The sequence below is a fragment of the Mobula hypostoma genome, chromosome 6, assembly GCF_963921235.1.
Source record: "Mobula hypostoma chromosome 6, sMobHyp1.1, whole genome shotgun sequence".
NCBI classification, from domain to species: domain Eukaryota; kingdom Metazoa; phylum Chordata; class Chondrichthyes; order Myliobatiformes; family Myliobatidae; genus Mobula; species Mobula hypostoma.
This window is the reverse complement of record NC_086102.1, coordinates 8,073,191-8,145,279: the sequence shown is the minus strand read 5'-3', so window position 1 is coordinate 8,145,279 and position 72,089 is coordinate 8,073,191. Positions and strand designations below refer to the sequence as shown.

General features: G+C 44.5%; 2 protein-coding genes across 2 annotated transcripts in view; one reads left to right on the top strand and one right to left on the bottom strand.

The window, feature by feature from the left end:
* The window catches only part of cxadr (CXADR Ig-like cell adhesion molecule), a 138,534-nt gene extending 112,760 nt beyond the window's left edge, over positions 1-25,774 (top strand). The window contains exon 8 of the mRNA XM_063050255.1: positions 24,170-25,774. Within this exon, the coding sequence (XP_062906325.1) occupies positions 24,170-24,217 (48 nt within the window). The 3' untranslated portion in view covers positions 24,218-25,774. The remainder of the gene's footprint in view (positions 1-24,169) is intronic.
* Positions 25,775-34,944: 9,170 nt separating this feature from the next.
* On the bottom strand, positions 34,945-71,270 carry c6h21orf91 (chromosome 6 C21orf91 homolog). Its single transcript, XM_063050253.1, has 5 exons — positions 70,961-71,270; positions 60,368-60,498; positions 47,162-47,692; positions 44,655-44,717; positions 34,945-36,955 (listed from the first exon to the last, which is right to left on the bottom strand). The coding sequence occupies exons 2-5, from the start codon at positions 60,489-60,491 to the stop codon at positions 36,789-36,791; spliced, it is 885 nt and encodes a 294-aa protein (XP_062906323.1). The 5' UTR covers positions 60,492-60,498; positions 70,961-71,270; the 3' UTR covers positions 34,945-36,788.
* Positions 71,271-72,089: the final 819 nt, after the last annotated feature.

Genomic DNA, 72,089 nt, shown 5'->3' with positions numbered 1-72,089 from the left:
GCTCTATTATTTTCCCTCTCTTTGGCTTTCATGCTAGATTTGACTTCTCATGTTAACCTCAACGTCATCTTGTATTTAGAATACTTCTTCCTCTTTGGGATGTATATATCCTATGACTTCCAAATTGCTTCCAGAAGTTCCAGCCATTGCTGCTCTGCCATCATCCCTGCCAGTGTCGTTTTCCAATCACTTCTGGCCAGCTCCTCTCTCATGACTGTGTAATTCCCTATGCTCCACTGTAATACTGATACATCTGATTTTAGCTTCTCCTCAAACTTCAGGGTGGAATTTGATCATATTATGATTACATTCCCTGAGGGTTCTTTTTACCTTAAGCTCCCTAATTAATTCTGGTTCATTGCACAACACCCAATCCAGATAAGCTGATCCCTTAGTGGGCTCAGCCACAAACTGCTCTAAAAAGCCATCTTGTAGGCATTCTAGAAATTCTCCCTCCTGGAATGTAGCACCAACCTGGTTTTCCAAATCTATCTGCATATTGAATACACCCATGACTATTGTAACATTGCCCTTTTGGCATGCATTTTCTATCTCCTGCTTCAATTTGGAGACCACAACATTACTACTGTTTGGGGTCTGTGTACAACTCCAATCAGGGTCTTTTTACCCTTGCAGTTCCTTAGCTCTATCCACAATGATCCAACACCTTCCATCCCTATGTCACCTCTTTTTAATGATTTGATTTCATTTTTTACCAACAGAGCAATGTTGCCCCTCTGCCTTCTTGCCTGTCCTTTTGATACAAGGTGTATCCTTGGACATTAAGCTTTCAGCTATAATTGTAGGTCAGCCATGATTCAGTGCTACCTACAACATCATACCCGCCAATCTGCAACTGTGCTACAAATTCATCTAACTTATTCCATATACTGCGCGCATTCAAATACAACACCTTCAATCCTTTTCGATTTTGTTTGCCTTTTATGTTGCAATTCATCCTGTTGACTGTAATTTCACACTATCAACAGCCTCTCTTCACAACATACTGCCTCTGTTTGTAACCGAGCTACCTCATCTTCAGCACCATCATCTGTTTCTCCTATAAAACTTCTTGCGTTGAAATATACGCAGCTCAGGACATGAGTCGCACCATGCTCAACCTTTTTGATTCCTAACTTTGTCTGAGGTCTTACCAACATTTACCTCCACAACCTCTCCACTAACTGGTCTGACACTTTGGTTCCCAACCCCCCTCAACTCTAGATTAAGAACCCCATCATGCAGCAGTAACAAACCTGCCACATGTTGAACTGTATAACCTTGCTAGTTCTGGCCTCACTAGCACGTGGCAGAGGTTGCAATCCTGAGATCACAACTTTGGAGGTCCTGCCCTTTAACTTGAGGACTCAATCTGAGATATCCCAGACCTTAGCACCCAGGAGGCAACATACCATCCGGGAATCTTGATTTTGCCCACAGAACATTCTTGACCTTCTTGTCCACTCCCCTAACGGCCCTATCATTACAGCGTGCCTCTTCTCACCCCGTCCCTTCTGAGTCACAGAGCCAGACTCAGAACGGAGACCCAATATCAGTGACTTTCCTCTATTAGGTCATTCCTCCACCCCCCACCTGACTGTATCCAAAGTGAAATATGAGGGATTCCCACAGGGGTACTCTGCACTGGCTTATTAACCTGCTTTCCCTTCCTATCTGTCACCCAGTCTCCTGTATCCTGCACCTTGGGTGCAACTATCTCTCAATATGTCCCATCACCCTTTCAGCCTCCCAGATGATCTGGAGTTCATCCAGTACCTGCTCCAACTCCTTAATGCGGCTTGTTAGAAGCTACAGCCAGATGCACTTCTCACAGTTGTGGTAGCGAGGGACACTGAAGGTCTCCGACTTCCCACATCCTGCAAGAGAATCATTCTGCTATCCTGCCCAGTACCTCTACAGTCCTAGCACAAAGCAGTGCAGGCCCTTCAGCCCACAATATGGTACTGGCCCTTCAACCTACTGCAGGGTTAATGTAACCCTCCATTTTTCTTTCATCCATGTGCTTATCTGAGAGTTTCTTAAATGTTCCTAATGTATCTGCCCCTTCCAGCACCCCAGCAGCACATTCCACACAACCACCACTCTGAAAAAACCTACCACTGACATCCCCCTATACATTCCTCCAAATCACCTTAAGATTACACCTTGTCGTTTTAGCAATTTTTGCCCTGGGAAACAAACACTGGTGTTTACTCAATCAATGCCTCTTATCATCTTGTACACCTCTATCAAGTCACCTCTCATCCTCCTCCTGTCTAAAGAGGAAAGCATTCACTTGCTCAGCCTACCCTTATGAGACATGCTCTCTAATCCAGGTAAACCTCCTCTGCACCCTCTCTAAAGCTTCCACATTCTTCCTATAATGAAACAACCAGAACAGAACACAATACTCAGGTGTGGTCTAACCAGAGTTTCACACAGCTGCAACATTACTTTGCGTCTCTTGAACTTTCCCCCACTTGCCCCCGTTGCTTCCCACATCCCAAAGATGTGCGGACCTGTAGGTTAATTGGCTGCGGTAAATTGCCCCTTGCCGGTATGATTTGAGGCAAATGAAGCTAATCTATAGGACGTTACGGGATCTCTGTGCTGGATTGAGGGTTTTCCCTCACCCTCTGGCTTTACCACAGCCTGACCGGAGTGGATACCAGATGAAAGCTTGTTTTTGTCAATGAAGCTACTGGACCACACAGCACTGTAACAGGCCCCACCAGCACAAGGAGCCTGAGCTGACCGTTCATTATTGAGCTACAGCATGGAACAGACCCTTCCAGCCCTCCCAGCCGTGCCTCCAGCAACCCACCCATTTACCCCTAACCCAATCACAATGACCAATTGACCTACTAACTGGTAGGTCTTTGGACTGAAATCAGAGGAAACCCACATGCACATGGGAAGGAATATACAAATTCGCTTAGAGGTCGCCGGGATTCAACTCCAAACCTCAATGCTCCGAGATATAATGGCATTGCGCTAATTGCTACGCTACCATGGTGCCCCACAGCCACGTGATCAATTAAGCTATTAGCTGGGTGCCACGGTTAGGGTTAAATTGAAGATTGCTAGGCAGCACGGCTCAAAGGGACTGAAGGCCCTATTCTGCACTGTAACACTAAATAAATAAGCTGTGCATCTTTGGAATCTGGGAGGAAACCAGGGCACCAAGAGGAAACACAAGTGGTTATGGGGAAACTGTACAAACTCCTTACAGACAGTGGTGGGAATCAAACCCGGGTAGGTGACTGCTACTGCTGTAGAGAGATTAAACTAACTGCTACAACACTGTGCCACCCAATGAAGACAAACCAGAATTTCCAAAAGCCAAATAATGTTAAAGGTCATCTGTAAATACACATGATGTATATTTAATTTTGTCTGAGTTTAATGCCAGCCAGGCTGTAATCAGCAGCAAGCCTTGGATCATGTGTGATCCTATTGTAATAAAACAGATGATCTTTGAGAGAATTTGCAATAGTCGGCAGCAATGACTTCCTCCTCCAGCCAACGAGCTATTGTTCGTCAAATAATCAATGCGTTGTTCATTCACTGCTCCCTTTTTCATCTCTACTGCCTGATTCCAGGCACAATTTTCTGCTTAGTTACTTCCCTTTCTTTGGCACTGAAAGGCCTTCTAAGGGGCTGCTTCTCTCTAGGTTCAAAGTTCAAGGTACACTTATTATCAAAGTGTACAATCCGGAGATTTGGCTTCCCTCACAGGCAGCCACAAAACAGACACACCATGGGCAACAGCTAACTTTTAACTGCACAGACAGCCAGATTCCACATGTCAGTTGTCCATCGTATCCATCAAGCATAAGAAACACAAGGCCAGTGATGTTGTGGGGATGGAACTGGACTCTCTGACGGTGGTGTCTGAAAAGAGGATGCTGTCCAAGTTGCATGCCGTCTTGGTCAATGTCTCCCATCCACTACATAATGTACTGGTTGGGCACAGGAGTACATTCAGCCAGAGACTCATTCCACCGAGATGCAACACAATGCGTCATAGGAAGTCATTCCTGCCTGTGGCCATCAAACTTTACAACTCCTCCCTTGGAGGGTCAGACACCCTGAGCCAATAGGCTGGTCCTGGACTTATTTCCTGGCATAATTTGCATATTACTATTTAATTATTTATGGTGCAGCTGTAATGAAAACCAATTTCCCTCGGGATCAATGAAGTATGACTATGACTATGACTAAACCTGAGCATTTTTTAAAGTGGAACAGGTGTTGCACTGGGGCAGTTCCACTCTCTAAATTTTGGAAGTCTGGGTCCAGTAGCACAAGCAGTTGTCAAAACTAGGCTCCTCCTTGGATGTACATGATTAATTCGGTACCTTATCACGTCCTTCACTCTCCATGGAGCATTGCAGAACTGCTTCCTTGGCCGTTTGGATCTCACTGTTGATCTCATCTGCCCAGTCTGCAGGAGCTGACTTTGCGTGCTAGGAAAGGCGTGTCCCTACCTCACTGGGATACGAGGTCCACCTGTACCCTCATCTGGTCTAGACCGTCCGTCAAAGCAGTGCACCAGGGTGTGGCCACCGTTGCATGCAAACAGCTACTCGGAGCCATAGGTGAGAGCTAGATGTTGGGTGGAGACCAAAGGTGAGTGTGCTGCCCCAGAATGGACACGACATAATGGACACCACTTCAGCAGGGGTGCTACCTCTCTGCTTGGTCACTCCATACACCTCAGCTTCCAGATACAGGGGCTGCAGCATCCCAAGGTTCAACAGCGGGCAGCCACTCGCCTCGGTACACGTCCACTCTCTATCACAAGTGAAGCTAAAAAATCTCAAATATTAGCTTTATTTGTCACAAACTAAAAAACATTTATAACAAATCAGCCAGAATTTTGCTGGGGCAGCCATCAAATGTCGCCACATTTCCGGCCTCAACATAGCATGCCCACAACTCACTGACCCCAATCATACATTTCATGTGTGGGAGGAAATCTACGTGGTCACAGGGAGAACATACAAAATCCTTACAGGCAGCGACAGGAATTGGAACCCCCGATCTTACAGCGGGCGCTGTAAAGCGACGCTCTAACTGCTTCACCTCTGTGCCGCCCCAATGCACCATGTTTGGCAGAGTGCAGGCTACAAGATAGAACATCGAACAGTATACCACAATGGTGGCTCACTATGCTGATTTTATCTTGGTTTGAGCCTTTCGCTCCCAAGTAGCACACAGACCGTCGATGACCTCTTGTGTCCGTCGTCCTCCAAAAATCAATGGTATGGTTGGAGTTCATCAATGTTTCTGTACCAGGGATTGCTCTATACAGCTTCACCAGAGCCCTGTTGGCCAGCCTTACCCATTTCCACCTTTCAAAACGGGAACGTAGGGTTAGAATTTGAGACCCCACAACATTGTACACCTAGATCAATCTAACCCTTCCCTCCCACATAGCCTTCCATTTTTCTTCCATCCTTGTGCCTTTCTAAGGATCTCCTAAATGTCCCTAATGTATCTGCCTCTACCACCTCTCCTGCCAGGGTTCCACACACCCAGCACTCCCTGTGTAAAAAAAACTTCTGACATCCCCTTATATTTTGCTCCAATCACCTTAAAATTACACACCCTTGTATTAGCCATTCCAATCCTGAGAAAAAGTCTGACTGTTCATTTGATCTATACCTCTTATTATTTTGTACACCTTTATCGTCACCTCTCATTGTCCTTCTGATCAAAGGGAAAAGCCCTAGCTCATTCAACCTGTTGTAATAAGACAAGCTCTCAAATCCAAGCAACATCCTGTTAAATCTCCTCTGCACCCTCTCTAAAGCCTCCACATCCTTCCTATAATGAGATGACCAGAACTGAACACAAGTGTACTCTAACCAGAGTTTCACAGAGCTGCAACATTACCTCATGACTCTTGAACTCAATCCCCTGACTAATGGAGGACCAAACTCCTTCCTACTTGCCAGGCAATGTTGAAGGATCTATGGATGTGATCCTGAGGATGCTTTGGTCTTCCACACTGCTAAGAATCCTGTATTTTTGTACTTGTACTCTGCTTTCAATTTTGACCTTCCAAAGTGAATCTCTTCACACATAATCCTTATTATGCAGTCTAATAATAAGCCCTTAATTAGAATAGCACACCTGGCAGGCAATGACTATTGACAACATTGGCCAGGGTTGATCTAGAATGTTGCGTCCCAGCTGTCTACTTGACATGCCGGCCAGGGCAATACAACGTGGAGAGCAACATGTTGCCAATGTAGCAGGCACCCTCCTTTCCACACAGCTGATGAATCCAAAGGAATGGCAGGGACCGATACAGTTTGGCACCAGTGCCATCGCAGGAGTTACCTGCCAGTGTTGAACTCAATGTAGAACTGCCTTAGGGACTCCCGCTCTGGAATTTTCTTTAAGGTTTACTCCCAAAGACTTCCCCACAAGGCAGCAGAGGTTTGTGTCAATGTTTTCCTTCTCCTAGATGAGCTGCCAGCTACAGCTGACAAGCCCCATCTGCCTGAAGTGACTGGTTTAAAGGTGCCAGTAACCTACTTTAGCCCCTCCTTCTGTCAGTAGAAATGGCTCTGCCAGGTTTAGTAGCTAAACCACACAAAAAGGCCAGGAGCTGGACTTGGTTGTCAGAGGCTATTTGGGTGCACGTTATCGGGAATGTTTAATAGATGGTGGGAGCTTATCCCCACCCCCAGTTTTGACTACCTTAAGGAAACAATATATTGTACAACAACTGTGAATCTAACCACATTAAGATTCACAATTGAAAGCATTCTGTGTGGATGCATCACAGCCTGGTACAGCCTGTGACCACAGCAACTGCAGAGCATTGTGGACACAGCTCATTACTGTACATCTCAGAAACCAGCTGCCCACCTATGGATTCTGTCCACATTTTTCCACCGTCTCAGTAAAGGAATGTCGACTCAGACCATGAGAGGCCTGCGTCGGGCATTTTCATGCCTTACAAGGCGCAGGTTAGAAGTCTGTGTGGGGCGCCACTCCTCGCACAAACACTAGAGCAATGTGTGGTTACGTGCCTTGCTCAAGGGCAAAACAAGCTGCCACAGCTGAGGCTTAAACTAGCGACCTTCAGATCACTAGACGAATGCCTTAACCACTTGGCCACATGCTCAACACAAAAGCAACTAGCATAATGAAAGACCCCACCATCTCCAGCCGTTGTCTCTTCTTCCCCCTCCTGTCAAGGAGAAGATAAAAATACCTCAAGGAATATACTACCAGGCTCAAAGACTGCTTCCATTTTGCTGTTCGAAGACTTTTGAATGCTTCCCTAGTAAGATTCAAGATTGTTTAATGTCATGTCCAGTACACAGATGTAGAGGAGAGTGAGATAATTGTTACTCTGAATCGAATACAGCACAAAATAAAATAATAAATGTAAATAGATAATAATCAGAATGGGGTTTAATATCTCCAGCATGTGTCTTGAAATTTGTTAACTTTGCAACAGCAGTACAGTGCAATAGTTGACAGCAGAGAGAAAAAAGAAAACTGGGAATTACAGTATATATTTACTGTAATTCACAGTTTTTTGTATATATGTTTAATAGTTATGTTAAATAGTGCAAAAAATAGAAATAAAAAAGCAGTGATTCAGAAATCTGATGACTGAGGGGAAGAAGCTGTTCCTGAATTGTTAAGTGTGCCTTCAGGCTTCTGTACCTCCTCCCTGATGGTAGCAATGAGAAGAGGGCATGTCCTGGGTGATGAAGGCCCTCAATGATGGACATTGCCTTCTTGAGGCATCGGCCTTGAAGATGTCCTGGATACTATGGAGGCTAGTGCCCATGATGGAGCTGAGTAATTTCACAACTCTCTGCAGCTTACTTCCATCCTGTGCAGTGGGCCCACCCACCCCCAGACAGCTTATATACATATACAAATGAGAAGAAACAATAAATATAAATGCATAAGATGGCTTACATAGATATATGGATGGGCAGGCACTTATATAAGATGAGGAGGAGAGATTTGAAAGAGAGCTGAGCAATAATTTCTTTTCACAGAGGGTAGTGAGTACCGAGAGTGAGCTTCCAGTAGAAGTGATTGAAGGGGTACTCCTGCAATATTTCAGAAGTATTCTGATCGGTACATGGAGGGCAGAGACTTGGAGGCTCTGGGTCAAATGCAGACAAATGGAACTAGAGAGGGGGCGCTGTGGTCAGCACGGATCAATTGGACCAGAGGGCCTGTTCTCATGCCGTAATACTCTGTGACTATGACATTTCACCTTCCAGTCTGCTTTGTTATGATTTCATACCTTGTTGTCTACCTGTGCTGCACTTCCTCTGTACCTGTTTGTCTTTATTTTGTGCTCAGTCTTTGTTTCATCTTGTTCCACCCAAATGTACTGTATAATGATTTGACTCATGAATGGTATGCATGGGAAGTTTAAAACCGCAGTGCAAACACTCAGTGGTTGCTTTATTAGGAACTCCTATACACCTGCTCATTAATGCAAATATCTAATCAGCCAATCATGTGCCAGCAACTCAATGCATAAAAACATGCTGACATAAGACCATAAGACATAGGAGCAGAATTAGGCCATCTGGCCCATTGAATCAGCTTGCCATTCAATCATGGATGATCCTTTCTTCTCCTCCTCAACTCCAGTTCCCAGCCTTCTCCCAGTAACCTTTGATGCCATGTCCAGTCAAAAACCTATCAATCTCTGCCTTAAATACACCCAACGACCTGGCCTCCACATCTTCATGTGGCAATAATTTCCAAATTCACCACCCTTTGGCTAAAGAAATTTCTCTGCATCTCTGGTTTGAAAGGGCGCCCCTCTATTCTGAATCTGTGCCCTCTTGTCTTGGACTCTCCCACCATAGGAAACATCCTTTCCACACCTACACTGTCTACGCTTTTCAATATTAGAAAGGTTTCAATGATATCCCCCCTCATCCTTCCGAATTCCAGTGAGTACAAACCAGAGCCATCAAACTTTCCTTGTATGGTAACCCTTTCATTCCTGGACTCATCCTTGTGAACCTCCTCTGAACCCTCTCCAATGCCAGCACATCTTTTCTAAGATGAAGGACTCAAACCTGTTCACAATACTTGTGAGACCTCACCAGTGCCTTATAAAGCCTCAGTATCACATCTTTGCTCTTGTATTCTAGACCTCTTGAATGCTAACATGGCATTTACCTTCCTCACCACCAGCTGTACCTGTAAGTTAACCTTCAGGGTGTTCTCACAAGGACACCAGACTCCCTTTGCATCTCAGATCCCTGGATTCTCTCCCCATTTAGAAAATAGTCCGCATGTTTATTTCTACTACCAAAGTGCATGACCATGCATTTTCCAACATTGTATTTCATTTGCCATCTTTTACCCATTCTCCAATTCTGTCTACGTGCTTCTGCAGCCTATATGTTTTCTCAACACTACCTGCCCCTCCACCAGTCTTTGTATCATCTGCAAACTTGGCAACAAAGCTATCTATTTCATCATCGAAATCATTGATACACAGCAGAAAAAGAAGCCGTCCCAACACTGACCCCTGCGCAACACCACCAGTCACTGGCGGCCAACCAGAAAAGGATCCTTTTATTCCCACTTGCTGCCTCCTACCCATCAGCTAATGCTCTAAATGTGTTAGTAACTTTCCTGTAATACCATGGGCTCTTAATTTGCCTCATGTGTGGCACTGTGTCAGGGGCCTTCTGAAAGTCCAAATCTACAACATCCACTGCATCCCCTTTATCTATCCTACTTGTAATCTCAACAGGTTCATCAGGCAGGATTTCCCCTGAAGGAACCATGCTGACTTTGTACTATCTTGTCCTGTGTCACCAAGTACTCCATCACTTCATCCTTAACAATTGTCTCTAACATCTTCCCAACCACTGAGGTCAGGCTAACTGGTCTATAATTTCCTTGCTGCTGTCTTTCTCCTATCTTAAAGAGTGGAGTGACATTTGCAATTTTCCAGTCCTCTGGCACCATGCCAGAGCCCAATGATTTTTGAAAGATCATTTCTAATGCCACCACAATCTCTAACGGTACCTCTTTCAGAACTCTAGCATGCAGTTTCTCTGGTCCAAGTGACTTTTGTACCTTTAAGTCTTTCAGATTTTTGAGCACCTTCTCTCTTGTAACGGTAACTGCACCCACTTCTCTTCCTGCTCACACTACAACATCAGGCACACTGCCAGTGTCTTCCACAGTGAAGACTGACACACAATACTCATTTAGTTCATCAGCCATCTCCTTGTCCCTCATTATTATTTCTCCTGCCTCATTTTCTAGTGGTCCTATATCCACTCTCATCTTTCTTTTATTTTTAACATACTTGAAAAAACTTACTACCCACTTTGATATTATTTCATTTTTTCCCCTTCTAATGATTTTTTTTAGCTGCTCTCTGTAGGTTTTTAAAATCTTCCCAGTCCTTGCCAGCATCTTCTTCCAATTTTCTTTGGCCAACTCCTCTCATACCACTGTAATACTGCTATATCAAACTTTACTTTCTCCCTGTCAAATTTCAAGTTGAACTCATCATCTACTGGTTGCTAAGTGTTCTTTTACCTTAAGCTCCCTAATCACCTCCAGTTCATTACATAACACCCAATCCAATACAACTGATCCCCTCGTAGACTCAAAGACAAACTTCTCTAAAAAAAAAACTATCTCTTAGGCATTCAACAAACTCACCCTCTTGAGATTCATTACCAACCCGATTTTCCCAATGGACCTGCGTGTTAAAATCTCCCATGACATGGTCAAGATGTTCATTTGTTATTCAAACCAAACAGCATAATGGGGAAGAAATGAGAACTAATTGACTTTGACCCTGGAATTATTATTGATGCCAGATGGGGTGGTTTGAGCATCTTAGAAACTGCTCATCTTCTGGGATTTTCACATACAACAGTCTCTAGAGTTTATAGAGAATGGTGAAAAAAAACAAAAACATCCAGTGATTGGTAGTTCTGTGGGTGAAAATGCCTTGTTAATGAGAGAGGTCAGAGGAGAATGATCAGACTGGATCAAGCTGACAGAAAGGTGACAGTAACAGTGGTGTGAAGGCACAACATGTTGAACCCTTGGAGCAGATGGACTACTGCAGCAGAAGACCATGAACATACACTCAGACCACTGAGATACTGTTCTATAAGTGTCCCACTTCATCGCAGGGCAATGCCCACACCCAAATGTTCCGACTAAAGGACCATGTCAGGTGCCAATAACCCTACCCAGAATGCACAGTGGCAGGCAGGTGATAAAGGAGCCACTGGACATGCTACAGGGATACATGCTGTTCCACGTTGTACCTAATAAAGTGGCCACTAAGTGTATGTTTGAGGTCTTCTGCTGCTGTAGCCCATCCACTTCCACGTTTGATATGTTGTGCATTCAGAGATGCTCTGCACACCGCAGTTATAACACATTTGAGTTACTGTCACCTTCCTGTCAGCTAGAACCAGTCTGGCCATTCTCCTCTGACTTCTTTCATTAACAAAGCGTTTTCACCCACAGAACTACCACTCACAGGATGCTTTTGTTCTGTCACATCATTCTCTGTAAACTTGAGACTGTTGTGTGTAAACACCCCAGTTTTTGAGATACTCCAACCACCCCATCTGGCACCAAAAATTATGCTATAGTTAAAGTCACCTGGATCACATTTATTCCCCATTCTGATGTTTGGTTTGAAGACCAACTGAACCTCTTGACCATGTCAGCATGCTTCTATACATTGAGTTGCTGCCACGATTGGCTGATTAGATATTTGCATTAATGAGCAGGTATACAGGTGTTCCTAATGAACTGATCACGGAGTGTAACACAAAAATAAACCAATTCCAGAAGTGTCCCACATATTCGCAGTACAAAGCCAGCAAAAACAGCCAAACAGCCTTCTTCAGTTTTCTAATAAGTAAATATTCTTCATTTTTTCTAAATTTGTTTTGTATTTATTATTAGTGATGATTATAGTGGAACTCTAGTTGTACATTCTTTTGCATGGAGATGTCTGTTCTATGTTAATTGGTATTTGTAATCATCTTGAAGATTTCTCTGGCCAGCCTAGAGCTTTGCCAGGAAACTGTCACAAGGGGCGCTGGGAACAGACCCAAGTGTAAGACACAGACACTGAAGTACAAGGAACTGGACTTGACTAGAGTAAAGACATGGCAGGATACAGGCAAGGAGCAGGGATAAGAATGCAGACTTGGGCTAGGGAGAGCAGGACCAGGACTAGAAACTATAGACTAGGAGACAAGGCTTGGACTCCAAACCCAAGACTGGACAAGGACCCAGAACCTGGGTCTTGCCTCAGGCTCAGACCCCAGAACCAGGCAAGGACATGACATGGCTTGAGTCTTGAGCTTGGCTTGGGATCCTCAAGGCTTGGGGTCTTGAGCTTGGCTTGGGATCCTCAAGGCTTGGGGTCTTGGGTCTTGAAATGTGGAGGCTGATAACTCAGACTGGAGCTGAGACAGACTGGGAACTAAACATCAACATAGAGCCAGAACTTATCCTTCAACAAGCCAGGACTCATCTTTAACACAACAAAGATGAGACAGGACAGAACATACAGAGCTGGGACTTATCCTAAGACAAGCCAGGACTCAACTTCATCTCCAAACCAAGGTGGGACAGGTCTCTCCATCAGGTAACAGCAGAACAGCTGGACTTACCCAACAGAGGCAAGGACAAGACAGGTCCCCCTGCAGGGCAACAGCAAAACAGCCTGGCTTACCCCACAGAGGCAAGGACAAGACAAGACAGATCCCCCTGGAGAACAAGAAGAGACATTCACCAAAGAACAACAGACAGTTCCATCTCTGCTCCAGGGAAGCTCCAAGTCCCAGTTCAGCCAGCAACCTCAGCTGGTTAAGGAAACAGCCAGATCCCTACCTAGCTCAGAGTAGCTGGCAGCCACTCAGCTGGCCCAGGAAACAGCCAAATCAATACCACAAAGACCACTCCAATGAATGGCAACAAGGCTTCATGAAGCAGTGGTCCTCCAACCAGGCCTAGAGATCACAAATGGTTTCACTAGCCTTCCATCAGCAGGTTACTCCAAGGGAGACTGACAAAACAAACCAGCAGCCCACACTCAACCCCAAGGCTACTTATATTGCAAGCCCAAAGATGGGAATCAGGTGCCTTTGATTTAGTCAAACAAGGGACAGCTGGAAGACCCAGAGTTCTTAGTCCATGGACCGGACCGTGAACCGGAGTGCAGACTTCACGGACCGGACCATGACAGAGCTTTGTTCTCTCCAAGCTTTTCTAATATGTATTTCTTTTTTATAGTTTATCGTTAAATACCATCAAATCTGATATGCAAATTTCATTCGCATCTAACCAACGTCACCACCATCTTTTAGGATTTAGTGTTAAACACAGAAAATAGAACATTGAACGTAAAACAGTACAGGCCCTTTGGCCTATGACATTGTGCTGAACGTTTCGATTCTAAGATCAATCCTTCCCATATAGCCCTCCATTTTTCTTTCACCCCTAATGTTTCTGCTTCTGGCACCACCCCTGGCACGGCATTCCACGAACCCACCACTCTATGTGTAAAAAATAAGCTACCTTTGATATCCAGTGTTTCAGGACCTAATGAAAGGTCTCGGCCTGAAACGTCAACTCTTTATTCCTCTCCATATATGTGCCTGACCCCCTGAGTTGGTCCAGCACGTTGTGTTCCAGCATCTGCAGACTCTCTTGTGTCTACCTCTGATCATAAGACATGGGAGCAGAATTAGGCCATTCAGCCCATTGAGTCTGCTCCATCATGGCTAATTTATTATCCTTCTCAAACCATACTCCTTCCTTCTCCCTGATAGACCATCAGACATAGGAGCAAAATTAGGCCATTTGGTCCATGCTGTCTTCTCCTCCGTTCCCTTACCCACACCTATCCTTTCCTCCAGTCACTGTAAAATTATGCCCCCTCATGTCAGCTACAAAGGGGACTTGAAAGGTAGGGAGGGGGGTGAATGAATGGGTGAGGGCAGGATTAGTGTAGAGATGGTTGCTAGATTTTCAGCGAGGCCCGGTGAGTGTAGCCCTGTTCCTGTTCTACTCTCCGGCCATCTCGAACTACTCCAGGTGACTGGAGAGTGGCAAATGTTAATCCTTTGCTCAGAGATAACCTTGGGAATTATAGGCCAGTGATTTTTATGTTATTTATGGGTAAACTCTGCCTGTGCGTGGTTTAATCTCAAGAGCTGGGGACTTTTTAAAGATCACACGTCCAACTCCTATCAATGTAAAGTCAGGCAGGTTTAACAAGTAATACACACAAGATGTTGGGGGAACTCAGAAGGTCAGGCAGCATCTATGGAAATGAATGAAGGAAACAGGTTTTAACGAGAAGTGCTTTGTTCCAGAGTGATCCTGGCTTTTGTGCACTGACAGGTACACACGAGGAACTTTCTCAGTAAGTTTTGTTCATTCTAACCTGCACTTTGTACCTACACAATTAGGTCCCAGAACAAGTTGGGATAATTTCACTTGCCCCATCACTGAACTGTTCCCACAACAATGGACTCTCTATGGAGGGCTCTTCACCTCATACTCTTGATCTTAATTATTTATTTGTTTGTTTGTTTGTTTATTTATTTATTTGCACAGTTTGCTGTCTTTTGCACATTATTTGTTTTTCTACCCTGTTGGGTGCAGTCTTTCATTGACTATAGTTCTTGGAATTATGCCTGCAAGAAAATGAAAGTCAGGGTTGTATATGGTGGTGTACATGTACTTTGATAGTAAATTTACTGTGAAATTTGAACTCCTATGCAGATTCCAGATCAGGCAATGCTTCCGTTGCTAGCAGACTAGCTCACAATCTAGAAGAATATATGCCCCACTCAGCATTCTAACCACTTACTATTGTTTACATTTTCTTTTGCAAATACCAAATAATTATCCTTTTTACTTCCGTGTCAGCATTGAATTAATTGGAAATGCAATCAAAGTTTGTTTATTATTGTCACAGGTATGCTCCCATGAGGAGTTTTAGACCCCTTATCTAAGAAGTGATGTGCTAACATTGAAGACAGTCATGAGAATGATCCCGGGAATGAAAGGGTTAATGTATGAGGAGCGTTTGATGGCTCTGGGCCTGGACTCACTGGAGATTAGAAGAATGAGGGGGATCAGGTTGAAACTTACCAAATATTGAAAGACCGAGATAGAGTGGATGTGGAGAGGATGTATCCTGTAGTGGGAGACTCTCGGTTCTGAGGGCACAACCTCAGAATGGAGGGACAAGCATTTAGAATGGAGGAATTTAATTAGCCAGCGATTGTTAGGTCCTTAATTAGTAAGGGGGTTAAAAGTTATGGGGACAAAGTGAATGAATGGGATTGAAAGAAAAATTTAATGGAATTGAATGATCTTTATTGTCATTATACGTAGATAGAATGAAACTCTGTTTGGCTTCCTCTCAGGCAATTAAATAAAGCGGTAGATAAAAACAAGACAGTAATAGAAAAACAATATTAAATACTGTATTAAAAAACAGTAGCAGAAAATAAGTTGCAGCAGCACCAGAGTATCACAGTAATGCACAAAGTGCCGTTAGTGCAAGTATTTGAGTGCTTGTGTGTGTGTGTGTGCTCACAGTTTCTGTGGAAGTGGTGTGATGGAGTCCGCAGCTCTGGGATAGAAGCTGTTCCTCAGTCTATTTGTTATTCAGCCATGTTTGAATAGCCGAGCAGTTCGATGGGCCGAATGGCCTAATTCTGCTCCTATGTTTGATGGTACCTTTGACCTGATGCCATGTGAGGGCCAGGAGTCAATGTTGAGGACTTCCCAGACCCCTCAGGTGACAGGGTGCCTCCTCATAACCTTCCTGCGGAGTGTCTGCAGAAATCTCTATTGGGGATTTGATGTGAATCAGAGTATTTGCTGCCCTCTAGTGAGCACATTGGTCAATGCGTTGATCTCAGCAATGTCAATAACTGAATAACAGGACAGAAAAATTACACGTTGCCCTAGTGGTGCAATACATGGTTACTATTGCTCCAACTGTGTGTGTGCGTGGGAGAATGGGGAAAACAGAGAGAGAGAAAGAGACAGAGATAAAGGAGAGCTGATGGCGAGAGTCAGGAGACAGAGAGAGGGGGAGGGCAGGAGAAAAAGGGGAAGAGGTTTAGAGATGGGGTGAGAGGAATAGAACAAGAGAGACAGTGAGAGAAAGAGAGGAGAGAGAAGCAGATAGAGAGAGGTAGGGTAGAAATTCTGTGTGTGTGGGGGGGAGAGAAAGACAGAGAGAGGGAACAAGAGATGGGGAGACAGTAGAGCATCAGGGAGACAAAAGGAGGAAGAAATAGGAGAGGCAGAGATATGAGGAGAAAGCTAGAAAGCGTCAAGGATCAGGCTGGATGGGCTGAATGGCTTAATTCTTTTTTTCCATAAGACGTAGGAGCAGAATTGGGCTTTTTGGCCTATGGAGTCTATTCCGCCATTTCATCATGGCTGATCCATTTCCCTCTCAGCCACAATTTCCTCCTTTCTTCCCGTATCCCTAAGCACCTTGACTAATCAAGAACCTATCAACCTCTGCTTTAAATATACTTAACGACTTGGCCTCCACAGCTGCCAGCGGCAATGAACTCCACTAATTCACCACCCTTTGGTAAAATAAATTCCTCCTAATCTCAGTTCTGAATGGATGTCCCTCTGTTCTGAGGCTGTGCCCTCTGGTCTTAAACTCCCCCAGCAGAGAAAACATCCTCTCCACATCCATTCTATCAAGGCCGTTCAACATTTGATAGGCTTCAATGAGATTCCCCCTCATTCTTCTGAATTCCAGTGAGTAAACGCTCCTCATATGACAAGCCTTTCAATCCTGGAATCATTTTCATGAACTTCCTTTGAACCTTCTCCAATGTCAACATATGCTTTGTTAGATAAGGGCCCAAACCTGCTCAAAATACTTCAAGTGAGGCCTCAGCAGTGCCTTATAAAGTCTCAACATTACATCCTTGCTTTTATATTCTAGTCCTCTCGAAATGAATGCTCACATTACATTTGGTTTCCTGACCACTGACTCAATGTACAAATTTCTTTAGGGAATCCTGCACAAGGTCTCCCAAGTCCATTTGCACCTCAGATTTTTGAATTTTCTCTCCATGTAGAAAATTGTATTTGATTTTATTTCTTCTACCAAAGAGCATGATCAGACACTTCCTGACACTGTATTCCATCTTCCACTCCTTTGCCCATTCTCCAATCTGTCCAAGTCCTCTGTGGCCTCTCTGCTTCTTCAACACTACCTCCCCCTCCACCTGTTTTTGTGTTGTCTATAAATTTGGCCACAAAGCCATCAATTCTGCATTCAAGTCATTGATGTATAATGCAAGAAGAAGTGGTCCCAACATGGACCCCTGTGGAACACCACTATTTACTGGCAGCCAATCAGAAAAAAGCTCCCTTTATTCCCACTCCCTGCCTCCTGCCAACCAGCCAATGCTCTATCCATGCAAGAGTCTTTCCTGTAATGCCACGGGCTTGGAGGTTGTTAAGCAGCCTCATGTGTGGCACCTTGTCAAAGGACTTCTGAAAATCCAAATACACAACGTCAACCGATTCTCTTTGGTCAATCCTGCTTGTCATATCTTCAAAGAATTCCAAGAGATTTATCAGGCAAGATTTTCCCTTAAGGAAACCATACTGTCTTCTGCCTATTTTACCATGTGCCTCCAAGTACTCTGGGACCTCATCCTTACTAATTGACTCCTACATCTTCCCAACCACTGAAGTCAGACTAACTGGACTATAATTTTCTTTCTTCTGCGTCTCTCTCTTCTTGAAGAGTGGAATGACATTTGCAACTTTCCAGTCCTCCGGAACCATGCCAGAATTTATTGATTCTTGAAAGATTTGTTTCGCAAGGTTGAGGTGTGTAATACCAGAGGGCAATGCCATTGAAGGTGAGAGGGGTTAGGTTCAAGCAGGATGCGAGCGGTAAGTTTTTCACTCAGAGAGTCAGAGAGTCATAAATATTTGGAATGCTCTGCCTGTTATGCTGGTCGAGGTAAGTACATTGGAGGCTTTTAAGAGACGTTTGGATAGGCATATTGATATAAGGAAGATGGAGGGATATGGACATTGTGTAGGTAGGAGGGATTAGTGTTTGGGTATTTTTGATTTGCTTTTTAGCTGGTTCGGTACAACATTGTCCTGTTCCTGTGCTGTACTCTTTTAGGCATTCTATGTTCTATCATTATTAATGCCTCCTATTACTAATTACTGATGACTAATTCTGCTCCTGTATCTTATGGTCTAGTCACTGAGGTCATGGGACATTCCGAAAGACTCTTAAATAGGTAAGACAGAATGACATGGTCTTAATGCAGGAAAGTTGGATTCGTGTAAATGAGGAAAAGGTTCAAAGTTAAAATCATATTTATTATTACTGACTAATATATTGTGAAATTTGTTGCCCTGCGGCAGCACGACAGTGCAAAGACATAACATTACCATAAGTTGCAAAACCAATAAGTAAAGCAAGAAAAAGAAACGAATAGTGAGGTAGTGTTCATGGATTCATAGACCGTTCAGAAATCTGATGGCGGAGAAGAAACTGTTCCTGAACCATGAGACCATAAGACATAGGAGCAGATTTAGGCCATTCGGCCCATCAAGTCTGCTCTGCCATTCCATCATGGCTGATCCCAAATCCCATTCAACACCCATACACCTGCCCTCTCACCATATCCCTTGATGCTCCGACCAATCAGTAATCTATCAGCTTCCACTTTGAATATACCCATGGACTTGGCCTCCACCGCAGTCTGTGGCAGAGTATTGCACAGATTCACTACTCTCTGGCTAAAAAAATTCCTCCTTACCTCTGCTGTAAAGTGTCACCCTTCAATTTTGAAGCTGTGCCCTCCAGTTCTGGATACCCTCACCAGAGGAAACATCCTCTCCGCAGCCTCCTTTTTCAGTCCGTTCAACATTCAATAGGTTTCAATGAGATTCTCCACATTCTTCTAAATTCCAGTGAGTACAGGCCCAAAGCTGCCAGATACTCCTCATATGTTAACCCTTTCAATCCAATGACAACACATCTTTTCTGAGATATGGGGCCCAGAATTATTGACAATACTCCAAGTGCAGCCTGACTAGCATCTTATAAAGCTTCAGCATTATCTGCTGCCTTTTATATTCTATTCCCTCTGAAATAAATGGCAACATTGCATTTTCCTTCTTTACCACAGACTTAATCTGTGAATTAACCTTCTGGGAGTCTTGCACAAGGACTGCTAAGTCCCTTTGCAATTCTGAAGTTTAATTTTAGACCATAAGACAAAGGAGCAGAAGTCAGCCATTCGGCCCGTCGAGTCTGCTCCGCCATTTTATCATGAGCTGATCCATTCTCCCCTTTTCTCCCCATTTAGATCATCCTCTGCACTATTGTTCCTTTTACCAAAAATGTATTAGAATACATTTTCCAACACTATTCCATCTGCCACTTTTTTTGCCCATTCTTCCAATTTGTCTAAGTCTCGCTGCAATTACATTGGTTCCTCAGCACTACCTACCCCTCCACCTATCTTTGTATTGTCCGCAGATTTTGCCACAAAGCAATCAATTCCACAATCTAAATCACTGACAAACAATGTGAAAAGTCGTGGTCCCAATACTGCCCCCAGAGGAACACCACTAGTCACTGGCAGCCAACCAGAAAAGGCCCCTTGTACTCCCACTCACTGCCTCCTGTCTGTCAGCCATTCCTCTATCCATGCCAGTATCTTTCCTGTAATGCTGTAGCATTTTATCTTGTTAAGCAGTCTCATGTGAGGCACCTTTTCAAACGCCTTCTGAAAATCTAAGTAAATGACATCCATTGCCTCTCTTTTGTCCACCGTGCTTGTTACTTCCTCGAAGAAGTCTAATAGATTTGTCAGAAAAGATTTCCCTTGACAGAAATCATGCTGACATTGGCTTATTTTATCATTAGTCTCCAAGTACCTCAAAACTTTATCCTTAATAATGGACTCCAACGCTTTCCCAACCACTGAGGTTAGGTTAACTGGCCTATAATTTCCTTTCTTTTGCCTTCCTCCCTTTTTAAAGAGTGGAGTGACATTTGCAATTTTCCAGTCCTCCAGGGCATGCCTTGAAACTTGATCACTTTCAAGTGATTCTTGAAAGATCATGACTAATGCATCCATTATCTCTTCAGCAACCTCTCTCAGGACTGTGGAATATAGTCCATCTGGCCCAGGTGACTTATCCACCATCAGACCTTTGAGTTTGCCTAGCACTTTTTCCTTTATCATAGCAATGGCACTCACTCCTGTTCCCCAACACTCACGGACCTCTGGTATACAGTTAGTGTCTTCCACAGTAAAGACTGAAGCAAAGTACTTAATAAGTTCATCTGCCATTTCATTGTCCCCCAATACTACCTCAACAGCATCATTTTCCGTGGTCCAATATCAACTCTCACCTCTCTTTTACTCTTTATATAACTGAAAAAAGTTTTGATATCCTGCTTTACATTATTGGCTAGTTTGCCTTCATATTTCATCTTTTCCCTTCTTATAGCTTTTTATTTGCCTTTTGTTGGATTTTAAAAACTTCCCAATCATCCAACTTCCCACTCACTTTTGCTACCTTATATACCCTTTCCTTGGCTTTTATGTTGTCCTTAACTTCCCTTGTCAGCCATGGTTGCCTAGCCCTGCCATTTGAAATGTTCTTCTTCTGTGGGACATATCTATCCTGCACCTTGTGAACTGTTCCCAGAAACTTCATCCATCTCTGCTCTGCTGTCATCTCCACCAGTATCCCCCTCCCACCTGGGCAAGCTCCTCTCTCATGCCTCTGTAATTCCCTTTATTCCATTGAGATACTGATACATGTGAGTTATGCTTCTCCCTCTCAAATTGCAGTATGCGGAGGATGAGATGTGACCTGATAGAGGTGTTCAAGATGATGAGAGGCATCGATCGTGTGGATAGTCAGAGGCTTTTCCCCAGGGCTGAAATGGCTAACATGAGAGGGCACAGTTTTAAGGTGCTTGGAAGTAGGTACAGGGGAGAAGTCAGGGGTATGTTTTTTTACGCAGAGAGTGGTGAGTGAGTGGAATAGGCTGCCAGCAATGGTAGTGGAGGTGGAAACGATAGGGTCTTTTAAGAGACTCCTGGGTAGGCACATGAAGCTTAGAAAAATAGAGGGCTATGGGTAAGCCTGGGTTGTTCTAAGGTAAGGACATGTTCGGCACAGCTTTGTGGGCAGAAGGGCCTGTATTGTGCTGTAGGTTTTCAATGTTCTAGGTTCTATGAATTCAATCATATTATGATCACTGTCTCCTAAGCGTTCCTTTACATTAAGCTCCCTAATAAAATCTGGGTTGTTTCACAGCACTCAATTTAAGATAGCCTTTCCCCGAGTAGGCTTAAGCACAAGCTGCTCTAAAAAGCCATCTCGTAGGCATTCAACAAATTCCCTCTCCTGCGATCTGACACCAACCTGATTTTCCCAACCCCTTTGCATATTGAAGTCCCCCATTAGAATTGTGTCATTCCCCTTATTACATGCCATTTCCAGCTCCTTTTGCAATCTCAACCCCAAATCTTGGCTACTATTTGGAGGCCTATATATGATCCCCATCATGGTTTTTTAACCCCTGCATTTTCCTAACTCCACCCACAAAGATTCAATATTCTCTGACCCTCTGTCACCTCTTTCTGAAAATATAATTCCATCTGTTACCAACAGAGCCACACCACTGCCTATGCATTCCTGCCTGTCCTTTCAATACAAAGTATATCCTTTGATGTTAAGCTCCCAACTGTGGCCTCCTTACAGCCACGACTCTATGATTCACACAAGGTCATACTGACCAATCTCTCACTGCATCTGAGTTTGTCCACACTGAGTATGTGGCTTCAGGCTCGGGATGGTAGCAGTTAGAGGCGGGCATGTCCTGGATGGTGAGAGCCCTAAAGTGCTGGATGAGACGCCACCTGTTGAAGATGTTCTCGATGGTGGGAGGGTCGTGCCTGTGATGGATCGGGCTGAGTCTACAGGCCGCTGCAGCCTCCTGTGAGCCTGTTCTTTGGATCCTCCATACTAGACAGTGATGCAACCAATTAGGGTGTTCTCCACTGTACTGTATATAGAGCATAGAATAGAAGCTGGGTGGCAGTGTTAGCTGTGAGGAGGATGCTAAGGGGATGCAGGGTGACTTGGATAGGTTGGGTGAGTGGGCAAATTCATGGCAGATGCAATTTAATGTGGATAAATGTGAAGTTATCCACTTTGGGGGCAAAAATAGGAAAACAGATTATTATCTGAATGGTGGCCGATTAGGAAAAGGGGAGGTGCAATGGGACCTGGGTGTCATTATACACCAGTCATTGAAAGTGGGCATGCAGGTACAGCAGGCGGTGAAAAAGGCGAATGGTATGCTGGCATTCATAGCGAGAGGATTCGAGTACAGGAGCAGGGAGGTACTACTGCAGTTGTACAAGGCCTTGGTGAGACCACACCTGGAGTATTGTGTGCAGTTTTGGTCCCCTAATCTGAGGAAAGACATCCTTGCCATAGAGGGAGTACAAAGAAGGTTCACCAGATTGATTCCTGGGATGGCAGGACTTTCATATGAAGAAAGACTGGATGAACTGGGCTTGTACTCGTTGGAATTTAGAAGATTGAGGGGGGATCTGATTGAAACGTATAAAATCCTAAAGGGATTGGACAGGCTAGATGCAGGAAGATTGTTCCCGATGTTGGGGAAGGCCAGAACGAGGGGCCACAGTTTGAGGATAGAGGGGAAGCCTTTTAGGACCAAGATTAGGAAAAACTTCTTCACACAGAGAGTGGTGAATCTGTGGAATTCTCTGCCACAGGAAACAGTTGAGGCCAGTTCATTGGCTATATTTAAGAGGGAGTTAGATATGGCCCTTGTGGCTATGGGGATCAGGGGGTATGGAGGGAAGGCTGGGGCGGGGTTCTGAGTTGGATGATCAGCCATGATCATAATAAATGGCGGTGCAGGCTCGAAGGGCCGAATGGCCTACTCCTGCACCTATTTTCTATGTTTCTATGTTTCTACAGCACATTACAGGCCCTTCGGCCCACTATGTTGTGCCGACCCTCAAACCGTGCCTCCCATATAACCCCCCACCTTAAATTACTCCATATACCTGTCTAGTAGTCTCTTAAACTTCTCTAGTGTATCTGCCTCCACCACTGACTCAGGCAGTGCATTCCACGCACCAACCACTCTCTGAGTAAAAAACCTTCCTCTAATATCCCCCTTGAACTTCCCACCCCTTACCTTAAAGCCATGTCCTCTTGTATTGAGCAGTGGTGCCCTGGGGAAGAGGCGCTGGCTATCCACTCTATCTATTCCTCTTAATATCTTGTACACCTCTATCATGTCTCCTCTCATCCTCCTTCTCGCCCTAGCTCCCTTAATCTCTGATCATAATCCATACTCTTTAAACCAGGCAGCATCTTGGTAAATCTCCTCTGTACCCTTTCCAATGCTTCCACATCCTTCCTATAGTGAGGTGACCAGAACTGGACACAGTACTCCAAGTGTGGCCTAACCAGAGTTTTATAGAGCTGCATCATTACATCGCAACTCTTAAACTCTATCCCTTGACTTACGAAAGCTAACACCCCATAAGCTTTCTTAACTACCCTATGTACCTGTGAGGCAACTTTCAGGGATCTGTAGACATGTACCCTCAGATCCTTCCGCTCCTCCACACTACCAAGTATCCTGCCAGTTACTTTGTATATCTGTAGAAATTTGCTGGAAATCTTTTTGGTATAACAAAGTCAGGGTTGGCATGGAAATGATGGGCTGAACAGCCTGCTTCTGTGCTGTAAGATGGATGATTCTATCAATGAACGCCACTTTTCTGAATACAGATGCTAGAAACCTTGAGCAACACGCATAAAATGCTGGAGTAGCTCGGCAGAGCAAGAACAGTGTGGTCGTATTCATGTCTGTTCAGAAATCTGAAGTTGTTCCTAAAACACTGGGTGTGTGTCTTCAGGCTCCTGTACCTCATCCCTGACGGTAGCGATGATAAGGGGGTATGTCCTGGGTGATGGGGGTCCTTAATGTTGGAACAACTCTGTGAGTCAGGCAGCACCAACTTTTCTGAGGTGTGTTCTTTCTGAACAGGGTCCAGAAAGAAAGTCTGAAGGATACAACTCGATGTCCATCGTGTGAGCAAGCAGCATGTCACGGAAGTCCTGGAAAGGCAGAAGAAGCAGAAATCTTACCTTCTGGCCAGAGAAGGAGCAGAACTGATTGCCACTGTGATGTCAATATTTACGCCAATCAAAACGTTGATTCTGTTTTCCAAGATGATCAATTACTTTCTCAAAAAGGTGTGAGGAGGAGGTGTGTGAGTTTATAGCTCCTCAGTGCTACAGCCACTTCATTATCCCTCCCGAAGAATTCCCTGGGAAACCCTCCATGAGTGGAAAGTGATTGATCCTCTGACCACGGGAGACACAAAGGTGGAAAAGGGATGAAATTTTGTCAAACTGTTCTCGAGCCATGGGAAGAGTGAAACAATGCTTCATCTTATCTTGGTCTCAACTCCATCTTTCCGCTTATTCCACATAGATCTTCTCCCCTCTTCTCCTCAAGTCCATCGCCCTTACTATAGGCTCCTGACAGCAGCTCACCAGAGTCCTGTGTCCTCTGTCTTCTGTCCTGGGCCAGTCTTTCAAGTCCAGGTGATACTCAACTGTATGTCCACCAGGTGAAGATCTTTTTCCTCTCCCAGGGATGAGATCTTCGGAGCTTCTGTTGGCGTTTGTGTAGCTCTGGGCTTTTACAGGATAAGGTTGCTAGTCCCATGCTGCACCCTCCTCTGTTCACAGCCTGGCAAGATCATCCATGGCATACCTTCTCCCCTGTAGATCAATAATCTCTGTCTTGCGAATACTCTGACTTTACCTCCACAGATCTCTGAGGTGGAGGGTTTCAAAGATTCATTGCCCTCTGAGAGAAGAAATTTTCTCCTGATCTCTGCCTTAACTGATTGATCCTTAACCTGAGCCCCCTGGTTATAGGTTCCCCCAAGGTAGCTACCGTCTCAGCACCTACTCCGTCGAAGCTTTTAGGTCTTACCTTCTATAGATCAGCTGGTGTTCTGATGCAGCGCAGAGCGTAGGGCCGACCTGATCAACCTTTCCTTGCAAAGACAGCTGCTTCATCCCAAAAATAAACTTGGTGAACATTCTCTGCCCTCCTGCTGAGGAAGTATGGGGGACCACAGCGATGTGGAGCACTACAAGTCTCACCAGTGCCATGCACAGCTGCAATCTACACCCAGATCACTCAACCTATCCGTATAAGACACACTCTTTAAACCAGGCAGCATCCTAGTAAATCTCCTCTGCACTCTCTCTAAAGCTTCCACATCCTTCCTATGAAAGGTGAACAGAACTGAGCACGATACATGTGTGGTCTAACCAAAGTTTTGTACAGCTGCAATATCACCTTGTAGCTCTCGAACTCAAACCCCTGACAAATGAACCACATGCTGTGCACTCACCTTTGGGGACTCTGTGGTTCGATGTTTAGTGTTCTGTAAGTTATATGATTGCTTTTTGTTGTTTGCGTGATTTGTTCTCTTTTTCACACATTTCATGGTCTTGTCATGTCGGGGTTTTCTTTAAACGGGTTCTACGTTGTTTCTTTGTTTTGTGGCTGTCTACAAGAAGACGAATCTCGAGTTTGTATGCAGTATACAGACTTTTGATAATAAATGTACTTTGAACTTTGAACTTTTGAGGTTGTGTTCATGGGTTCACGAACCAGTCAGAAATCCAATGGTGGTGGGGAAGAACACGTTCTTAAAATGTTGAGTGTGTGTTTCCAGGCTCCTGGACCTCCTCCCCGATTATAAAGAGGTAAAGTAGATCAGCCAGCTAGTTGAGAGGAGTCACAAAAACAACCACACGCTCAACATCAGCACGATCAAGGAATTGATTGTGGACTTCAGTGAGGTAAAGTTGGGAGAGTATGGACCAGTCCCCATTGAGGGGTCACCGGAGAAACGGGTGAGCAGCTTCAGTTTCCTGGGTATCAACGTCTCAGAGGATCTAACCTGGGCCCACTCATTAATGTAATCACAAACAAGGCACACCAGTGCTCCTGGCCCAATATCACGATGGCTCAAACTAGGTCCAATACGTGCTTGAAGTCTGGACCCTGGAGTAATTGGGTTTTGTCTCTCACCAACTCTCCACCCATCATACACTGAAATCTCCGGATGAACTACCGAAGAGATGCACATATGAATATTGCAGAAGAGACTAGAACTAGAGGTGATGGGTTAAGGGAGAAAGGTGAAATGTTTAAGGGGAATCTGAGGAGGAACTTCTTCACTCAGAGGGTGGTGCAAGTGTGGAACGAGCTGCCAGTAGAAGTGGTAGATGTGGGCTTGATTTCAACACTTCAGGGAGGTTCAGCCATGATCATACTGAATGGCAGTGCAGGCTCGAAGGGCTGAATGGCCTCATGAATAGGAGAGGTATGGAGGGTTATGGTCCAGGTGCAGGATGATGGAACTAAGGAGATAATAGTGTGGCATGAACTAGATGGGCCAAAGGGCCTGTTTCTGTGCCACACTGTTCTATAAATCTAAGTGTCCGGTGTCACTGAGGTAACACGATATTGGATCACAGATGCAGCCCAGAAACAGGCCTTAAGCAAGTAATAACATTGATAAGCTTGAAAGAGTGTGGAGAATTTTTACAAGGATGTTGCTGGGACTTGAGACCTTAGGGAAATTATTAGTTTTCTATTTGCACAATTTCTCTTGGTCTTTATTTATTTATGTATAGATTTTCATAAACTCCATTCTATTTGTTTATTTTCCTGTAAATGCCTGAAGAAAATTAATCTCAACTTGGTATATGGTAACATATAGTTAGTGGCCACCTTATTAGGTACAGGAGTGGCCTGAGAGGGAGGAAAGACCCAAGGTTTAATCATTCTCAGCCCCAGGCCAGTCTGGAAAGGTCGACAGTTTCTGAAATACTCAAACCACCCTGTATGCCACCTACAACCATTCCATTGTCAAAGTCACTTGGATCACATTTAGACCATAAGACCAGAAAATACAGGAGCAGAATTGAGCTATTTGGCCCATCGAGTCTGCGCCCACATTTCACCTGAACTACAACCGAACCTCTTCACCATGTTTGCGTGTTTTCATGCATTGAGTTACTGCCGCGTGATTGGCTGTGGAGATATTTGCATTAGCACACGTTAGTACTTTGGTGATAAATTTACTTTGACTTTGAAACCTGCAATACCAGTTACGGACACGAGGTGGCAGATTCCTCAGCACTCTGGTACGGGGGTTGTGATAAATTACGAGCGAAACTCAACTTTCCGTCTCTCGCTCACTCTTCAGTTGTCAGAAACACGCTGGAAACGAACTTCAGCGAGACTTCAATACCAATATATCAGGTTACAGTTGTATTCAACCTCGTGCTCAGTTTTCATCACCCCGTTATAGGAAAGACGCTATTGAGCTGGAAAAAGTGCCAAGATAATTTACGAGAATGTTACCAGGACACGAACGGCTAAGGTACTGGGAGAGGCTGGGCCGACTGGGACATTATTCATCCGACCGTAGGAAACTGAGAGGCGACTTTATAAAGGTGTATAACATCATAAGAGAGGCATAAATAAAGTGAACGCATCTAGACTTTGTTGCCCAGTTAAAGAAAGTCATGAACTGACAGCATAGGTTTAAGGTGAGAAATAGGAGATTTAAAAACACCTTCACACAGAGGGTAGTGTGTGTAGAGAACGAGTCGTCGAAGGAACTGGTTGAGACAGGAACCATATAACCACATAACAATTACAGCACGGAAACAGGCCATCTCGGCCCTTCTAGTCCGTGCCGAACTCTCATCTAGTCCCACCGACCTGCACTCAGCCCATAACCCTCCATTCCTTTCCTGTCCATATAGCTATCCAATTTAACTTTAAATGACAACATCGAACCTGCCTCAACCACTTCTGCTGGAAGCTCGTTCCACACAGCTACCACTCTCTGAGTAAAGAAGTTTCCCCCTCATGTTACCCCTAAACTTTTGTCCCTTAACTCTCAACTCATGTCCTCTTGTTTGAATCTCCCCCACTCTCAATGGGGAAAAAAAGCCTATCCACGTCAACTCTATCTATCCCCCTCATAATTTAAAATACCTCTATCAAGTTCCCCCTCAACCTTCTATGCTCCAAAGAATAAAGACCTAACTTGTTCAACCTTTCTCTGTAACTTAGGAGATGAAACCCAGGTAACATTTTAGTAAATCTCCTCTGTACTCTCTCAATTTTATTGACATCTTTCCTATAATTCAGTGACCAGAACTGTACACAATACGCCAAATTTGGCCTCACCAATGCCTTATACAATTTCAACATTACATCCTAACTCCTATACTCAACGCTCTGATTAATAAAGGCCAGCATACCAAAAGCTTTCTTCACCACCCTATCTACATGAAATTCCACCTTCAGGGAACTATTCACCATTATTCCTAGATCCCTCTGTTCTACTGCATTCTTCAATACAATACAATATCTAAAAGATTGGAAAGGGTTATTTGATTATGGGTCAAACACGGGAAAATGGGACATGCTTAACTGGATCTTGGTCGGGGGAGGGGGTGGGGGGGAACTGAAAGGCCTACTTCTCTGATGTGTAGAAGTCTCAGGCACATGTAAAAGAATTATAAGGCAAAGATGCTTTCAAAAGTAATGAAATGAAAAGTTTCTAAATATCAAAAAAATGATAAAGAACAGTATATCACATCAATATTTGGTGTGATCACCCTTTGCCTTTACAAATGCATGAACTCTCTTAGGTACACTGTCCTGCAGTTTTGTAAAAGGTTAGCTGGTAGGTTGTTCCAAGCATCTTGGAGAAGTTGCCACGATTCTGCAGACTTTAGCTGATCATTTGCTTCTGCTCTGCAGGTGATCCCAGTCAGCCTTGATGACATTGAGATCATGGCTCTGCGGAGGGCACACTATTTGTCACAGAACTCCATGCTCTTCTTTTCACTGAAGATAGTTCTTTATGACCTTGACCGTGTGTTTGGGGACATTGGGGAATGAAGTTGGGACCGATCAGACCATCAATACCCTGATGGATGAGAATCTGCTTGAACTTCTCAGCACTGGGGATTCCATTAACTCTGACCAGGTCACCAAATCCATTTGCAGAAATGCAGCCCCAAAGCTGCCACACCTCACTATTGGCAGCAGTAGGTCTCGTTCACGTGGCGCTGCCCAGCTCTTCCACGGACAATCAGCCTCCTGTTGGAGCCAAAATTTTCAAATTGTGACGTGCCAGCCCAGAGAACTTGCCGCCACTGTTCAGCAACCAGTCCTTGCGTTTTGTGTATCAGTGATTCTCTCGGCATTGTTTTCGTTTTGGAGGAATGGCTTTTTGGCAGCAATTGGCATGAAGACCAGTTCTGACAGGACTTCTCTGGACTGCAGAGGGATGCCCTTGGGTTCCGGTGGTTTCTGTGAGCTCAGAGCTCTGTAAAATTTCTCCCTGTAACATTTAATGTTTTGGAAAATGAATGCTTGGAATTCGAAAATGTGCTCTTTTCTCCTACCACACTAATGCAGAAGACAAAAAATAAACATTTATAACATAAATAATATTTAAAAAATCTAGGGTGCCTAAGACTTTTGCACAGCACTGTATTTATTTGTTTGTTTAGAAATACAGTGCAGAACAGGCTCTTTCAGCCCAACCAGCCGCACAGCCAAGCAACCCATCGACTTTAAACCCTGACCTAACAACAGGGCAATTTACAATGACCAATTAACCCACTTACCCATACGTTTGGAATATGGGAGGAAACCAGAGCACCTGGAGGTACGTACAGGCAGCACCGGAAATGAACCCCATAGTCTGGAACTCTCCGAACTGCTAACCGCTATGATACCATGAGGAAAATCAAATACTATTCTGAGAAAAGGCTAGAAAAGAAAAAAATAAATTCAAAGAATTACCTAATCCTATATTCAGATTGTCGAACATTCAAAAATACACAATGGAAGAACGTGTTTAAATAAATTTTTAGCCGGTAGCAAAAAAAATGTAAATTGCCAATCATCACAAAAATGCTTGAGGATTCCTGCAAGTCAGCAACATTTATGGAGGGAAATGTACAGTTATTACTCCCATAGATGCTGCCTGCGGAGATCTCCAACATTTACTGTAAATTGCTCCAGATTTCCAGCATCTGCAGAATCTTGTGTCTCTAACCCGCCACGAGAGGGCACCAGTGATCAAGGTGTGGTCGTTTCGAAGCTCCTTGCGGGTTAGGAGATCGGCTGGCTGTTCAACCATGCAAGGCGTCACTGGATGCTTGAACCTGCTCTTTTCCAGCGCCCAAACAAGCGATTTTTTTCACCCAGATCTTTTCACCGCCCCTCTCCCTCCCCGATAACTGGAACTCGCTGAAAGAGGTGCTTGTGTCAGACTCGATCACTATGATTAAGCGATATTTAGTAAAGTTCTTTGTCCACGGGGAATGGATTGTCTGGGAAATGAACTCAAGGGCTCCAGTGAGAGACAATCGAAAAGATGAATCAAAATTCATAAAACATAGAACACTACAGGCCCTTCGGCCCACGATATTAAATCTACCCTAAGATCAACCTAACTCCTCTCTTCTGTCCGCCAGAGAAAGCAGGATCTCCCAGTGGCCACACATTTTAATTCCACATCCCATTCCCATTCTGACATGTCTGTCCACGGCCTCCTCTACTGTAAAGATGAAGCCACACTCAGGTTGGAGGACCAACACCTTATATTCCGTCTGGGTAGCCTCCAACCTGATGGCATGAACATCGACTTCTCTAACTTCTGCTAATGCCCCACCTCCCCCTCGTACCCCATCTGTTATTTATTTTCATACACCCATTATTTCTCTCACTCTCCTCTTTCTCCCTCTGTCCCTCTGACTATATCCCTTGTCCATCCTCTGGGTCCCCACCCCCTCTTCTTTCTCCCGGACCTCCTGTCTCATGATCTTCTCGTATCCCCTTTGCCAATCACCTGTCCAGCTCTTGGCTCCATCCCTCCCCCTCCTGTCTTCTCCTATCATTCCGGATCTCCCCCTCCCCCTCCAACTTTCAAATCTCTTACTCACTCTTCCTTCAGTTAGTCCTGACGAAGGGTCTCGGCCTGAAACGTCGACTGTACCTCTTCCTAGAGATGCTGCCTGGCCTGCTGCGTTCACCAGCAACTTTGATGTGTGTTGGTCTTCTCTCCTACTTATCATCCATGTGCCTATTTAAGAGTCTCTTTTATGCCCCTAATGTATCTATCTGCCTCTGACACCATTGACCATGGGTTCCACGCACCCATCACTGTGAAAAAAAAATCTACTTCTGACATTCGCTTACTGTACTTTCCGGCAATCACCTTAAAATTACGCCCCTGCTGTTGGCCACTTCCACCCTGGGAGAAAGTCTCCGGCTGTCCAGTGAACCTACGCCTCTCATAAGGCGGCACAACAGTGGCTATACTTCATTTGGAGTTTGAGTAGATTTGGTATGTCGCTAAAGATAATCTCAAATTTCTACAGCTGTACCGTGGAAAGAATCACCCAAATCTCCCCTCCCGATAACTCCGTCAGGGAGAAAGCCTGAAGACACATACGCAGTAATTCAGAAACAGCTTCTTCCCCTCTGTCATCAGATTTCGGAATGGGCATTGAACACTACCTCACTACTTGTTTATTTAGATTTTGCACTATTTATTTAATAACATATATGTGTGTGTGTTGTGATTCACAGCTTTATTCTCTATTATATACGGTATTGTACTACCAACATGACAACAAATCTCACGACGAAGAGAAAAATCCTAGCTCGCTCATCCTTTCCTGATAAGAATCATGTCCTCTGACCTTCGCAGATCTCCACTTTCACATTCTTTCTATTCAGAGGCGACCAGACTAAACAAACATTAAACATCGGAGGCAAGTTTAAGAAAATATCCTTTATTTAAAATCTATTCTCCGCTATATAGTTTCATTTTATTCACTGTAAATGTAAAAAAAATGTTCCAGTAAATGCAATTGCTACACACTCCCAGCAGAGGAAGAGTAATAATACTTTTTAAGTGAGCGTTTAGCAAACCTCAGTACTTTCTGGCAGCAGGTCGTATAACAGAATGTCCCAGTAAAAAAATTCATCCAGTTCCCCCCCCCAAAGTTTTTTTTGTTGACGGAGAGCTGTAAACCGCTGGGGCTTTCTATATTGGCAACGTTCCCTTTGGCTTTCGCTGACGCAAAGCAGGACGGCAGAGACTGCCCGAAGCGCAGCGTCAGTCCGGAACCCCAAACCGGGAATAACTACAGGCGAGACATTCCCGCCGGGTGGCGCTCGGCAGCAGAGACGCAGAACCTCGCATCTTCCAAACGCCGCATATTTAGCAGAGAGGGAAGATTGAGGATTTCTAAATGATGCTGCAGTACAGCAGAAATTATCCAGTCCCGAACCGGACACAGAAACACATGGTACTCAAATGACCAATAGAAGTCTGACAGTACAGAGTGGGGAAAACAGGTTAATTGTATCTCAATAATCCCTGATGCGGCGCCACGTTCCGAGACAATGTAAACCGATTAAAGCAGCTAAAATCTAACATACTCCGAAATAACCCCCCGAATTCCCATCTCCTGCCTACACTGCAGGACGCTGCATTCAATGAACGCCAGAATATACTAAATTCAGTGCAAAAGATTTTTTTTGTTTGGGCTGTAATACTTGAGTATCCGACAACTAAGCCTGTAACAAAAAAACAATTATTAAAAAAGGCATTATAAATTCAGATCAAAATTCTGAAGAATACAAAGGATTAAAACAGAAGACGTTGCTGGAAATACTCCAGGCAGACAGCACCTGTGGAAGAATTTTTTCAGAACAAGACGCAGACCTGAATCAGTAACCCCCCACCCTCCCAAAGTTTTTCTTTCTCACAATCCTGGTATTGCTGGTATTTTGATCAGGATTATCAGTATTGTGCTTGTAATCTATACAAGAGTTTCTCTGTGTGCATTCCAACACGTGCCCACAGTCAGTAAAGAAAACAAGTTACTTTGTTACTTCCAAAAATAATAAAGGATATTAAAATCAGAAAATGCACATGCATTAAGAAAGTCTTCAAACAGGGTTATCTTTCTCCCAGAGTCGTAATGTCTAATACCAGAGGGTTTGTATTTAAGGTGTGAGGGGTAATTTTGTGAGGAGCAAGTTTTTTTTTACACAGAGTGGTGGGTGCCTGGAATGTGCTGGCTGGGGTGGTCGAAGTGAGACAGATACTTTAGAGATTTAAGAGAGGTTTAGATAGGCATCTCAATGTGAGGGGAAATTTAAGGATATGGATATTATACCAACTGATAAGTTTGTTTTAGCACAACATTGTGAGCCAAAGGGTCTGTTCGTGCACTGTATGTTTTAAACATCTGAAAGTTCAAAAGTTTATTAAAAATGCTAGTATTTCAAGAGTACCTTGCCTGCTACATTATCTAATCATTAGAGTTAGGGGAAGCCATTCATCCCATTCTACTATTCAATGAGATAGCCAAAGAGGTGAGTGATATTCCTTCAAAAGCAGCAGGAATTTAAAGCAGAACTGTCTGCACCCAGAAGGTGGTCATGATGTAATGCAACAGTTGGCAATAATGTTTATTGTATGTTATCACGTGCAGTGGAGTGGACTAACAGGTGTGCCGGGTGGGCTGGCACAGGTACGAAACTGTTCTACATCTCTGAATGAACTAAAATAAATGATACAGCACAGTAACTGGCCCTTCCAGCTCAATGACAGAGCCACGGTGGAAATGCTATTACAGCCCGGGGTGTTGGAGTTCAGTTCCCATGTCCTCTCTACCAAGGTTTGTACGTCCTCGCTGTGAGAACCTGGGTTTCCTCTGGGTGCTCATCACATTTCTCCCACCTTCTGAAGACATACCAGGGAGCAGGTTAATTGTCCTGTGACTAGGGTAGGGTAAAATAACACACAAAATGCTGGTGGAACGCAGCAGGCCAGACAGCATCCACAGGAAGAAGCACAGTCGACGTTTCAGGGCGAAGGGTCTCGGTCTGAAATGTCAACTGTGCTTTTTCCTGTGGATGCTGCCTGGCCTGCTGCGTTCCACCAGCATTTTGTGTGCATTGCTTGAATTTCCAGCTTCTGCAGGTTTCCTCATGCTAGGGTAAAATACGTGGGTTGCTGGGCAATGCGGTTCGAAGGGCCGGTTTCATGCTGTCCAATTATACCCGTGTGACCAATTAACCTACTAATTGGTGTGTGTTTGGAATGTGGGAAGAAACCAGAGCCCGTGGAGGAAATCCACTTGGTCACGGTGGGGGAACGTACAAACTTCTTACAGACTGCAGCGGGAATCGAACCCTTTCTGCTGACACTATAATAGCATCATGCTAACCGCTACGCTACTGTGCCACCCCGCTAAATAAAACAAATAATAAAAACAACGCATGGGGTTAATGAACCGACAGGATGGCAATAGTGCACTGTTTGACTGTAGAGTGCATCACAGAGACGTCTCCACTCCGGCATTAGAGGGAGGGGCAAGAATCGCAAGGCGGCACAACTACTTATTTCGTGTGCTGTTCTGGCCACCTACCAGACATCAACAAAACTGAACGAGTACAGAGAATATTTACAAAGATGTTGTCAGGACTTGAGGGCCTGAGTGACAGGGAGAGGTGAGTAGGTTCAGACTACATTTCCTGGAGTGTGGGCGATTAAGGGGAGATTTGATAGAGGTATACAAAATGATGAGGGGGATAGACAGGGTATATGCAAGCAGGCTTTTTTTCACTGAAAACTAAGGGTCGTGGGTTTAGAGCTGAAACGTTTAAGGGGAATCTGAGGGGGAGCTTCTTCAGACGATGGTGAGAGTGTGGAATCAGCTGCCACTGGGGCTGGTGGACGCAGGTTCAATTTCAACATTTAAGAGAAGTTTGGGTAAGTACGTGAATGGGTGGGGGATGGAGGCAGAATAACAGTTCAGCACAGATTGGATGGGCCAAAGAACCTCCTCTGTTCTGTAATGCTCTGTGACTGCACCCACTGATGCTGCCTGAACCATTGTTCCTTCATCTGTTTGTGTATTGAGTGAAAGCACCAGGGCTGCCCACTAATCTATGGCTTTTGTTCATGAACAGACCCAGACTCTGGAACAGCCCATAAGAAAAATGAATCTCAGGGTTGTATATAGTGACGTACACGTACTTTGATAATAAATTTACTTTAAACTTTGGCCCTGGGTAAATCTAGCTGGATGCGAACCCCCTCTCCCCCATGAGGAAATGAATAAAACTATCCCCTACGGAAAGGAAGTCTCTCTCTGTATGGAACTGTCAACTGTGCAAGAGATCACAGTTTGTATTCACTGTGCTTGTTTCATCTGCTCTCAGGCTGTAAGCAGCAGTGACAAGGAGAGTCATCATTACCCGTCTCTCTAACCCTTCAGGTAGCGAGGGGTGAAGCCACTTCCTTCAGCCGCACACAGAATGATCAGCATGTCAGGCAGCATCCACGGAGAAGAACGAACAGTCGACGTTTCGGGCCGAGATCCCCATCAGGCCAGATGAAGGGTCTCAGCCCGAAATGTCGACTGTTCATTCCACACCATAGATTTTATTGGTTTATTTAGCAATACACTGGGAGTAGGCTTTTCTGGCCCTTTGGGCCACACTGCCCCAGCAACCAGTGACAAACCCGATTCACCCTTACCTAATCACAGGACAATTTACAATGACTAATTAGCCTATCCGGTACATCTTTGGACTGTGGGAGGAAACCAGAGCCCTTGGGGAAACCCACACATTCCAGTGGATGGACGTACAGAAACTCCTCACAGAACGCTGTCAGAATTGAACTCTGAACTCCGTAACGTCCTGAGGTGTAATAGTGATGCACTCACCGCTATGTCGCCGTGGCACCCCAAATACTGCCTGACAAGCCAAGTTGCTCCAGCATTGTATGTGTGTTACATGACTGCTTTCAACTATTGCTAAAGTGTCACGATTTCTGGCAGCTCATTCCCAATATGCACCACCTTTGTCTACCCTGATGTCCGTTTAAATACTCGTCTCTGACCTTCAACCTATGCTCTCTTGTTTCTGACACACTTTCTGGGGAAAAAGACCATGTCTTTTCACCTCACCTCCACTCAGGGCCCCAAACAGCCCTTCCAGATTAGGCAGCACTTCAACATGGCTGTTGGGGGCCATCTACCGTACCTCTCGATTTCCAGCATCTGCAGAACCTCATGTTGTCCTTGCATCACTCCAGTCCCTCTGGTGAAGGGGTTCCTGCAGTGATGCTACTGTAAGAGTTCCAAGATTTCGATCTAGTGATGACAAAGGACTAGGTATACATTTCAAAGTCAGGATGATTTCAGCCATGGGAAGGACACCTACAATGTCAAGGATTCCCTTGTCCCCTGGTAAATGCTGTGTGACTGAGAAATCCCATAGCAAAATCCCACAGACCAACAACATCCGAGAACATTGAGTGCTTTCTAAAAACAAAAATGGCTCTTAAAAAAACACATTGATTTATACGTACATAAAACGCTGTAAATTTTCTCTGCAAATATAGATGCATACAAAATATTTCCCCACATCCTGTGGAGTTTAAAGTCTTCTATACTGTTGGGGATTGGATTTTGAGAAGTTCGTCTTTGCGATGGGCTGGAGGTTAGTTGTCAACGGGCACACTGGATTTGATGCCCTTGCGTCCAATCTGTAGCCACGGCAGTTTGGAACGGTTCTTGAAGAGCTGCTCGATGGCGATGTAACGGACATGAAGCTCAGAGGAGAGGGAATCCTTCTTCTCCAGTTCCTGCGTCAGATCTTCAAAGACCACTTCCAGCCAGGGAGAAAAATAAAAAGCAAATTAGGACTAATTGGCCAGAGTTGGGCTGGAGGGGTGACCTGCTGGTGCTGAAAACAGGCTCCCCTTTTATGTAAACATTTCAAGTTCACATTTATAGTCATTCAACCATACACATGCATATAGGTAAATGAAACATTGTTCCTCTGGAGTTATGGTGCAAAACACAGTACATATCACATACAGCACACAAAATAATATTAACAGGTAATATAAATAATCTGAGATGTACAAATTGACATTAAGTACGAATGTGTAATGCTACTGATGCTGTCATAAGTAGTGTGTTCTGGGTGACAGCAGAGTGTTTAGAAATCTCTCCATAGGTTGAATCATATATGGGTATGGTAAGACAGTGGGTTGGAGCCGGCATTCAGAGCCCAACAATGAGAGTTCAAATTCCATCATAGCATCTCGGGAATTCAAACTGAAGCAACCAAATATCTTGATGAAGAGTTTCAGCCCAAAATGTTGACTGTTTATTCCCCTCCATAGATGCTGCCTGACCTGGTGAGTTCCTCTGGCATTTTGTGTGTGTTTCTCAAGAAACTAATCAATCTGCAAGCAATTTATAAAACTAGCCTGGTTGATAGAACATAGAACACTCCAACACAGTACAGACCCTTCAGCCCACAAACCTATTCTAAACCTTCCCTCCTACATGGCCCTTTATTTTTCTATAATCTCTGTGCCTATCTTAAGTGTTTCTAAAATGTTCCTAATGTATTTGTCTCTACCACCACCCTGGAAGAGGCGTTCCATTCACCCACCACTTTTTAAAAAAATCCTTCTCTGATATTTAAGATACTTATCTTAAATCATCTTAAAACTATGCCCTGTGGTATTAGCCATTTCAACCATGGGAGAAAGTCTCCAACTGTCCGTTCTGTCTGTGTCTCATATGATCTTATACACCTCTATCAAGTTGGTTCACTTAATGTCTTTCATGAAAGGGGATCCTGTCACCCTTATTCAAAAATTATAGAGGAGCAGAAATTTGCCATTCAGTCCATCCAATGGCTGATTTTTTTCTCAACCTCCATTCTTCTACCTTCTCCTCATAAACCTTAACCCCCTTAACAATCAAGAACTTATTGATCTCTTCATTTTTCCAGCGGCCAAATCAAATTGTATCACGGTTCATTGGCAAGGGCAAATAAAAATATGGCAGGGACAAGCAGAGCAGCCATTGTGTGAGTGGAACAGTGTTGGAGCAGCCTCCATGGCCACTCCAACGGCCTCCTCTACTGTAAAGATGAAGCCACACTCAGGTTGGAGGAACAACACCTTATATTCCGTCTGGGTAGCCTCCAACCTGATGGCATGAACATCGACTTCTCTAACTTCCGCTAATGCCCCACCTCCCCCTCGTACCCCATCTGTTATTTATTTATATACACACATTCTTTCTCTCACTCTCCTTTTTCTCCCTCTGTCCCTCTGACTATACCCCTTGCCCATCCTCTGGGTCCCCCCGCCTTGTCTTTCTTCCCGGACCTCCTGCCCATGATCCTCTCATATCCCCTTTGCCAATCACCTGTCCAGCTCTTGGCTCCATCCCTCCCCATCCTGTCTTCTCCTATCATTTCGGATCTCCCCCTCCCCCTCCCACTTTCAAATCTCTTACTAACTCTTCCTTCAGTTAGTCCTGACAAAAGGTCTCGGCCCGAAACGTCGACTGTACCTCTTCCTAGAGATGCTGCCTGGCCTGCTGCGTTCACCAGCAACTTTGATGTGTGTTGCTTGGAGTGGGGAGGCTTTGGTGAGAACAGGCTTGGGTGAAGAAAGCACCTGGTGAATTTCTTCTTCATTCTGTTAGTACATAGAGCAGTGAGAATGGCTTCAGGGGCTGTGTAGTCTTCTTTGTGTGAGATGTGGGAATTATGGGAGACCGCTAGCCTGCTAGATAACCACATCTACACCAGGTTTACCAAGCTGCAGCTCCTCAAAGAACATGTTAAGGAACTGGAGCTATAGTTCAATGAACTTTAGCCCATATGGGAAACTGAGGAAGTGACAGATGTCCCTGTAGTTCCTATGTTGCAGAAGGCAGGTACCTGGGTGACTGTCAGGAGATGTAAAGGAAATTGTCAGCCACTGCAGAATATCCCTGTGGTTGTGGCCTTCAATAACAAGTATGTTGTTCTGGATACTGTTGTTGAGTGGGTGGGGGAAATGACCTACCGGGGGGGAGCCACAGTGACCAGGTCTCTGGTACTAAGGCTGGCACTGTGGTTCCAAATGGAAGAGAGGGAAGTATGGTAGGAGGGTCAGGGAGACCAAAGTACACAGAACTGTAGATCATTACACAATGTGTGTCTAGATTGCAGATAAAGATTCTGCAGGGTCACAGAGGTCACTGTAATGGATTGATAACCCACAGTGGTTGACCACTGACCTGGGAAAACAAATTCAAATCCTAGCGTAGGAACCAGAGTCTACTGAACATTGAGGGCGTGCTATGTTGATGCCAGAATGTGTGGCGATACTTATGGGCTGTCCGCACAACACAGGACCACAAGACACAGGAGCAGAAATGGACATTCAGCCCTTTGAAACAGCCCTACCATTCAATCATGGCTGATTTATCATTCCTTTCAACTCCATTCTCTTGCCCCCTCCCCATTACCCTTAATGTGAAAAAGCTTAATGTGAAAAAGACTAAGGAGCTGGTGGTAGACCTGAGGAGAGCTAAGGTACCGGTGACCCCTGTTTCCATCCAGGGGGTCAGTGTGGACATGGTGGAGGATTACAAATACCTGGGGATACGAATTGACAATAAACTGGACTGGTCAAAGAACACTGAGGCTGTCTACAAGAAGGGTCAGAGCCGTCTCTATTTCCTGAGGAGATTGAGGTCCTTTAACATCTGCTGGACGATGCTGAGGATGTTCCACGAGTCTGTGGTGGCCAGTGCTATCATGTTTGCTGTTGTGTGCTGGGGCAGCAGGCTGAGGGTAGCAGACACCAACAGAATCAACAAACTCATTCGTAAGGCCAGTGATGTTGTGGGGATGGAACTGGACTCTCTGACGGTGGTGTCTGAAAAGAGGATGCTGTCCAAGTTGCATGCCATCTTGGACAATGTCTCCCATCAACTACATAATGTACTGGTTGGGCACAGGAGTACATTCAGCCAGAGACTCATTCCACCGAGATGCAGCACAGAGCGTCATAGGAAGTCATTCCTGCCTGTGGCCATCAAACTTTACAACTCCTCCCTTGGAGCGTCAGATATCCTGAGCTAATAGGCTGGTCCTGGACTTATTTCATAATTTACTGGCATAATTTACATATTACTATTTAACTATTTATGGTTTTATTACTATTTATTATTTATGGTGCAACTGTAACGAAAACCAATTTCCCCCAGGATCAATAAAGTATGACTATGACTGATCAGGAACTTATTAACCTCCGCTTTGAATATATCCAAAGTGTTGGTTACCAAAGCAAAGGATGCATTTCACCATATGTTTCAATGTGTATGTGATAAATACATGCAACTGAATCTGACTTGCAAGAAAATTTATTTTCAACAGTCAGTTTACAACTCCTGTAACTCTGTTCACTCCGGACCTTCACAGCTGCATGTATGGAGTTTGCACATTCGCCTTGTGACCACACGCGTTTCCAAAGACAGGCAAGTCAGTAGGATAACTGACTGCAAAGAATTGCCCCCGATGTAGGTCAGTGGTGGGGGAATCAGTGGGTCTGCCTCTACCATCAACCCTGGCAGCTCACGCCCACCACTCTCTGTGTAAAGCGCCTACCTCTGACATCCTGCCTATATTTTCCTCCAATCATTTAGAGTGCTATGCAGTTTTGGTTTTTCCTTTATTGGGGAAAAAAAACATTATTAAGCTGGAAAGAATGCAAAGAAGATTTATAGGAATGTTGCCATGAATCGAGGGTTCTGAGATAGAGAGAGAGGTTGGCGGGCCAGGTCTTTTATCCTTGGATTGTAGGAAAATATTATAGAGGTGTATAAAATCTTGAGGGGCATAGACAGGGTGAGTGCATACTGCTTTTTTCCCAATGAGGGAGCCAAAAACTAGAGGGCGTAGCTTTAAGGTGAGAAGAGAAGGATTCAAAAGAGACCTACTTCACGCAGAAGGAAGTGAGTATATTCAAAGATTCAGAGTACATTTATTATCAAAGTATTTATGCAGCATTCAACCATGAAATGGTATGAAATAAGCTCCAGAGAAAACAGTTGAAGCAGGTTCAATAAGAACATTTAAAAGCTATTGGATAAGTCACAGTCAGAATCAGGTTTAAAATCACTGGCATATGTGCGCAGCCCTCCGGTGAAAATGATATCGTATCTGCTAAGTAGGGGCCGTGGACAATTCTGATTTGATGGAGAATGGACGTGAAAGCACAGAGGAACATCTGGAGAAATTTCTGAAATGCAGGTTCGCTGCTGTCATTACTGCGCGATCGAGAATCTTCCGGAGGGAAGGTCTCAAAATCCCTGGCTTTGCCTGCTGTTGGCGACCGAGACTGAGGTCGAATCGTTCGGATAGAGATGGTGCTCGGTACTCGGTGTCGGAGGGCTGATCGGAGGCTCGAAGTTTTCGGACGACCCAGAGTCGGACTGTGGTCGGGCATGGCAGGGCGAGTTTTCTTCCTTCTCCCGTCTGCGTGAGATGTGGGACATTCGAGAGACTTTGAACTTTTTTACTGTGCCATGGCCTGTTCTTCATCAAGTTATGGTATTGTTGCACTGTTGTAACTATATGTTATATTTATGTGGCTTTGTCAGTTTTTTTCAGTCTTGATCTGTCCTGTGTTTTGTGATATCACACTGGAGGAAATATTGTATCATTTCTTAATGCATGCATTACTAAATGACAAAAAGAGGACTGCATGTCTTCATAATCTGAAAAAAATTTGCTGTTTTGCAACAGCAGTATGTTGCAATACACATTGCTAAAAACTACACGTTACAATAGGTATATATTAAAAAATAAATAAGTAGAGCAAAGAGAGAGAGAAGAATACTAAAGAAGTGATCACTCAGAAACCTGATGGCAGAGGGGAAGAAACTGTTCCTCAAACTCTGAGTGCGTGTCTTCAGGCTCCTGTACCCGTTCCTTGATGCTGGCAATGGGAAGAGGGCATGAATTCAGTAATGGGGGTCCTTAATGTTGGATGCTGCCTTTTTGAGGAATCGCCTTTTGAAGGTGCCCTTGATGCTGGGGCGACTAGGGGCCATGATGAAGCTGGTTGAGTTTACAATTTCCTGCAGCTTTTACTGATCCTGTGCAGTGGCATCGCCATAATAGAACGATACAGCCAGTTAGAATGTTCTCCATTGTACATCTGTAAAAATTTGCAAGTATCTTTGGTGGCATACAGTTCTCTTCAAGCACCTAATGAAAGATGACCACTGCTGTGCCTTCTTTGTAGCTGCATCAATATGTTGGGCTCAGGACAGATCCTCAGAGATGTTGATACCCAAGAACTTGAAACTACTCATCCTTTCCATTTCTGATCTTTCAGCGAGGACTGGAGTGTGTTCCCTCAGCTTCCCCCTTCCTGAAGTCCACAACTGATTCCTTGATCTTACTGACATGAGTACGAGGTTGTTGCTGTGGCACCACACAATTAGCAGATCCATCTCACTCCCGTACAGCACCTCGTCACCGTCTGATATTCTGTTACCAGCAAATTTATAGATGGTGTTCGAGCTGTGCTCTGCCTCACCGTCATGGGTGTAGAGAGTACAACAATGGGTTATACGTCCATCCTTGAAGTGCGCCAGTGATGATCGTCAGTGAGAAGGTGGTGCTATTTCCAATCCATACAGACTGTGCTCTCCCAGTGAGGAAGTCAAGGATCTAGTTACGGAGAGAGGTACAAAGGCTTTTTGGAGCTTTTTGATCAGACCTGAAGTTATGAATTTGTTCAACGCAAAGCGGTAGTCAATAAATAGCATCCTGACATAGCTATTTGTATTGTCCAGGTGATCCAAGGCCATGTGAAGAGCCTATGAGATTGCATCCATTGTAGACCGATTGTGGCGTTAGGCAAATTGTAGTGGATCCAGGCCCTTGCTTAGGCAAGAGTTGACTCTAGTCATGACCAACTTCTCAAAGCACTTCAATAAATTAGCTGTGAGTGCCACTGTCATTGAGATAGGTCACCCCGCTCTTCTTGGGCAATGTTGCCCTTTTGAAGCAGGTGAGAACCTCCGACTGCAGCAGTGAGAGATTGAAAACGCTCTCAATCACTCCTGCCAGTTGGCTGGGGCAGGTTTTCAGACCCTGACCAGGTTTACCATTAGGCTCCGATGCTTTGCAAGGGTTCACCATCTTGAAAGATGTTCTGACATTGGACTCTGAGACGGAAATCATAGTGACACCGGATGCTGTAGGGATTCACACCGGTGTAGCTTTATGCTGCCTTTCAAAGCGAGCAAAAAAGGTGTTGAGCCCATCTGGGAGTAAAGCATCACAGCCATTCATGATGTTAGATTTCCCTTTATAGGAAGTAATGGTCTACAAATTCTGCCAGAGCTGACGTGCGTCCAATTCCATCTCTAACCTCAGTCGGAAATGTTTTGTCACTCTTAAGATAGTCTTCCACAGGTCGTACCTGGACCTCTTGTATAGTTCTGGATCACCAGTCTTGAATGCCACAGATCTAGTCCTCAGCAGACTACAGACCTGCAGGTTCATCTACAGGTTTAATTTGGGTATGTCCGGTATGCTTTGAAGGGACACATTCACATGCACAGGTTTTAACGGAGTTGGTGACAACTGTGCATACTTGAAGATGAATCCCTGAAGATTGTCCAGTTCACTGACTCAAAGCAGTCCTGTAAGCACTCCTCCACTTCCCTTGCCCTTATCTTCTCAGTCGTCACCACTGTTGCTGCGGTCTTTTACACAGGCGATCACACTTTCCAAAATGTGGTCATGGTAAGCATTCTTGATGGTGGTATAACAGTGGTCAAGTGTGTTGGCTCCTCTAGTTCCACAGGTGCTACGTTGGTGGTAGTTGTTCAGAGTCTTCTTCAAGCTGGCCTCATTGAAATCTCCCACGTTGATAGGGAAGGCATCAGTTTGTGCCTGCTGATCACAGTGTTCAGCTCCTCTTGTGACTGTCTACCAGCCTGAGGTGGAATGTATAAGGATAGGATATGTCTAGGACAAGGGTTCCCTTGCTTAATGGTATTGGTTCATGGCATAAAAAAGGTTGGGAATTCCTGGTCTAGAGGGATATGGACAAAATCCGGGCAGACGAGTCTAGTTCAGATTAAATTTTAGATTAGCTTTATTTATCACATGTACATCAAAACATACAGTGAAATACATTGTTTGCACCAAAACCAACGTAGTCTGTGGACAGCCTGAAGTGTCGCCATGCTTCTGGCGCCAACAGAGCATGCCCACAATTTACTATCCCTAACCTGCTCGTCTTTGGAACGTGGGAGGAAACCAGAGTACCTGGAAGAAACCTATGTGGTCATGGAGGAATGTAAAAACTCCTTTGACAGCGGCAGGAATTGAACCCTGATCATGAACACTGGCATTGTAAAGCATTGCACTAACTACACTACTGTGCTACCCCATGGACCTGGTTTGGCATCGTGCTCTATGACTCTATACAGGTAGATGTCAGTGCAGATTTTATTAAAAAAGATAAGTTGTGGCGAGTTACCTTTGACCTGTTTGAGCAGTTGATCATTCAGCATGACCAGATCTTCCATCGACATGCTACTCACTGTAAGGAAAGTCAACACTGTTAGAATCAGCAGGACAACCAACAAAGGTAACAATCACCAGGCATCCGCAGAGACAGTTAATATTTATGAAATATTATCTGCTTTTCTCTCCACAGATGCTGCCTGACAAACATTTCTAACCTTTGCTATTTTAGACAATTCCACTCCCTGCAGTTTTTTTTTCTTCAATTCTTCAGTCTTCTATCAATATTTAGGGCAACATATGACATGCTGGAGAAACTCATAAACTCATAAACTGGATAAACAGTTGATATTTCGGGCCAAAACCCTTAATCATAGATACTACCTTACCTGCTGAGTTCCTCCAGCATTTTCGTGTGTTGCTCTGGATTTCCAGCCATTACAGCAAAGGCTGTGTTAGTGGCTGGCAGTTTTGGTGGTCCACTGCAAGGAGGTATCACATTGATATCAGAACCAGACTGATTCAGAGTGATGTCAGGATACGCTTCCCCACACAAAGGACCATGGAAAGCTGGAACTCCCTCCTCAAAATACAGAGACCCCACATCCTGTACCTAATAAAGTTGCCACTGAGTGTGTATTCATGGTCTTCTGCTTCAAGGTTTGAAATGTTGTGTGTTTAGAGATGCTCTTCTGCACACCACTGTTGTAATGTCTGGTTATTTCAGTTACTGTCGTCTTCCTGTCAGCTTGAACCAGTCTGGCCTCTCTCATTAACAAGCATTTTCACCCACAGAACTGCCAATCACTAGATTCTTTTTTTTTTTTTGCTTTTCTCATCATTCTTTATAGACTCTAGACACTATTGTGCGTGAAAATCCCAGGAGATCAGCAGTTTCTGAGATACGTACTCAAAGCACCCCACCTGACACCAACAATCATTCCACGGTCAAAGTCAGTTAGATTACATTTCTTTCCCCATTCTGATATTTGGCCTGAACAACAAATGAACCTCTTGACCATGTTTTCACGGTTTTATACATTGAGTTTCTGCCACATGATTGGCTGATTAGATATTTGCATTAACGAGCAGGTGTACAAGTGTTCCTAATAAGGTGGCCACTGAATGTAGATTTTGTTATAGGAACTTAAATTTCTATAGTGCAGTAAGTTCAGGACAACCCAAAGTTTACAGCTACATACGTACTTACTCAGGTGTCAGACTCTGTTCTGAAAGGTCCAGGACCAGAAATGTTCATGCAGTTTCTCTCTCCACAGATGCTGCCTGACCTGCTGAGCATTTTTGAGCATTTTCTGTTTTCACTTCAGGTCTTCAGTTCCTTAAGGTTGTTATAGCCAGGGTGGTAATGGGAACAAGTTCCCATTACCTATTAAATGCTCCCAATGATGAACACCTCAAATAGCCTCTGACAACCAAGTCCAGCTCCTGGCCTTCACGTGTGGCTTAGTTACTAAGCCCAGTGGAACTGTTTCTACTGACAGGACTTGGGGCAAAGGCAAGTTACTGGTGCCGTAAAACCAGTTGTTTTGGGAAAATGGGGGTCAGCTACCACGTTTGGCAGCACATCTAGGAAAAGAAAAACTGATCTCAAACTTCCGCTGCCTCGCAGCTATACCCACTCATGTGGAAGGCTTTGGGAGTAAACCTTGAGGGAAAAGGTCCAGAGCTGGAGTCCCTAAGGTAGCCCTACGCTGAGTTCAACAATGACTGGCAACTCCTGTGATGCTGCTGGTGCCAAACTGTATCAGTCTCTGCCGTTCTTTTGGATTCATCAGACGCGTGGAGAGGGGGAGCTTGTGATTGGATGGAGGCCTCATTCACCTCAGGTCTGCCAGTTGTCGTTTTTTTTTTCCCGAGTTTTTGCATTTTCACCGTGGTAGAGCGAGAGTTATAGCAGCTTGTTCAAGCAACAGAAATTTTTCACCAAGGTTTAAAGATTAGCGTAATTTGTCACATGTACGCGGAAATATTAAAACACTCAAGTGAAATGCGCCACTTTTGCATCAACAACCATCACAGTCCAAGGATGTGCTGGGGGCAGCCCGCAAGTGTTGCCGTGCCTCTGGCACCAACACAGCATGCCCACGACTTACAAACCCCAACCTGTACTTCTTTAGGAGGTGGAAAGAAACCAGAGTACTCAGAGAAAACACACGTGGTCACTGACGCCAATGATCCCACAACCATTATTTCAAGGAGCAGGGTTATTCACAGGCTCCTGGCAAAGCTTTTTCTGAAGGTTCATCGCCTCATTAGTTTCACAACAGGATCTTGCAGCAGGCTGACTGGCTGCCATCTTTCCATGACTTGAAAAATGGAGGGTGAGGGAGGCATGGCAATACCCGCGTGCTGCTCCGAGCAAATCCTCAGACTGTGTTGGTTATTGATGCAAATGATTTCACTATGTTTCAAAATACGTGTGACAAATAAAGCTAGTCCCATACCATATTCTAACTCTGTTTTTAACTGTGAGCCCATGATATTGGGTCGTGTACTTACGGTCATCCTGTGTGTAGTGTGGGTGACCCTTGGGCTCCTTTCTGTCACGTTCCACTGGCCTCTGGCCTTCTTCACCCAGCCCCTGCTCCCTGGTCGACCGGAGATCTTCTCCACTGCGACGGCCACCAGCGCCTGCACCCAGACCGAAAGAATCCTGCCCCTCCGGCTCCAAGATACCCCGCCTGCATTCCGAGTAGCCAGGTGCTCCCACCTCCAGCCAGTGTGGGGAGTAACGGGGTAACTGGGACCCATTGGGCTGGTGGAAGTGTGTCCTGAGGGAGCTGGGCTGTGGGTCGCGGCCTGTGACCCCCGTCTGCTCGCAGCGCTGCAGGTCAGCACCGGACGGCTGGTTCTGGGCGTACTGAATTATCTGACTGATCTTCCTGCTCAGTATCTCCTTCACATCCTTGTAGGTGCTCTTCGATGTCTTGGACCTCGGCAGGTCCTGGTTGGCGATGAGGTGATACTTCTCGAAGCACTCTCTGTGGCCACGCACAGATTCCGTGTGCAGGAGGCTCGACCTGGGCACCCCTGAGAAGTTACAAAACAGGGAAGAGTTAACATTTGTCCAAGAGTTTGTCTGCAAATGGAACGCAACAAGGAGAGGGAGAGAGGGGGAGAGAGGGGGGAAGGGGGGGAGAGAGGGGGAGAGAGGGGGGAGAGAGGGGGGAGAGAGGGGGGAGAGAGGGGGGAGAGAGGGGGGAGAGAGGGGGGAGAGAGGGAGAGAGAGAGAGAGACAGACACAGGCAGGGGAGGGACAGCATGCAACAGAAGTGGGGGGGAGAGCCCGCGACAGGAGGCGGGAGGAGAGCCCGCTTCAGGAGGCGGGGGGGAGAGCCCACGACAGGAGGCGGGGGGGAGAGCCCGTGACAGGAGCCGGGGGGGAGAGCCCGCGACAGGAGCCGGGGGGGAGAGCCCGCGACAGGAGGCGGGGGGGAGAGCCCGCGACAGGAGGCAGGGGGAGGGAGAGCCCGCGACAGGAGGCAGGGGGAGGGAGAGCCCGCGACAGGAGGCGGGGGGGGAGAGCCCGCGACAGAAGGTGGGGGGGGGGTATAGAGCGTTCGAGGAAGGGAAAAGCAACAGAGGGAAGATGCTCGTGGATATGCTGATACTTCCCTTATTTCACACATTCCCTCTGTGTATAAAGGGACCGGGAAACTACATCAGCTGTGCAATTGTGATATTGGACAGCAGTGAAAATTTCATCATGACTCTTAAATTGAATAACTTTGTTAAAACTATTTACAGAATGCTTATATAGAATATACAAACTTCATCAGAATGGAGAAGAAAGACCAGGGGATAAAATATACTTTACATTGCAAAGTAAAGGTGGCGGGGGAATGGAGAGAATAAAGGTCCTCTCTCTCCCTCCGTTTTGTTTATCGCGCTCCTCTTTCTTCGCCTCTCCCCCCATTCACTCTCTGTCATTGTCCTCCTCCTCCTCTGTCTCTCCCCACCCACTCTCGTTCTTGTCTTTCTTTGTTCCCCCTCCATGCGTTCTACTTCCTCTCTCACAGGAATCAGGTCTGTGATTGGGTGAGGAGCACAGGAAACTGAGTGACGAGTGGTTGTACTGCTGGGTGAGAGGGAGGTAGCGGTGTAGAACGCAATCGTTACTTTGGCAGAGGTATAAATAAAGTCAAAGAGTTAGAGAGAAACTCAGTACAGAAAGAACCCTCATACTACATCCATTCCACTTTATCATTCAAGATTCCAGTTTATTATCATTTGTACGTTGAAACAGACAGTGAAATTTGTCATTTGTATTAACAACCAACGCACTCAAAGGTGTGTTGGGGCAGCCCATAACTGCCACCACACTTTCTGGCGCCGACGTAGCATGCTCACAATGTTCACAGAACCCAACAGCGACAAGTCCCATTCCTTCCTCCCTTCCCAAATGCCCAAACACAGTCCTTTAACCCCAGGACAGGCCTCGACACTCCAGGATCTTGGAATCGAGCCTGCAGACTTTGGGCTTTGACTTCTCACCTTTCTCACCAATTGATTCCACCTACACACCAGGGCTAACTTACAGCAGCCTGTTTACAAACCAACCCGCACGTCTTTGGGGAGTGGAGCACCCGCGGGAACTCACACCTTCACAGAGAGAAGGTACAAACACCACACAGACAGCACCAGACGTGTGAGGTTAGACAGCGACCTCACTGTGTCAAAGTTAAAGTTAGCTTTATTATCAGAGTACATACAGGCCACCATATACAACCCTGAGATTCTTTTGCTTACAGGTACTTACAAGAAAATCAATACAATTTATAAAAAAAACATACATAAACAAACTTTGACAGCAATCAGGGCTATGGTAGCCCAGTGGTTCATGCGACACTATTACAGCTCGGTGTGCCGGAGTTCAGAGTTCAATTCTAGCATCCTCGGAAAGAAGTTTCCACACTTCCTTCATTTGAATGTGTGGGTTTTCCCCTGGTGCCCTGGTTTCTTCCCACAGTTCAAAGACATACCGGGTAAGTTAATTGCAGATTGCTCCTTGATTAGGTTAGTGTTAAATCGGGATTGTTGGGGATTGCCAGGCTGATGCAGCTCAAAGGCCTGGAAGGGCCCACTCTGCACTGGATTACTAAATAAATAAAGACAAATTGGGCAAAGGGAAAAATTACTGAGAGCATTACTTGCAACGAGGCCTTGAACGTGAGTCTGCGGGTTGTGGAACCAGTTCAGTATTGAGGTAAGTGATGTCACCCACGCTGGTTCAGGAGCTTTATGGCTGTAGGGTAATAATTGTTCCTGAACCAGATGGTGTGGGATCTAAGGCTTCTGTAACTCCTGCCCAATGGGAGTAATGAGAAGAGGGCAAGGCATTGACAGTGAGGGTGGGGATGGGCAGGGAGGGGTTCTTTAATGATTCATGCTGATTTCTTGTGGCAGTGCTCCTTGTAAATGTGCTCAAAGATGGGGAGCAATTTTCCTCTGATGGACTGGAAGATAAATCACATCTGAAAAGTACTGAAAGAAGCAAATGCTTTTTAATATTTAGAAAAATTAAATATGAGCCACAACGTGATAATCTGAAGTTGCTGAATTAGAGGTCAGGGTGGAGAGAAGGCTTTATTTGCAAGCTGGGCGTCTGGCAGGAGACTGACTCATGTGTCTGTCCGTCGATCAAAGGCTTATGGAACAAGTGCAGTCTTGCCCAATGGCAAATTTATTTAGCTCTCGGCTCATTCCATCAAATGCAAATTATGGGGAGAGAAGAAAAATGCGTGTTCAGATATCCCAGCACACGGACAACGAGACAGCCCCCTTGATTTCTAGCTCCCCATTCTCCGAGCATGCCAATACCCCAGTGCAGAACACACCAAGAGTTCAGGGTGTCTGATTGTGCAAGGCACCATGTGTGGGGCCAATCCCACCGCCTGAACACCAGGCTGTTAGAAAGAGTGTGGTGAGGAGACCAAGGAGAGGGGAGAGCAAGCAAGGGAGGGGCAAGAAGGGGGAACAAGTGAGGTGGGGATGGTAGAGTGAGTTAGGTAGAAGTGAGCAAGGGGGGAGGGGAAAGGGGAAAGGGGGAGTGAGTGACAGAAGGGTAGGAGAGCACGAGCATGGGGGAAGCACGTAATCAGGAAACATCTGGCACGATTGCTACTCCGTGCATTCAAAATGCGGAAACATTGGTACAGAGATAGAAATTACACAGAAACTCTTACAGAACACACATACACACAGGATCAACTTTATTCATCATATATATTTACACGTATCAGGAATTTGCTGCGGTGCATTAGCACGACATACAACAAATGCCAACATTCAACAATTATATACAAGACTAAAGAATTACATACAACACACACAAAATGCTGGAGGAATTCAGCATCCATGGAAATGAACAGACAGAATTATGTAAAAATAAAGTTAGAATTACAGATATAAAATAAAATGTTCATAAATGAACAAATAGCAGCATTTAAATGTAAACAGCATTATAAAAAATGGTTTAAAGTGTCTACAGTGCAGTGATGGGTTAACAGAGGGAGGGGGCTAAGCTTTCATCAGTTTAACTGGCTGACTCCTGGATAGGCACATGGATGAAAGTAAACTGGGAGCACCTGAAGAGAACTCACGTGGGCATGGGGAGAATGGACTGTACAAATTCCTGACAGAGGATGTCGGGATTGAACTGCAAACCCCAATGCCCAGAGCTATAATACCTTAGCACTAACTGCGATGCTACTGTAGCACACTACATGGTTCTTTTATTTTAAATATAAAAATAAATAAAGGACTTGAGATAGGCTGTCTAAGACCTACTACCAGAAACCGTGTGGACAGGGGAGCATTAACAGAAGAGCTTTTTCCACAGAGATGGTTGCATTGAACATCTCTGTCTGGAATGTCACTGCTGAGATCAGTTCTCGCTATGCCTAGGAGCAGTTTATAACAACGCTTACTGTAATTTGTAACTCAGACATCTTGTCGGCAGTTTTCTGGGAGAGGGTCAGGTCCCAACATGAAAGTGCTCCGAGTCTCTCGAATGGAAATGCTTCAGACTATGTGCTGCACCGGATGGGCCTGGACCTGTTGCTATGCAATGTTCTATTCTGATGGATCTTTCTAAGCAGGACAGGCAGTGTGGATAATTCTTTTAGAAGATGAAGTCCATTAGACAGTGGTCAGCAGGGAACATCCTGCAGGTCCTACAGGAGAAGGACATGATTGATGCTGTGGAATGGTTCCCCAAGCCAACTATCAAACTGTTTGGCACAAGGACCTTGCTTCACCGGCAGTGAGGGGATCTTCCATCAGATCCTTCAGAGCCAGCATTTTATTTGCAGTGCACACTCAGGATGGCTGCGGTAAGGATGAGATGGTCACCCACCACTTTGTAGACGGTGATTTGCAAAGAGGGTCGGTAGAAGAATGCAAAGGTTCATCCCCAGAAGCTGTATACCACACTCCAGGACAAACATCAGTGCTTCTGAAAGATCAGCAACTCATCAGCACCAGCGATCACCAACTGGGGTTTGAGTCCTACCGTTGTTGGTAAGCAGCTTGTACCTTCTCCCTGTGACCTTGTGGGTTTCACCTGGGTGCTCCCGTTTCCTCCCACAGTCCAAAGATGTATGGTTAGGGTTAGTGAGTTATGGACATGCTATATTGGTGTCAATAATATGGTGGCATTTGCAGGCTGTAACTGCAATCCTCGATGATTTTATTTGATGCAAACAACGCATTTCACTGCATGTTTTGATGTACATGCGACAAACAAAGCTAATCTTTCTTTTTCTTCTTTTCTGGTGAAGGATGCACATTGGATTGCCCAAATCTTTATTTTTAATTTAGAGATACAGCATGTTACAGCTCTTCCAGCCCAACAAGCCCATGCCACGCCACCCAGTTACATCCATGTGACCAATAAACCTACTAACCCGTACGTTTTTCAAATGTGGGAGGAAAAATGGAGCACCCGGAAGAAACACAGGCAGTCATGGGGAGAACTTAGCAGCTCCTTATAGAAAGTGATGGAAATTGAACCCAGGTTGCTGCCACTGTAGAGCGATGCACTAGCCGCTAAGCTACCGTGCTACAACAAAATCTTGTTGGTCTCCCAGTGCAACAAGATGTCCATAAGGGAATGCTGGCAAATAGGACACTCAAGACTACAAGAGTATATAATGATGGATGCACTGGAACTTAGTACAGCTAACACAAGACTCTGTGGGGAAAGTCTAAGATCCTGCCACCACAACACAGTGAGGGGCTGTGCAGAGTCCTCCCATACTCCTTGAAGTTCTAATTTGTTCTGTATTTCATTTAGATACATAATTTGTTACTCAGTTAAACAACAGTTTATCATTTTATACCTTTTTCACTATTTCCAAGAAACTTTGGCTAATTGGGGTAGCCACTTAATTTGGCCAAAATGTACTGGTCCCTATGTGTCCCAATTAACAGGAATCCTCTGTACTGCTGATGCAAAAATAACAAATTTCATGACATATGTCAGTGATAATAAAACTGATTCTAATTCACCATGAAGAACCCAATGAAAAATTACTCTGAGTTCTTAGAATCACCATCCCAATATCTGGAGGGGGTAGGGCAGGAGGAGAAATAGAAGGTAAACAAAAGGTTGGGTGAGTGGGCAAATTCATGGCAGATGCAATTTAATGTGGATAAATGTGAAGTTATCCACTTTGGTGGCAAAAATAGGAAAACAGATTATTATCTGAATGGTGGCCGATTAGGAAAAGGGGAGGTGCAACGAGACCTGGGTGTCATTATACACCAGTCATTGAAAGTGGGCATGCAGGTACAGCAGGCGGTGAAAAAGGCGAATGGTATGCTGGCATTTATAGCAAGAGGATTAGAGTACAGGAGCAGGGAGGTACTACTGCAGTTGTACAAGGCCTTGGTGAGACCACACCTGGAGTATTGTGTGCAGTTTTGGTCCCCTAGTCTGAGGAAAGACATCCTTGACATAGGGGGAGTACAAAGAAGGTTCACCAGATTGATTCCTGGGATGGCAGGACTTTCATATGAAGAAAGACTGGATGAACTGGGCTTGTACTCATTGGAATTTAGAAGATTGAGGGGGGATCTGATTGAAACGTATAAAATCCTAAAGGGATTGGACAGGCTAGATGCAGGAAGATTGTTCCCGATGTTGGGGAAGTCCAGAACGAGGGGTCACAGTCTGAGGATAAAGGGGAAGCCTTTTAGGACCGAGATTAGGAAAAACTTCTTCACACAGAGAGTGGTGAATCTGTGGAATTCTCTGCCACAGGAAACAGTTGAGGCCAGTTCATTGGCTATATTTAAGAGGGAGTTAGATATGGCCCTTGTGGCTACGGGGATCAGGGGGTATGGAGGGAAGGCTGGTGCAGGGTTCTGAGTTGGATGATCAGCCATGATCATAGTAAATGGCGGTGCAGGCTCGAAGGGCCGAATGGCCTACTCCTGCACCTATTTTCTATATGTAAAAGAGAAACAGCCCAAGTGAATAAAAAAATTCAAGTCTGGGGAACCATTTCTATCTCAAGCCAAGTGCAAGCACAAAACCAAAATTAGCCAACATTTAGATACAAGAGGCTCCACTATTAAAAACCAGATGCATTGTTTGCACAAACTCCACTTTGAAACAAGTCACTGGAACAAAAGTGCAACTGTGTCAGCCAAAAGCTGGCATTAAGTGTGGATAACTGGTCAAAGTGTTGTGTTTATAGTGCACCAACGGTCTAATGCACTCTAACATTCAAGAGGCTAGTGGAAAGGTATTCTAACTTAGAAATAGCAAGTGAACTGCCTTTCCTAAAGCCATCGGGCTATTAAAGCAAAAACTTCACACCATCTTGAAAGTTTCTTCCCCCAGGCAGTTTACTTATTTATTGAGATACAGCACGAAATTGGCCCTTCTAGCTCCAGAAGCTGTGCCCTCCTGCAACTCACCTATTTAATTCGAGCCTAACCAGAGGATAATTTACAACAACCAATTAACCTACTAATCAGTAAACTCTGGGGAGAATGTACAAACTCTACAGGCAGTGGTGGGAATTGAACCTGGGTTGCTGGTACTGTAAAATATTGTGCTAACCACCCCCCTCTATATATAATCCAACATGCTACAGTGCGCTAGACTCTGAAACCACTTTTTATACTACTGTTTACATTGTAAATACATGCTGCTATTTATTTATGCACATTTTATTCCACATGGAATATAGAACACTACAGCACAGTACAGGCCCTTCAGCCCATGATGTTGTGCTGATCTACTAACCTACTCTTAGATCAATCTCTTACATAGCCCTCCAGTTTTCTATCTTCATATGAATATCTAAGAGTTTCTTAAATGCCTCCAATGTATCTGCTTCTACCACCACTCCTTACTTAAACCTTCCTAAATCTTAAATATTCATCTTTTAAACACATTCTTTATTACCTTTCTATTATTTATTTAATGTAATTCTTTATAATTGTTGAATGTTGACTTTTGTTTCATGTTGTCACCTGACCAACACACCACAGCAAACACTTAATACATGTAAACGTATATGGAGAATAAAGTCTATCTTTATCTCAGGCCTTAAACTGGATAAATTGCCTTCAGCAATCAATATTTCAGAATCACCACCAGCTCCTGCAGTTTCTTGCAATCTTGGGCTGTGCAGTTGCCATACCGAGCCATGCATCATCTGGATGTTAAGTTTCTTCTGGTGCATTGATACAAGTTGGTGGGTGTCAAAGGGGACATGCTGATTTTCTTTAGCCAGAGGCACTGGTGTGCTTTCTTGCTTGTGGTTGGACCAGGACAGCCTATTGGTAATGTTCACCCCTGGGATCTCGAGGCTCTCATTCGTCTTGATCTGAACACTACCGATGTAAACAGGAGCATGTACACTGCCCCACCCCACCTTCTGAAGTCAACAAACTTTCAGTTTCATTTTCCACAAATGCTAGCTGACCTGTTTAATATTTCCATCATTTTCTGTTTCTATTTCATACACGATTCCTGTTCTTCTTAAACACTTGTTCTTCTTCTGCCCATCACCCGTACCGGGGCATAGGCTGCCAACAGCAGTTTACCAGGGTCCTCAGTCCTGGGGTGAAGGTTTGATCAGTCCTGTGACTTCTGTTTTCACGTCTTCTATGCGAAGATCCTTTCTCTCCCAGGGATGAGGTCTTTGGACCTTCTGTTGGCATTTCTGTAGCTGTGTTTTTAACGGGATGGGGTTGTTGACCTCATGCCCAGCTGTCCTTCTATCACAGCCGGGCTTGGGACCATCTATGGAGAAGTTTGGTGACGAGGACGGGATTCCTGTTGTTGACTAAGAAAACCTGAGTTTGTTTGAAAATTCAAAATGTTGAAAGAATTGGAAACCTCATATACCAGAAAGACAGACCACACCAGCTGTGGAAAGAACCAGGAATTTGACCCTTATACAAAGTACAAATCACACATCATTAAATAGGTTTCTTTCATTGGTTTAAAAAATTCCAAGAAACAAAACACCTTTTTTCTCCTCAATGATGTCATACAGGATAAATCTGTTTGTTGTGTGGCTATGCACAGCTTTTTCGCCATCTATGAATTTGTCGCTGATGGCATCTGAGGCGGTGTACAGGACTGAGGTAGACCGACTAATAGATGGATACTTTATTGATCCCAAAAAAAATCAATGTCACAGTAGCATTACAAATGCACAGTGTTACGTACCCTGTAACTGGGTTGCCAAACCAACAGAAATGGACCACTCAGTTGGAGTCTGGATTACTGGAACTAAGAAAGTTTTATTAAAGAAATAAGTAACACAGTACTCTAATCATAAGGATATAAATGTAACGGGTTAGCAATGATAAAACACACATGTACACAGAACTAGGATAATAGGAATCAATCAAGCTCTATCGCAGTCTAGGGGTAAAATGATCAGTCTCAAGTGACGCAGAGTTCAGTTCAGCTCAGTACAGTTCGCAACAATTGCTGTTGTGCCATTGGAGACAGATAGAGAGCGAGCAAATGCAATTTTGATTCACAGACCTTTGATGTTCCTCGCAGTTAGCTTTCGGCGCGAGCCCTTTTAATGTCTTCTGAGGTCACCGACTGTGACCCCTCCCTTCCGGATACGATCGTTCTTCCGCGGTGAACCCGACACCCAGGCAAGGGTGGACACACACACCAGGTTCCCGCCGATCGTACCTTTTCACCCTGTACGTCTATGGTCGGTCCCGCGACCAGATCTCCAAAACTCTCACCAACTTGTGGGGGCACACCGCACTTCCAGGGTCTCGTGATCTCGTGGTGTGTCTTGCCTTAGCGAACCTGTTCCTTTTATCTCCCTGCTGGGTTATCGCCTGTCCATCAAACTTCAAACAGTTCAGGTTCAAAGCAATCGGTCTGTCAATACTCGGAACTGTCTCTCTTTTCGTTAATCTCTCTCGTCTCTCATTAACATTTCTGAATTCTGCTCCATTGTCTCACTTATCTCTCTCATTAGCATCAATCTTCTGATAACTTGGTTTTTCATCACAACAGGTATACAAATATAGAAATATTAGAAGAGAAGAATAAAAATAAAGTTACCGCAAAGAGTCTAACAAGAGAGGGCCATCACTTCCCCGACTTTAGGTTGACTCATTACAGAGCCTAATGGCCAAGGGCAAGAATGACCTCTTTGGAGCAGCGCAGTTGGCTTAGTCTATTACTAAAAGTGCTCCTCTGTTCAGCCAAGGCAGCATGTAGAGGGGTAGGAAACACTGTCCAGAATGGCTAGGGTTTTCTATAGGGTCACTGATGTTCTTCATGCCCCTCCACACCTCTCTTGAGCTACTCTGCCCAAGCTAGTTCTCCAGCTCTCTCCTGTATTCCTCTTTTGCCACTTTGATCTTGTCCTTAAACTCCCTCTGGGCATGTTTCAATTCCTTCCTCTCTCCTGATCTAAACGCTCTCTTCTTGTGGCTGGGAAGAGCCTTTAGATCACTGGTGACCCATGGTTCATTGTTAGGGAAGCAGTGACCAGTCCCTGATGGTATTACAGTGTCCACGCAGAAACTGATGCGGCCAGTCATGTCATCAGTAAGTCTGTCAATGACTGACTGTGTGGTGTTGCAATAACAGCCTCGAAGGGCGGCAGTAATAGCCCTTCTATTACTGCACAGGATGTAGTATTGGGATTCAATTGATGCTGCCATCTGCAAGTAGTTTGTACATTCTCCCTGGGACTGCATGGGTTTCCTCTGTGTGGCCCATCTTCCTCCCACATTCCATACAGACATAGGTTGGGGTTAGTAAGTTGTGGGCACGCTATGCTGGCATCGGAAACATGGCGATACACGTGGAAGTTCCCAGCACAATTTAACGCAAAACGACATATTGCACTGGATGCTTTCATGTAGATCTGACAAATGAAGCTAATCTTTCTTTAACCCTTTGAATTCAATGACAGCAACACAAAGGAATTGAACGTGGACCTCAGAAGAACGCACACTCTTCCTCAACTGAGGAGATAGCAATGGAAAAGGTGAGAAGCTTTAGGTTCTTGGGTATAAACATCTCCAAGAATCCACCCTGGGCCACAACATATTGATGCAATAATCAAAGTTTAAGTTCAAAGTAAAATTTATTATTGGAATATATATATACATGTCACCATATACAACCCTGAGATTCTTTTTCCTGCAGGCATACTTAGCAAATTTATAAAACAGTAACTGTAAACAGGATCAATGAACAACAATCTGTGCAAACGTAAATATAGATAAATAGCAGTAAGTAATGAGAGCATGTAATAGCAAGATTAAGAGTCTTTAAAGTGAGACCATCGGTTGTCGGAGCACCAAAAAAAAAGGTGGTGTGTAGTTGTCCCCTTTTGTTCAAGAGCCTGGTGATTGAGGGGTAGTAGTTGTTCTTGAAGCTGGTGGTGTAAGTCCTGAGGCACTAGCACCTTCTACCTGATGGCAACAGCAAGGAGCATGGCCTAGGTGGTGAGGATCTTTGATGATGGATTAGATTAGATTAGATTATGAGGACATGCAGTCCTCTTTTATTGTCATTTAGTAATGCATGCATTAAGAAATGATATAATATTCCTCCGGTGTGATATCACAGAAACACAGGACAGACCAAGACTGAAAAACTAACAAAAACCACATATTTATAACATGTAGTTACAACAGTGCAACAATACCATAACTTGATGAAGAACAGTAAAAAAGTTCAAAGTCTCTCGAATGTCCCACATCTCTATGGCAATGTTTCATGTAGATGTGCTCAATGGTTGGGATGGCTTTACTGTTGATGTACTGGGCTGAAGCCACTACCTTTTGCAGGATTTTCTGCTCAGAGGCATTGTTGTTCCCTTAACAGGCCATGATTCAGTCAGGCAATACACTTTCCACCACACATCTATAGAAGTTAGTCAAGGTTTTCGATGACATACCGAGAATTTCCGCAGACTCCTGAGGAAGTAGAGGCGCTGTTGTGCTTTCTTTGCAATTACTTTTATATGATGGGTCCAGGACAGGTCCTGGAGATAGTGACACCTAGGAATTTAAATCATGAAGGTGGCGTGCCAGCGGCTCTACCTTGTTAGGTATGTGAGACTTGGTATGTCAGCAAAGCCCTTTGGGTCACAGACTCCTTTCCGAAGATAGGCTTTATGATCATGTTTCAGGTATTATCACCCAATTTAAAATGTTGCTTTAGAACAGGGGTACCCAACCTGTGGTCCACAGACCCTTGGTTAATGGTAGGATTTCCAGGCATAAAAAAAGACCATAAGACATAGGAACAGAATTAGGCTAGTTGCCCATCAAGTCTGCTCCACCATTTCATCATGGTTAATTCAATTTTCCTCTCAGCCCCAATCTCTAGCCTTCTCCCTATATCCCTTCATGTTTTGAGCAATCAAGTATCTTTCAAACTCTGCCTTAAATATACATAAAGACTTGGCCTCTATAACTGCCTGTGGCAAAGCGTTCCGCAGGTTCACCACTCTCTGACCGAAAAATTTCCTCCTTATCTCCATTCTAACAGGACACCCCTCTATTCTGAGGCTGTGTCTCTGGTGTTAGACCCTCTCACCATAGGAAACATCCTCTCCGCATTCACTCTATCAAGGCCTTTAACCATTCAATAGGTTTCAATGAGGTCACCCCTCATTCTTCTGAATCCCAGTGAATACAGGCCCAGAACGCCTTCAAAACTCCGGGGTGTACACCATCTGGTCCAGGTGACTTAACCACCTTCAAACCTTTCAGTTTCCCAAGAACCTTCTCTCTTGTTATGGTAACTTCTTTTGGAAACTCTGCATTAACAGGATTCTGACAAAGATTTCTAAGTAAACTGCTAACTTTAGGGAAGCAGGAACAGTTTTCCTTTGCAAAATCATTGAGATTGGGTGTCTGTTGTGTAATCTGCAAAATCAAGACAGACTGTTGTTTGACAAGCATTATTCCAGAGCCTGGAGAAGTGGACAGCATTAAGTGATGAACAGCTGTGATGTAATCTGATTTTCTATTCCTAGTTACATTGCAACTACAGGCAACAAATCCTCAACCTTTAACCTAGATAGACCCTTAGTCTTTTTACAGGCCCTGCTTAGAGCGCAATGCTTTAGCCAAACCAATGGCAACACCATGACAGGTTTACCTGTGCGTCATTTCTCCTACCATACAACGGTTCCTCCACCCATTTCCCCTGGTTGTCCCATTCGAGATCTCCCTCACCTTCAATGCTGAGCTCGAAACAAACATGGCAGAATGAAAGCATCTCCTTCGCCGTCTCCAGCTTACAAACGCCACAGATGTCATCGTCGCTCAGGTCAATGTTAACAAACTGCTCCTCGTTCATAGCGAGTCTGGAAACAGCAAGGAGGTTCAATGAGTCACAGAGAACCGGAACGAAGTGGGAGCAAACAATCAGAACGGGAGAAAAATGGAGGACAGGAGGGAGAGGTTGACTCTAAAATGAGGGGCACAGCTGCAGAATAAAGAATTGTTCATTTAAGACTGAGATGAAGTGGAATTTCTTCTCTTAGCAGTGAATATTTGGAATTATCCACCCCAATAGTTAGTAAGAATTAGAAACAAGTTTACTATCACTGACATGCCATGGAATTTGTAACTTTGTGGCATTAGTACAATGTAATGCATAAAAAATTATTAAGATACAAAACAGTTCAAGTTTATTATCATCTGACTATACATATATACAACCAAACAACTTTCCTCCAGAGTACCATGAATCCACAAAACATATATCACACATAGCACTGGTGTACAGAGGCTCAAAACATAACTGGACGCCATTTGGAAATAAAGTTCAAAGTAAATTTCTTTATCAAAGTACATAAATGTCACCATATACAACCCTGAGATTTGTTTTCTTGTGGGCATACTCAATAAATCTATTGAATAATAACCACCCAACTAGGGTGTTCAACCAGAGTGCAGAAGACAACAAACTGTGCAAATACAAAAATAAGAAATAATAATATTAACAAATAAATAAGCAATAATTATCAAGAACATGAAATGAAGAGTCCTTGAAAGTGAGTCCATTAGTTGTGGAAACATTCCCACGATAAGACAAGTGAAGTTGAATGAAGTTATCCTCTTTAGTTCAAGAGCCTGATGGTTCAGCCTGAACCTGGTGGTGAGAGTCCTGAGGCTCCTGTACCTGCTTCCTGATGGCAGCAGCGAGAAGAGAGCATAACCTGGGTGGTGGAGACCCCGGGTGACGGATGCTGCTTTCCTGGATTGGGATTTTACGTAGATGTCCTCAACAGTGCGAAGGGCTTTACCCACAATGGACTGCGCCAGATCCACTTTCCGTTAAGGGCATTGGTGTTTCTATTCCAGGTTGTGATACAGCCAGTCAATGTACTCTTCACTACACATCTATCGAAGTTTGTCGAAGTGTTAGATGTCAAGCCGAAATTCCGCAATATCCTAAGATGTAGGGACTCCGCTGTGCTTTTCTCCTAATTGTATCTGCGTGCCGGACCTCAGACAGGCCCTCTGAAATAATTACACCCAGGATTTTAAAGTTACTGACCCTCTCCACCTCTGATCCTTGGATGAGAACTGGCTCGTGGACCTCTGGTTTCCCTCTCCTGAATAATTTATGTTAATTAATGTCTATGGAAACACATATTTATCTTCATGTGTGGCGCTGATGCAAAGAACTAATTCATGCCGATACAATTGTATTTCTATGACTGTCCTGTTGTACATACTATTATAAATTACTATAAATGGCACATTGCATATTTAGATGGAGACGTAACGTAAAGATTTTTACTCCTTATGTATATGAAGGATACAAGAAATAGTCAATTCAATTCAAATGTGCCTAAGGCTCTTACACAGTATTGTATTAGCACAAGTTAATATAATACAATTCAAAAATGTACATTGTGTGTAGCACGGGTAAACAGCTTGCGGTCCTGGTGACGAGACCTCGATGGTGGCAGGCTATTCATTAGTCTCACAGGCCGAGAGAAGAAGCTGTTCCCCAGTCTGATAGTCCTAGTCCTGATGTTCCTGTAACTCCTTCCTGATGGTAGTGGGTCAATGGGATTGTGGTATGGATGGTAGGGATCCTCAACAATATTCCTGGTAAACATCACACCCAGCAGGTGGGAGGGAGAGCCCAGTGACCTCGGCAGTTTTTACTGTCCTCTGTAGGGTCTTGCAGCTTCTTACCACACAATGATGCAGCCAGACAGGACCCGCTGGATGGAGCTCCTGTAAAAAGTAGTTAGAATGGGGCAGGGAGACTCGCCTCAGGAAGTGTAGATGCTGCTGAGCCTTCTCGACTAAAAAGGCGTAGTACCCCGGGTTAGATCGTCCGTTATAGGCACATCAAGGAACTTCGTGCTCTCCATGGCAGAACCATTGATGGGCAATGGAGTGGTTGACCACAGTGATCCAGGCCAGTATAAAACAGATTAAGCAGAAGGGTTGGAGCAAGAGTTGGCAAGTTAGATGTTGAAAAATGATAGGCAGATGGAGAAAGAAGAGTGGTTTTTGGAGGTAATAGAGGGCTGTAGGTAATGGAACCTCAGAGGGAAGGAAGATTAAACACAAACAAAGTAAGGGAGATGGGCTGGACAGATGGGAACAGTAGGGATAACAATATCGGTTGTATCACAGGCCAGCCTCAATCGTTATTTGTAGGAGAGTTCCAAACTTCTATCACGTTCTGTCAAGTTCTCGTTGAGGGATCCGTAGTAGAAAGGGTGAGCAGTTTCAAGATACCTGCATGTCAGCATCTCCGAGAACATTAGAAAGTTTGTGACAAGAGCAGGCCACACAGCCCAACAAAGCTTGCTGAATTCCTATTCACATAGATTGTTGAAATAACTATTGAGTTTAGATTTGAAAGTCTCTAAGGTACTACACTCAACTTCACAACTATGTAGTTTGTTCCACATGTCCACAACTCACTGTGTAAAGAAATGCTTCCTGATGTTAGTCTAAAATCTCCCCTTAACCTATGGCCTCCACCTTTAGCCCCGTGTCCACGTTGATGGATTAATTTTGAAGTAGCAGCTGGCATCCACTTTACTTATACCCCTAATTATTTTGAAGACTCTATCATGTCTCCTCTCATTCTACGTCTACCTAAGCTAAAAAGATTTAATTCTTTCAATCAGTTCATACCCTGCAGACTTGGAATGAGTCTAGTCACCCTTGTCTGGACTCTCCCCAGTGCCTTCCCATCCCTCACAAAATAAAGATCTACCCTGGCCCCAACCTATTGATGCAATTACAAAGAACAGAGCAGAATAGGCCCTTCTGGCCCTTCACGCCACACTGCCTAGCAACCCCCCCCCCCCAATTTAACCCCAGCCTAATCATGGGACAATTTACAAAGACCAATTAACCTACCAACTGTTACGTCTTCAGACTGTAGGAGGGGAACTGCAGAACCCGGAGGAAACGCACATGGTTAAAGTCCGATTGGTTATCACTGGTGCAATAAAGGGTTCATTTCCCACCACTGCCTGTCAGAAGTTTGTTCCTTGTCCTCGTGACTGTGAGTCTCCCCTGGCTGCTCTGATGTCCTTCCACGTTCCACAGACATATATTCTAGCTGTGGGCATGCTGCGTTGGTGTCAGAAGCATGGCCATACTTGTAGGCTGCCCCCAGCACATCCTTGCTCACTGATGCAAACAACACATTTCGCTGTTAGTACTGGTGTACATGTGACAAATAAAGTCAGTCTCATCTTATAACTAGGGATTCTGTGATAGAAAGTATTACTGCAATCACTTGAGTTAAGTATGATGTTCTCCTAAGGGTTGTCTGTTGCTGGGTCCTCAGGTGGCTGTACAGACTGACTTGCGATCCACCTATTCTGGGGCAGTGTGAGTATGAGGAAGTGGTGGCTGTGGTTAGTGCTCGGGTCTCTTGGTCATTCAGTCTCTCCTTTTGTCGATGCCACTTGTTCTCTGTGGCACAGCAGAGGTTGTTCTCAAGTAGAGCAGCTCCCTCTTCAACAGATTGCCTCCAGGTGTACCTATTGAATGCAGTATCTTCCCAATTTTTAGATATAACGTTGAATTTCTTCAGGCTGCTTCTGATTTTATCTTTGAAGCGTTTCCCTTCCCCACTAGGGGCTCACTGACCTTTCTTCAACTGGGAGTAAAGCATCTGTTTGGGAAGCGCGAGTTAAACATCTGGATGACGTGACCTATCCATTGGAGTTGGAGTTGCTTTATCATGGTGGGGATGCTGTTCATGTTGGCCTCCTGCAGTACGCTACTGTGAGTGCATTAGGAAGTAGGCAGCACACAATATGGGACAGGAGCTTCCCATCTTTTCTCTCTTGACTTTGCCAAGCTATGGGACCTTTCCATGCTTCCCACACTTCCTCCTCCCTCTCACCACCTTCTTTATCCCCCCACCCATCGTCCTGTTTCCAGAGACACAAAGAAAAACCTGAATGCAACTTTCTTCAGTGACAACGTGAGAAATGGGGCTACTCCAGTTTAGTCAGAGTAGAATCCTGGAGTAACACAACACTCACGCAGGTCCCTCATCCATGCTGAACAAGTTGACTTACTGAACTAGTTCCATTTGCGCACGCTTTGTCCCATATTCCTTTCAACCTTTCTTATCCATGTATCTAAGAACTGGTCTCTTAACACACCGTGTTTTTGAGGGCTACCCTTAACATCTCATCCAAGAGGCAGCAGCCCTATTTATACCCCTCGTACAGGAGAGTCAGCCGAGACGTTTGAACCTTCACTTTAACCCACATCTAATGTTAACAAACCACAAAGTCTAAGGCACCAGACATAATTAAAACATTCATTTTAAAATTATACCTTATAACAAAATAATAACCAGCTCAGCAATTATAGATGAACAACCTTCAGGTTAAGGAAGATTTCTCATGTCTGGGGATGTTGTCCATAAAAATGAAGTCGTATGAGTAAAGGATGTAAACAATCTTTCCACTGGATTGATGAGGAGAAAACAAAAGCCAATGTTGATTGCTTTATCGTGCTCAAAAGACATGAGAACTATAGACGAGATGGATATTTGACCCACCCACCAAGAGATCAGAGGCGATCTGATCAATTCCCCTTTTTTCACTTATGATCCCACAATTTGACCCTGACCAATTTTTAAATTGGATGCATCCAATCCAGATGCATCATGGCTTGTTATGGAAACTGCTCTGCCTGGGACTGCAAGAAACCATAGGGGGTTGTGGACATAGTTCAGCACATCACAGAAACCAGTCTCCCCTCCATGGACTCTGTCAACAATTTGCATTGCCTTGGCAAAGCAGCCAGCATAATCAAAGACCTCACCCACTCCATTCTCTCCCCTCCCATCAAGCAGATAAAAACATGAAACACATACCACCAGGCTTAAGGACAGTTTTGATCTTTCAATGTTTTTTACTCAAGTTGAGTGATTGCACTACCACCACCCATCACAGAATCCCAGTTACAAGACAAGGACACTGGTTGAAGATGACGCCAGTGAACAGGCGACATCCTCAAGATTGTTCACAAAGCAATTCCTTTTATTTCTTTCACATCTTCTTATTTCAGATGTGGTTCTGCTACTGTTAAACTCTGTTATCTAAAATCTGCCGATGCGATTTTGGGCTGATGGCACTTTTCTGTCTCCAAGAGTGTTCCACAAGGCTGCGACCAAAGCATGCAGCACAGAGGTCAGGAAGTGGGGAGTCAGGGTGTGAGCCCACAATCGACTCCAACTCGTGCTGTTCTCACTGACTAAAGAGTCGAGGAAGATTGAAATTATCGAGGCTGCTGTGCAAAGTGAGTGAGTATTCACCACCATCTTGTAGCCTCTTGCTCACTGCTGCCAAAGAAGGCGGTGTCTCTCTCTCTCTCCCTCCATCGCTGCTGCCAAGGGAAGGTCCTTGTGTTCAAGTGATCTCTCTCTCCCTCAATGCTGTCAGCAGATGATGCCGGAGCAAGGTTTAATCAACATGGATTGTAGATTTGGACTTTAATTCAGGTTTATGATGTGTTCTAGTTTCTAATTCTAGTTCTGGTCACTCTGTTTTGTGACAACTTTTCAGTGACTTTTGAATCAGGGCAGCCTGCAGATAATGAACGCTAAGCTGAACTTTACCTAAATATGCCTTTTGATTTTGTATTTTATATTCTGTGTTTCTGTTTTTTTTTTTGGTTGCTATTTGTACTATTTTTTTTGCACGTAGGAAGGAGAAGGGGTTTGGCGTTTTTCTTTGAATGGGTTGGTTCCATGGTTTTTCCTTGTTCGTGACTGTCTATGGGGAAGACGAATTTCAGGCTTGTATACTGCATACATACTTTGACAATATATGCACTTTGAATCTCATTGCATCTTTGTTGGAAAACTATAGAAAAGAGCCCAGACCAATAAAATGGACAATTGATCTCACATTCCACTCCCGTTGAGGCTTTGCATCGCATTGTCTCTCTGCACCACACTTTTTCTGCAAGTATAACACTTTATTACGCATTCTGTTATTGTTTTCCTTTGTACTATGCAATGTACTGATGTGATGAAATGATTTATATGGACAGCATGAGCCGAATGTCATCTATAAATTTGCTAATGGCATAACCATTGTTGGCAGAATCTCAGAAGGAGATGAGAGGGCGTATAGGAGCAGGATATACCAGCTAGTTAAGTCACAGCAACAATCTTGCACTGAATGTCAGTAAATTCAAAGAGCTGATTGTGGAGAGAGTGAGCAATTTCCTGAGGTATCAATATCTATGAGGACCTAAGTTTTCTCAACATACCAATGCAGCTATAAAGAAGGCAAGAAAGAGTCTATATTTCATTAGGAGTTTGAGAAGATTTGGTACAAAAAGTATCTAGTGCTTTCTTGGAGTATATGACAAATAAACTCTTCTCAGGCCTCCAGCTGGCCTCAATTATAACCAACATTTAGATGACAAACTCCTCGATCTCCATTCTGGATGAAGATGGCGGAGTTTGTCATCAAAATGTCGGTTATCATCGATACCTGTACCAGCTGGAAACCCGAGAAGAGTTTATTCAAGATTTGATACGTCACCTAAAACACTCAGAAATTTCTGCAAATGTACTGTGGAGAGCATTTAACTGGCTGCATCATCATCTGATATGGGGGGGGGGGGGCGGTGGGAATAAGCTGCAGAGTTGTAAACTTAGTCAGCTCCATCATGGCATGGTACCCAAGACATCTTCGAGGAGCGGTGCCTTAGGGAGGTGGAATCCATCATTAAGGACCCCTACCATACAGGGCATACCCTGTTCTCATTGTTACCATCAGGAAGGAGGTACAGAAGCCTGAAGACACACCCTCAATGATTCAGGAACAGTTTCTTTCCCTCTGCCATCCGTTGTCTGAATGGATGTTGAACCATGAACACTTACTCACTACATTTTTAAATTTCTGTTTTTAAAATTAACTATTTAACATACATATATATACTTACAGTAATTCAGTTTTTTCCTCTATTATCACTGTACTGATACCACAAAGTCAACAAATTTCACGGCATTTGCCAGTGATACTAAACCCGATATTGACATACAAAACAAAGCTTTCTCTGTACCTCAGTACATGTGACAGTAATAAGCAAATTTATCCCATCCTTGAACATCATTAATATCGCTACCTCAGAAATCTAAAACTTCTCATTGTCCAAAAGAAATGCCACCCTGTAGGGCCCTTCACTGGGAATTTGAGGAGACTTCGTATGTCACCAAAAACTCTCACAAATTTCCACATTTGTACTGTGGAGAGCATTGTAGTTGGTTGCGTCACCACTGGGTACGGAGAGGCCACCACACAGGCTCAGAAAAAGCTGCAGAAAGTTGTAAACTCAGTCAGCTCCATCACGGGCACCAGCCTCTCCAGCACCCAGGACTTCTACAAAAGGCGGCATCTGTCATTGTGGACGCCCCCTCACCCAAAACATTGCTACCATCAGCGAGGGGTTACAGGAGTCTGAAGACACGTATTCAATGTTTCAGGAACAGCTTCTTCCCCTCTGCCATCCGATGTCTGAATGGACCTTGAATCCGTGATTACTGTCTCACTATTTTTGCACTACTTTTTAAAATTATATTTCTTATTGTAATTTATAGATATTTAATTATTATATATTGCTCTGTACTGCTGCCACAAAACAACAAAATATGATATTAAACCTGACTCTGATTCCAAGGCTTTGCTCTGAGGGAAGAATAGGCAGCATCTATTGAGGAACATGAACAGTTGATGTTTCAGGCCATTCAGGTTCACTGGGTCACAGGGCCTGAGTCCAGATGAAGTGTCTTCACTCCAATCATAGACCATCCATTTCCCACCACAGATGCTACCTTGTTGTGTATCCCCAGTACTTTCAAATTTAAGTTCATGTTTAATTATCGCACATGAATACCCCATGGATACAGCTAAATTAAACAGCATTGTTTTGGACTTGTTTGTATGTCTCCACATCTCTACCTTAAATAATCACAAGAAATTCTGTAGATGCTGGAAATCCAGAGTAACACACACACAAAATGCTGAAGGAACTCAGCAAGTCAGGATGCATCTAAGGCAAGAGTTCCCAACCTGGGCTACACGGACCCTTTGCTTAATGGTATTATTCCATGGCATAAAACAGGTTGGGAATCCGTGGTCTAAGGAGAGGAATAAACAGTCAATATTTCAGGCTGAGACCCTTCATCAGGACTAATGTTCAAAGTAATATGTATTATCAGAGCACATATACGTCACCATATATAACCCTGAGATTCTTTTACTGTGGGTACACTTAGCAAACAGTAACTGTAAACTGGATTGATGGATAACAAACAGTGCAAATACAGATATAAATAATGAACATGAAATAACAAGATAAAACAGTCCTTAAATAAATGTAGTTATCCCCTTTTGTTCAAGAGTCTGATGGTTGAGGGGTAGTAACTGTTCATGAATCTGATGGTGCGAGTCCTGAGGCTCCTGTACCTTCCACCTGATGTCAGCTGTAATAAGAGTGTGGCCTGGGTGGTGAGGATCTCTGATTGTGGATGCTGCTTTTCCATGGCGACTATTCCACTTTTTAAAAAAGGAGGGAGAGAGAAACCGGGGAATTATAGGCCGGTTAGCCTAACGTCGGTGGTGGGGAAACTGCTGGAGTCAGTTATCAAGGATGTGATAACAGCACATTTGGAAAGCGGTGAAATGATCGGACAAAGTCAGCGTGGATTTGTGAAAGGAAAATCATGTCTGACGAATCTCATAGAATTTTTTGAGGATGTAACTAGTAGAGTGGATAGGGGAGAACCAGTGGATGTGGTATATTTGGATTTTCAAAAGGCTTTTGACAAGGTCCCACATAGGAGATTAGTGTGCAAACTTAAAGCACACGGTATTGGGGGTAAGGTATTGGTGTGGGTGGAGAATTGGTTAGCAGACAGGAAGCAAAGAGTGGGAATAAACGGGACCTTTTCAGAATGGCAGGCGGTGACTAGTGGGGTACCGCAAGGCTCAGTGCTGGGACCCCAGTTGTTTACAATATATATTAAAATGACTTGGATGAGGGAATTAAATGCAGCATCTCCAAGTTTGCGGATGACACGAAGCTGGGTGGCAGTGTTAGCAGTGAGGAGGATGCTAAGAGGATGCAGGGTGACTTGGATAGGTTGGGTGAGTGGGCAAACTCATGGCAGATGCAATTTAATGTGGATAAATGTGAAGTTATCCACTTTGGTGGCAAAAATAGGAAAACAGATTATTATCTGAATGGTGGCCGATTAGGAAAAGGGGAGGTGCAACGAGACCTGGGTGTCATTATACACCAGTCATTGAAAGTGGGCATGCAGGTACAGCAGGCGGTGAAAAAGGCGAACGGTATGCTGGCATTTATAGCGAGAGGATTCGAGTACAGGAGCAGGGAGGTACTACTGCAGTTGTACAAGGCCTTGGTGAGACCACACCTGGAGTATTGTGTGCAGTTTTGGTCCCCTAATCTGAGGAAAGACATCTTTGCCATAGAGGGAGTACAAAGAAGGTTCACCAGATTGATTCCTGGGATGGCAGGTCTTTCATATGAAGAAAGACTGGATGAACTGGGCTTGTACTCGTTGGAATTTAGAAGATTGAGGGGGGATCTGATTGAAACGTATAAGATCCTAAAGGGATTGGACAGGCTAGATGCAGGAAGATTGTTCCCGATGTTGGGGAGGTCTAGAACGAGGGGTCACAGTTTGAGGATAGAGGGGAAGCCTTTTAGGACCGAGGTTAGGAAAAACTTCTTCACACAGAGAGTGGTGAATCTGTGGAATTCTCTGCCACAGCAAACTGTTGAGGCCAGTTCATTAGCTATGTTTAAAAGGAAGTTAGATATGGCCCTTGTGGCTACAGGGGTCAGGGGGTATGGAGGGAAGGCTGGGTTCTGAGTTGGATGATCAGCCATGATCATAATAAATGGCGGTGCAGGCTCGAAGGGCCGAATGGCCTACTCCTGCACCTATTTTCTATGTTTCTATGTTTCTATTCACGTGCTCAATGGTTGGGAGGATTTTACCAGAAGTACTGGGCCGAATCCACTACCTTTTGTAGGATTTTCAACTCAAAGCCATTGGTGTTCCTATACCAAGCCATTATGCAGCAAGTCAGCACACTTTCCACCACACATCTATAGAAGTTTGAGAGTGTGGGATTTAGCCATTAAATCCCATGTTCGTCACTCTCCTGTCTAGACCCTGCCACACGCAGTAGTCCTGACCCCAGCATGCTTCAAACTCTCTGTACACCAATGGGGAGAGCAGGAGGAGGATCATACAATACCACTTACCCTGCTAATCCAGCTGAGTGTCACACCAGATGCTCTCCTTCGCGATTACAGTGGGAAATAGTCTCTGCTCTGGACCTCAGCCCAGCACGCACTGTATCCTTCCCGAGTCCCACTGTAGTCCTGAGCTCTTACTGCATTCCCTCTCACACTGTATCCTCTCTCCCACGATATTTCCTCCCAAAACAATGTATCCCCTCCTTCACACTGTATATCTGCTCCCACACACTGTATCCCCCTCTGTACCCCCTATATGCCTTCTCACACTGTATCCCCCACACACACAGTATTCCCTCTCTGTATCTCAACGTGTTGTCCTGCTACACTGTATCCCCTCCTTCACTATCCCCCACGGATACACTGTATCCTCTCCCTCGGTATCCCCCCCCACAGGTACACGGTGTCCTCTCCCGCGGAACCCCCTCCCTCAGTATCCCCCACAGCCAGACGGACGCCTCCGGCCCGTGCCCCCTTCTCCCTCCGTCTTTCCGCTACTCCGCGGTCACCCAAACAACCCTGGGATTTGAAACGGAGGGGTGTAAATAACACGAAAGAGAATAACACACTGGCAACGAGTCTTTCCAGCGCACTCTAGCTATCCCATGAATTATTACTAACTACCACTATACCTCTACTACTTTACAACATAACCTGAGGTTATCAGTGTAATGAAAAGTACAACTTCAATCAACATCTACCCACCTATTCATTTCTATGGTTGGTTCCTTTACGTCATCTACTCTGGAGCATTCCAAGGTGAACACTATCGAGGAGGTGGGCAGAGGAATGTTGTGAACAAAAAAGGAATGAAAGGTGACGAGTTGGGAAACTGTGTTTATATTATACAATATATTTACTTTTATTCCCGATCTCTCGCTGGTTCTTGTTGGTGGATCTCTGGATACATGAGCAAACATTTGGCTAAATTTCACTCCCCCCCCTTTACTTTTTATGTGACCCGGGGCCCTTCGCGCCCCCTGCTGGCGATAATCGGCCACTGCACCTTGTGGAGTGGGGGAATTTCTGATGAGAAATAGTTCGGGACTTGGGGTTAAAATAGGACATGGGGGATTTCCTTAACTGCAATAATTTAATTTTTTTTATATCCAATTCATGTCAATTATCCACTCCA

Bases quoted from the DNA above. Each gene is read 5' to 3' on its own strand.
- c6h21orf91 (XM_063050253.1), bottom strand. From the start codon at position 60,491: ATGAACGAGGAGCAGTTTGTTAACATTGACCTGAGCGACGATGACATC. The intron at 47,693-60,367 runs GTGAGGGAGATC...GTAACTTCTCAG, and splicing joins TTTCGAGCTCAGCATTGAAG to GGGTGCCCAGGTCGAGCCTC. The intron at 44,718-47,161 runs GTAAGTACACGA...CTTTCCTTACAG, and splicing joins ACACTACACACAGGATGACC to TGAGTAGCATGTCGATGGAA.